Source organism: Notechis scutatus, chromosome 6 (genome assembly GCF_049901735.1).
Source record: "Notechis scutatus isolate UNSWTSFEM ecotype Mainland chromosome 6, rNotScu1.2, whole genome shotgun sequence".
Classification (NCBI taxonomy): Eukaryota; Metazoa; Chordata; class Lepidosauria; order Squamata; family Elapidae; genus Notechis; species Notechis scutatus.
Window position 1 is genome coordinate 42,354,324 of NC_142014.1, and position 72,089 is coordinate 42,426,412.

Sequence of the window (72,089 nt, forward strand, 5' to 3'; positions counted from 1 at the left end):
ATAAAGACTGAACTATGCACCCTGACTAAAGTACTGACAGCCAACGGCTTCCACAAAAGCAAAATCACAGGACTGATCCACAAAAACACACATAATGGAGACCTAGAAGATGAACAGACCTATGGAACAGCTGTCCTGCCCTACATAAGAGGTACAACAGACAAAATCAGTAAGATACTACACAGGCATCACATCAAGACTGCCTTCAAAACAGACAGAAATATAGCAGCCATCCTAAGAAACTCCAAAGATAAAATTGACCTGGAAAACCAAGGCATATATGAAGTCCCCTGTGCATCATGCCCTGCCACATACATCGGATAGACCAATAGAAGAATAAGTACCCACCTGGATGAACACAAAAATGCAGTAGAAAAGCTGGAACACACTTCCTCACTAGTCCAACACATGAAAGCAATAGGTCATAGCATCAACTTCAATGGCACCAAAACCCTAGCCACTATAGAAAACCCCAGCTACAGAATTATCAGAGAAGCCATAGAGATTGAAAAAAGACCTGAAAGCATGAATAGAAGAGATGACGCCACCAGACTGTCAATTATCTGGAAGCCTGCACTCACAAACAAAAAAATCTCCACACCACAAGCCAAGCAAACACCTGGGCACAAACAGACTCCCCCTGATACCTCCAGCTCAAACACATCCCAACCAGGCATCCAGATGAAACCTAGCTTCCTAATAAATGATAGCCGTCCGTTTACCCAAAGCCAAGCCACACTAAAAGCCTCCAATACAGGAAACACAATGTTGCCAGCCAATCAAGACAAAAAAAAAAAAAACCCGCTACAAAACAGACAGAAGATATTAGAAACACCAATCAAGCAAACTCCAAGACCAATAAACACAGACCAAGACTCCCAACCAATCAGGATGAAGAAAAAACCATTCTAACATAGCAGTAGACTAGCACCAAATTTAAAACAGAAATGGCTGTGAAAGCCTGACTCACAGACGAACACAATACACAAGCCTGATGATGGCAGATCAGATTCTGCTGAAACGTCGCTACAACTTTAAAAGCACAAGTATAATGATGTGGGAAAATACCCAAACAAAGCTGAATACCACACACACACACACACACACACACACACACACACACACTCATAGATTTTCATGGGTACAGGTATGAAGGTCTTGGTGTGTTCAGGTCTTTTCCCATGCAAGATTGAGAGTATCTTGGCGATGTTTTGATGAGGTCCCACTCGCCATCTTCAGGCTGGTGCTTTCGGTTTTGTGCTTGTGCGAGCAAAGCATGAACGCAGCTGCTGTCTCTCTATAAATACTGGTGGGGAGGTTGGCAAGTGGGATCTTGTCGAAACATCACCAAGATACTCTCAATCTTACATGGGAAAAAACCCGAACACGCCAAGACCTGCATATATATACTGTATATACTGTATATACAGTATATACGTATACATATATATTTTTCCTATTTTAAAAGATCAAATTGTGCTTATTTTTACTATATTATTGGCATTGTATTTAAAACAAAAGCATATTTTGAATAAATATATTATCTATGAATCAATAGAAAATTACTAAATTTATGCCAATGCAGCATACTCTCCAAGTTTGTTTCAAACAGATACTGTTGGCACAATTTCTTTTTTCCAGTGTTCGTAAGTTTGTCCTCACAGCCTACATTAAGCATTTATCTTAATAAATGATGGTATTTTAAATGAATGTATTTAATTATCCTTAATGAAAAAAAGGTTATTTTATTTTGAATTTGATTCTTAATATTTTTGGAATGGTGCTGAGCATAGTATTAACAGCATTTGAGAGAATTAAATAACATTTATAAACATATTGTTATATTGCTAAACTTTACCCTGATTCATGAAGAAGTTTTTCTGCTAAAATTTTATAGGTTTTATAAATTTACATTTTTACAACGGGCATTATGGAGATGCCATTTTACAGATTACAAGCCTACTTTACTGCAGTTAGGTAAAGCCAGGTAATTTAATTAAAGGATATTACAATGGAGAAATTTTGATGTAACTGCAATCACAGACAAATAAAGACAGAAAATACTACTATAAGCTTCCCCCCCTTTCATGGCTGAAGAGTTTAGATAGAAGGGAGAAAGACTATGTTTACCTCTAAATATTTGGATCCTTGTTTGGACCTGTCTTGTTATTTAACATTTAATTATTAATTTTACTGACATTGAGGCTTCACTGATTCATAAATCAATATTGCTTTGTGCAAGAATCATCCATAGACTCTGGTTTCAAAATTGGAGCCAGGTTCTGATCAATCCTAAGATTAATTGAAGAATGTGAGATAATAAGCACAATATGAATTTTTCCCTTTGTTTGCCTCCAGTTGTATGAATTATATTTTTCTTACAAAATAAACAAATTAGAACATTTCGGCTTGATTAGAAAAAACAATGTTACCCTTAGATTTCCACATGACTTCAGACAAGGTCCAAGAACTTAATTATATAGAGTCAAAACAATATTTAATGCATTGTGACACTCTGGAAGTCAGTTTTGGCATGTTTATATTTACAAAGAAAATGGGCAAAATTATATATTAAAGTGATGGCTGATAGCTCTGGGAAGTGTCTGCAAATGTTTGCTGTACAATCTGCACATCTTTTTGTTTGTCATCTCTGTCTTGTAATATGTTTAATGAATACACAGGCAAATAATCTAGCTGTAGGGTGCATAAGGTCAGGGAGGACTTGATAGTAAATGGTAATTTGCAAATTATGCTGAAGCAAAAAGAAGCTTTGTTCATGTTACTAATATAAATAAGTAAAAGCAGATCAATAACTCATCATAATATTAAATTAAACATAACATAAAATATTTTATGCAATATAGAACTTTTAAAATAAAGTTGGAGAATTAAACAAAATAAATTTCTAATACACACATATACACACAATCACACACAATCACACGCACACACTGTATATATCATTTCCCTGTTCATTTTTCAATTGATTTCAAAGGGTAAACAAATAGCTGTGCAGACATATTTTAAATTGAAGGTCATATAAAATAAATTTACTTATTTATTAAACACATTTCAAAATATATAATTTAGAAAAAATGTGGTCCATGACATTCAAGGTTACAATTTGATTGTTTTAAGAATAATTAATAATTTAATTTTAATACAGAATACTTTGGATTATTTGAAGGATATAGTGGAGGTTCACAGTATAAATCTAGACTTTTCACAAAATTTAATTTAATTTTGATGTTTCTCCCTGATGCATCCAGAAATTGAAAATGAAGTTGATATTTATCATTTCTATTCTATACCTGCCATATCTATATCCAGGGGTGGGATTCAGTTTTTTTAACAACCGGTTCTGTGGGCGTGGCTTAGTTGCTGGGTGTGGCTTGATGGTCATGTGACTGGGTGGGCGTGGCCAACTCGACATCACTCATGTAAAGGGGCGCTTCTCCTCCCCTGGCCTCTCATGACAGTGGGGATGCTGCAACAGTCATAGGTGTGAAAAATGGTCATAAGTCACTTTTTTCAGTGCCATTGTAACTTTGAATGGTCACTAAATGGACTGTTGTAAGTCAAGGATTACCTGTAGAAAAATACAAAAGGCTTCTTTGCTTGCAAAAAGCTGTCCTAAATACCAATCATTAGATTAAAAATACCTGCAAGCCAGAGTTACAAATCAGGCAGGGTGCCAGAGCACCTTGAGGAATGAAAATAGTTAAAATGCAGTGATAACTATCAAGTAGCCAACACTTGCTCATAAAGTGAAACCCTTTAGCAGATAGGTCACTTAATCTCTCCAGAAAAAGCACACCCAGGACAAGCAATCCTTAGATCCATTTGAACACTTAAAAATGAATAAATACTTCAGCTTCAATCATAACAATACAAGAGCACACAATAGATACAAACTCAAGGTTAATCTCACCAAACTTGACTGCAGAAAATACGACTTCAGCAACAGAGTGATCAATGTTTGGAATACTCTACCTGACTCTGTGGTTTCTTCCCCAAACCCCAAAAACTTTAACCTTAGACTGTCTACTATTGACCTCACCCCTTTCCTAAAAGGCCTGTAGGGGGCATGCATAAGCACACCAATGTGCCTACCATCCCTGTCCTATTGTTTTTATTTTTCTTATAAGTATCTATCTCATGTATTCAAAACTATATTTATTTTTATACCTGTATCTTGTAAGTGATTGACAAATCAAATAAATACTAAAATACCATCTGGTCTCACTCACCTCACAAGATATTTTAAGGAAAACACCCAGATTTAAGGAAAGGTCACATGCCCCCTAGAAAGGCAGTAAAAAAAATCAGTGCCAAGCTTGCATCCTGCCTCTTGGAAGTATACCCCAAAAGGACAGTGTCAGATAGTATTAAAGCAGTGAAGGAAGACCCCCTCTCCAAATAGAAAAAGAAACCATGAGGCAAGAAAAAATTCAAACACAATGCAAATCATTAAGTAGTAATTATTTGTAGCTGTTGCTTGTTGAAGCTGAATAGGGAAAATTATCCCATCAATAAACATAGGATTAAACATCACCAAGGAAAGAATTAACCTTCACCAAAAACCAGTTTTAGACAAAAACTTAGAAAGGGTATGTAAACTCATGTTTGAATGTCAATCCTTCTAGCTAGCCAAGAAGCCTTGCTGAATGTCACTCATCTTGGTTCCCTGTCACTAAAAGCTTTGCTTCATTATTCAATTATATTTCTTCAAAGTGCTGATTGTCCAGGGAAGTATTTCTTCCCAACAGCAGTGTAAAAATCTTAAAACAACCCTTCCCCTTTAAGAAAGCCAAGCTTCAGGCGGAAGAAGCCGGAGCCTCCTCGCTGACGGACCGTAGATCGTGTCTCTCTGCAGCTATGGTCCGTGCACTTTTGTTGGAGAGCCCCAATCATTACGATTAGGGACTGAAGCTGCCTTGGAGGGGCGGTGGAGTAAGGCGAAGCCGCAAGCCAGGTTGAGGGGAGCCACATCTCCCCCCCGGGCTTGGTCTTTTTCCCCCAAAGACAACTGCAGCGGTGGTTTAAAATGGCCACCCCGAAGAGGAGGACTCAGCTGGATTAAGATTTGTGCAGGAGGGAAGAAAGAGGTGGATAACATCTGAACCGGGGCAATACAACTAAACAAAAGTACCCTGGGATTAAGGTAACATGGAATTTTTAAGAAAAGAAAAGTGAGCGGCGAAATTACAAAGGGACAGGAAAAAAAATAAGAAAATATTTTTGACTGCTAAGCAGGGCTTCGAACCGGGAAAGGAAGAAGCCGGAACTAAAGATTTAACTAAATTGGACTAAAATATTTTGGCAATAAACAGGCATAAAATAAAGCTGGACTTAAGATTATCAAGAAATAATAATAATAAAGTTTACAAATTGGAGACTGGACTGTGCTGGAATATTGAGGTTCAAAAAACCCTAAATAAAAAAATAGGGGAAAAAGGTGAAGACTTTGTATAATGCAAGAGTGCCATCTTTTGACAAAAACTTGAGCTCAAACAAAAGGGAAAGCATCCTGTTTCTGAATGAACTTGTGTGGATATAACATTAAAGAAATATTGAAACAAAGTAAGAATCTTAGAAGGTGAAAGCAGATCCAGAATAAAGAAAAAAGCAAGGAAAGACTGACTGTGGGATTGATTGATGTTTTTGGGATAGACCCTGGGCTGGAATAATTGAGAACTTTAGAAAATTGAAAGAAGAAAGAAGGAAAGTAAAAGTGTTGTTTTTTTTGTGTGGACTTTAACGATCATAAAATATAAGAGTGTGTAATGATGATATCTCTTCGGGAATTAAAAATGGAACTTAAAAATATGAGAGAATTACTACAGGAAAGAGGCGAATCACTTTGTGTTAGAAAAAATGGAAATGGCAATTGAAGAACAAGAAGAAAGAGCTTCAGAGGAGGAGGAGTCAACTCAGGGAGAAGACATTTTAAATAGACAATTAACACAAAGAACATTACAAAGAAGTGGGGAAAGAAGGAAGGTTAAAAAGTTGAGATTTAAGAAGGCAATCAAAAGGGGAATATCTGTGAAGTCAGGAAAGGCAGAAAGACCCAGCAGAAAAGGGGAAAGGAAGATATTAAGAAAGAGAGGGATATAAACTGGAATGAGAAAAGATATGGGGAAAAGAGGGGGAGGAGAAGCAGTAAGAAACAGGTGCATGAAATAAAGAAATACGGAAATAGTAAAATGTTGAAAAGAAATTGGTTTTTCAGAGATAATGGTTGATGAATTAAAAAGGGGATTCTGCAGGGTGACATGGGGTAATAAGAATATTTCTGCAATTAAAAATATTTAGAAAATAGGGTAATATTGATACTGATAACTCTTATTAAAAATTAAGGGGGGAAATATGCTGCGGAATCCAAATGAAAAGATGTAATGATTATTATTGTAACTTCTTAAAAATAATGGTTTATTGGGCATCAAGATGAGGGAATAAAGGTATATTTTAATCATTGAGGTGCCACACTCAAAGCAGTAAAGGGGGGAAACCTATACTTGTTTTTTTTTTCTTTAGTGTTAAAATTTGTATTAATCTAGAATTTATAAAAAGAATGTGTAATGGAAAGGGAATATGACAGACTAAAGAACCAACTAAATTAATAAATTAATATAGACTATTAAAAGCAAGGATAGACATTGGTAACCATTATTATTATTATTATTATTATTATTATTATTATTATTATTATTATTATTATGCAAACACATATTGTTTATCTTTATTTTTAAAATAAATATTAAAGGATTATATTTGAAATAATTGAAATGAAACAAAAAGATGTTTCGATTGAGATTAATGAAAGAGGCTAGAATTAATGTGTTTTTTTCTCTCCTTACTGAAAATTTGGAATGGAAAAGGTAATAATAGAATTAAGTATGCATATATGAATGTACAATTGCTGTCATATTTGTATGTAAAGACGATGACCCAGAAATATGTTGTCCACTAAAAAGAGATTTTTGTTTCTAATGTGAAAAACTGAATAAAATTTGTTTTTAAAAAAAGAAAAGAAAGCCAAGCTTCACAAGCTCCGGAGATAGGAATAAAGGTGGAAAAAAACAAACGGAGATTTCTTCTAACTACCGGTTCTCCAAACTACTTAGAAAGTTAACAAGGGGTTCTATAGAACCAGGTAGAACCAGGAGAATCCCACCCCTGTCTACATCATATATTTTTATCTGTATGAAGTATATTTACAGTGAGAGAGAGAGAGAGAGAGAGAGAGAGAGAGAGAGAGAGAGAGAGAGATTCACATACATGCATACCTACAATCATAGATAAAACATAGAACATAGAATAACAAGTTTGGAAAGGGCTTTGGAGGTCTTCTATTTTTTTCTTCCCGAATTTGTTATTCTTCCTGTCTCTTTTTATCTAACAAGTGTCCATATGTATAAGGCTCCAAAGACTTTGTCCACTGAGATTATTTATTAATTATACATTTATTATAAAACAAGAAGTATATTATACAACCATCTAAAAGATCTGTGTGCATTTTTGGAATAAAATCTATTAGCATTTTAATAGCATCATGGTTTGATGTTTGGATGGATTACCAATTTAGCTTATTTGCTGTGCTAATGCCATACAATATTCCTATGTTATGAACAATAAGCCAAAGACATAGTACAGACTGTTTCAACCATTTTAGATGTCATTTTCTTCCTGTTCTATATACATTTATTGTTATGTATGATTGCAGAAAATTTCATTAAATAGTTATGCTTCCTTGTACAGTTTCAAGTCTTGGAAATGATTGTTGGAGTACCAATTGAAACATAACTCATCATTTGTTGATTGTCTGCATTTATCTGGCTTATTGATTTTGCTTTAAATACCTTGAGAGAAATTCAGTTCCAATTTTATTTCCATTTTTTTAAAAATAGCTAATGTGACCATATGATTTGAGAAGATTTATACTTGAAAATAAGGATTCCTCCTAGGCTTAGATTACACATAAAACATAACTCTTCACTCAGTATAATAAACATTAATGTAGGCTTTGTGTGCCAATTGTAGTCTAATTGCATGATACAAACCTAGAGCTTGAGGAAAGAAAGCCAAAAATAGACAGAAAATGAACAGCAGCTGTGTGCTTTCTCCTTCCTCTTCTCCCCACCTCAGTCATCCTTCTCAATTCAAATGACAGCTCCTTGCAGTGCTGTGTGGTTTCTCCTATCATCTTACACTCAATGTAATGGAAGTGGATTTGCTTCTGAAGATAATTTCAACATGATTATTTTTATGCAATTCTTTCCATTGATATGCAATTTAAAAGTGCAGTATTCAGATCCAAAGTGGGCAAGGGTGTTTCAGATCTGTGTGTGGCACCCCTACAGTGTCTGTCAGCAGTTCCTTAAGGGGGCAACTCTTTTTTCTGCCTTTCAGAAAAATATAGATTTGAATTTTGGGGGCATGAAGGATGCAGGACAGAAATCACATCAACTAAAAACATAACTTAGAATTTCAAAGAAACCTAATAAAAAGCAAGAAATGTCTACTTGCGATAAAATTCTTAAGAATTTTCCTGTCAAGATTTCAAAATTGCACTGATTACTTCGGAGATGTATCCTAAAACACTGATATTATTCAGCCACCCAGACATTATTTTCATTTTGTTTCTTGGCACTGTATGTGCACTTAGATTTTCAGTGGCTTACAACAACATACTAAAATACAGTAAAACTTCCACAAAAAGCTAAAAAGATGAAAAACAATACTCAGAAAAAAGAAAACTCCAAATAATTATAATGTCTCAAAATAATAGAAAAATATAATAGCAATAGAGGGTAAACATATGAAAAAGCTCTCTTTTAATCTTTAGAAGCTTCCATAAGGTCCAACCTCATTTCTAAAAGGAAATTGTTTCGTGGCAAAAGCGTTAGTGTGTTTCTCCCCTCAGGAAAGTGGGCTACAACAACAGGTTCTATTGTTCTATTTCCAAACAACTTTAGTTGTGATGAAATTTTAAAATGTGATTTGATGCTTATGATCATGTTCAGGGAACATGATGAGGAAATATAAATGAAAATATAACAAGATGATGAAGATGATGATGATGATGATTATTATTATTATTTACTGGAAATTCTATGAAATATATACCATAAATCAAAAATATTCTGGCCAGAATCTATATGAAGAACCATTTGTAAATTTGGACTGCATTTACCAGTTAATATTCTGTACTATTTATATTTATGGAAATACATTTATGTGACTTTTACATAATTATATTAAACTTTTAAGAACTTGATTTGGCTTACTTGTAGATGAAAATGTTTAAAGCTTTGGTACAATAATTAATTCTACTCATACATTTCAATTTTAAAAAGCTACCATAGATTTTACTGATTAAAAATGTCAAAAAGTGGTATAGATCGAGAAAAGTTATCATCTATTTTAACCATAATGACAATAATAACATGAAAATGACCTAACATACTTTCTAACATCACAAACTTCATCTTTTGATAGTTGAACTGTGAAATTACATGTCAGTTAATAAGAGACAGCGTTGCACTCACTTGTGTGAGATCAGGTAGCCCTTGCATAACCACTCTAATGGGGACTGGAATTTCAATAGTGAAGTGGTTGTTAGGCAAAATATCATGTGATCACACTGTTTAGTGATTTCTAAGTTCTGGTATTTTTGGCTACAGGCATTAGATGAGGACTGCCTGTTCATTAGACAAGAACCTTACACTTCACCTGTCCTGACACATTCACTGCTGCTTCAATTTCCCATGCCATTTATCTCCTCCATGCATTTCAACCCTTTTGGCCTCACTTCATTCTACCAGTGTTGATTATCATTGCCATCATCCAATGGCCCAGCTGACCTTCACCATCTTTTTCCTTTTGCTGCTGACAAGTCATGTTTGGCCCTACATTATAGTCATAAATGCAGACTATAAATGCAAATTCAAGTGCCTGAATTTTGGTCATATGACTTTTCTACTACACTGAAAAGAGTTGTAAGTTAATGTTTTTCTGTTCCCCTTCTTCCCTTTCCCCCTTTCCCCCTTTCCCACTATTTTCATTTTATTTATATTTTATATTCTAATAAATTTAATAAAATGATATTATAAAATAATTATTTACGTACTGACCAAGATACAATTAAATGTACAATTAAAGATAATCAGAATGACAAAGCAGTATTGTGACCCAAGCCCTGCCAATTTTAATGTGCAATATGATGTAACACATGCATAAAATTAACAATTAAATTTTCTCTTCTGCCATTTACAAAGAACAAAAAACCAAAACCTGTCTTGTTTTACTTAGAAAAAGTGCAAATTACTAGTCTCTTTGATATCAATTATCTATTATTCTGCACTTTTCTATGCAGTTCAGTTGTACTGTCATCAATTTAATAGAAGCCAAACATAAAGAAATTTATGCTTATAATAAATAAGTATCTAGTAACTATCACCCTTCAACACATAAACTAGAGTTTTATACACATTTAGGAATAGTTGCCAAGTAAAACAGCATTGCAGCTGTGAAACTAGTCCTGTGAATATTTATTCAGCGGCAAAACCTCTTGGGTGAGAACTTGAAATTAAATACAAATCTTGTCATGCCACAGAACTACTTGCTGTGGTAATCTTACAGCCAAATTGTTATAGTGCTATAGTAACATTTGACCTCCAATCTCCTCCACAGTTGACTTTCTCCTCAAATAAGGCTTATTATTTATTTTGATTGTATATTCACACCTGAACATCATAATACTTAGTTATGGGAATTATCTCTATTGGGGGTAACATAAACCACAATAATTTTTTGGCATTGTATAGTATGGCACTAGTGCAGTTGATAATAAGAATACAACAGTAAAAACAACAAGAACAACTCATTAAATATATACTTCACCCAACTCTCGTATTATTATTGGTGTTAGGTATAACATTGATACCAAATATGGTTTGGGTGAATAAATATATAAAACTTAGATATCATGGTTTAAGTGCTTATCGCTTTAAGCACAATGCAGCAGGCAATTAGCCGATTAAGGGTGCGGTTAGAAGTTACAATATAAGGAAGCATTAGAAGCTGGAAAGCTTACTGGCTGTAACTGTTTACTGTGCTACTGACTGTAACTGTTACTGTGTGTTGCTGCGACTAACTGTGATTACTGACTGTGAGTGCCTGTGACTGAACTGTTATTGTTTGCTACTGTTTGCTGAATATCCAGCGTTTGTTTCTCTGGAGAGTGAAACCGGAGGAGGAGAAGATATCTTTATCGGCTGATAAAGATATTGCAAGGACTCTTAACTTGAACTATACTAGTGAGTCTTAATGGATGGAAATACTGTGAATGACTTAATGGACTGAATGACAATGCTTAAACTCTAACTGGATTAAAAACTATTTAAACTACAAACAGTGTTTGTGTTCAGTGTGTGTATACTCTGGGGCCCTTCCACTCTCGTTTGGTTGCCTGGCTTGACTACTGCTGCAATACTCTTCTAGGGTTAATCCTCAAACCCTAACATTGGTTATGGGCCCAGCAGCATAGTCTAACTAACCAGGATATAGCAGAGAGAGTTGGTGTGAGTTGCACATTACTGTAAAAACAAACTGTTTTAATTAGTTTAAAATAGTCAAAATATCTGAAGAGTAATGGCACAAGTAAATTTGTCACAACTGTCCATGATATCCAGGCTGGATGGAACAAACTATGTTTCATGGTCAATGAAATGTAGTTTACTTCTACGTAAAGAAGGTTTGTGGGACATTATAGCAAACCCACCAGATGTGAGTAGCTGGGATCCTGCTAATGATGATGATAACGAAAAGTTACAAGACTTTAAACTGAAAAATGAGCAGGCTTTATGCATCATAGGACTGACTCTCTGTGATCAGCAGCTTGTCCATATTCGTGGAGAAGAAAATGCTGCAAACTGCTGGGAGAACCTCAGAAAGATTTATGTTCGGGACAGTGTAGGAGCACATATAAATCTTACACGGAAGCTTTTCGAACGCATCTTCAGAGGAATGGAGATATGTTAGTTCATTTAAACTGTATGAAGAGCATTTTTCAAGATTTGCAAGAAAAAGAGCTTATATTTAATGAACTGCAACAAGTCTACATAATATTATCTTCATTAGATCAAAGCTATGATGACTATGTGACTTCGTTGGAAGTATTGCCAAAAGAAAGCCTCTCATTAACCGAGATAACAGGCAGGCTACTAGAAGAAGCCAGAAGAAGGCGTGGCGTGACGAGCTGAGAGAAGATAAGAAAGAAGAGAAATTATCTTCAAAGCTTGAAAGAAACCAGCAAAGCAAAGTACAGCACCTGGAAGAAGAGAATTTATCTTCAACGGCATACACAATTAAAAGTGTTTTAATTGTGGAGGCAGAGGACATTTGGCAAGATTCTGCAAAAGAGAAAAAGCCAGAATGTAAAAAAGCCAAAGAAAGCATTTGAACTAGCCACGTTTAGCAACTCTGATGTGAAGAATAATTTATGGGTGGTTGACAGTGGCGCATCCCACTGCATCACAAGAGATAAGACAAAATTTATAAAAATGTCTAAAAGCTCTCAACATATATCTCTTGCAAATGGCTGGAACCTGAAAGCGAAAGGTCAAGGTTTTGCACGTTGTCCGTACATAAACCAGGATATAAAAATGTTGTATGTACCGCAACTAAAGTTTAATTTGCTTTCAGTAAGGGTATTAGATAAATTAGGTTATGTAATTACTTTTAAAGATAATAATTGCATAATTGAAAAAGATAACAAAAGGGTAACTGCAGCTTTAAATGGAACATTATATGTCTTAGATAATAGTAAGAAAGGGAGGCTCAAACTGTATTTAATAATATAAAGCCTCATGAAGAATGTATCCATTTATTGCATAGGCGTTTGGGGCATGTAAATTTTAAAATGCTAAAGCGTACAGTTGAGTTATCTGAAGGAATAAGGTTAAAACCTTGTGATAAATATTTGCGTTGTAATGTTTGCTGTGAAGATAAGAGCAAAGTATTGCCTGCAAATAGGCTAAATGGTTTCAAAACAAAAGAACCTTTAGAAGTAGTATTTGCAGACATCATAGGACCAAAGAAACCCAGTATGGGGGTGCTAGATATATACTGAGCATTATGGACAATTATTCTAGATATGGGTTTTGCTATTTAATGAAAAGCAAAACTGAAACATATCAACATTTTTACAATTGGCTTAGGTTTGCTGAAAGAAAGTCTAAGCGACAACTGATAACCCTGGTGACAGATAATGGTACGGAATTTATTAATAACAAATTCCAGAACAGACTTAAGGTAGCTGGAATAGAGCATAAGAAGTCTGCTCCATACAGGCCAGAACATAACGCTTTTATTGAAAGAAGAGGCCAAACACTACAGGCAATGGTTAGAACAATGTTAAATGATTCTGGGTTACCTGATTCTTTGTGGGGGAGGCTACAATGTGTGCTAATAACATATTGAACAACGTTGTTAATACAACAATAGGTGAAATTCCATTCACCAGATGGCATGGCAGGAAACCTGATCTAAGTTACCTGCACACATTTGGTGCACCAGCATGGGTGCATATTCCTGCACAACTCAGAAAAAAAGGGCAACATAGAGCTAAAAGATTTTCTTCGTTGGTTATCAGGCAAACCATAGGGCATATAGATTTTGGGAGAAAGGCACATCTAAAGTGTTATGTAGTGCTAGTGCCCAATTTCTAGAACATGAAGGATGGGAGAAATTAGAACAGGATGCCAATAAAGATGTAATTATTGAATCCTATAGAAATCCCATTAGTTATCCCTGTAACTTTAAAAATAAAGTAAAGAGACAAATACAGGATGAAATAGTGCCCATAAAGGAAGAAACAGATTCAATAGCTGAACAGGATGAGGAAGATGAACAGGTAGTAGTTCAACAAAGTCCTCCTGTAAGCCCTGTAATTCCCAGAAGAACTACACGTGTATCTAGACCGCCTGATAGGTACCAGGCTAACACAGTGTGCCAGATTAATCAAGTTCTAATTCTGTTGAAGAAATTAAAAAGTATCCTAATAAGGAAAAAGAAAGATGGTATGCAGCAATGAATAAGGAACTGAATTCATTAAGTGAGATGAAGGTGTATGAAAATGCCAAATTACCTGTAGGAAAGAAATCCATTGGCTGCAAATGGATATTTAAGGTAAAAACAGATAAGGATGGTAATTTAATCCATAAGGCAAGGTTAGTAGCCCAAGGTTTTAGGCAGAATGCTAATGACTATGATGAGGTGTTTGCACCTAGTCTTAAGGCAACAACCTTGAGAGCAGCTTTAGTGTGGGCAGCTAGTAAAAACTATATAGTTAACCATCTAGATGTGGAAACTGCTTACTTGCACGCCCCATTAAAACATATTATTTATATGAAAAAACCTGTTGGTATTAAAAGTGAAAATAAGGATAATAATGATTGTTGGTTGTTAAAGAAAAGCCTCTATGGTCTAAAACAATCAGGCTATGAATGGAACCAGTATATTGTAAAGGAACTAGACAATATAGGATTTAAAGCTGGTTTAGCGATCCATGTCTGTTTAAGAGGGAGACAAATGGGAAAGTATCATTATTATTACTATTCACAGATGACATTGCTTTGATAACTGAAACTAATGATGAAGCAAATAAAATAATAGCATCATTAGGAAAGAGAATAAAGATCAAGCAATTAGGGGAGATAAAGAAGTATCTCGGTTTGAATATAAAGAAAACACGGAAAGGTTTTAAGATATCTCAGGAAGATAAGATAAGCAAATTGCTAAAAGATTACAAGATGGAGCTTTGTAAGCCAGCTAAGACTCCAATGAGTCAGGAGTTTAGCAACACTGATGTACAAAGCCCTGAGTTTGATAAGGTGATTTATCAATCTTTAATTGGTAGTTTGAGTTATATTAGTAATTGGTCTAGACCAGATATATCGTACTGCGTGAATCAGTTGGCTAGATTCAATTCTGCACCATGTGAAAGACACTGGAATGCAGCTAAGAGGATATTAAGATATCTTAAAAAGACAATGAATTATTCATTGTATTTAGAACCAAAGGGTGATTTAATTTTGAGTGCTTATGCAGATGCTAGCTTTGCATCAGAAAGAGACACTAGAAAGTCGACTTCAGGAACAGTCATAATGCTGGGTAATACATTAATAGGCTGGAAGTCAATAAGACAACAACATATAAGTTTGTCTACTATGGAGTCAGAATTCTCCTGTTTATCATTGTTATGTACAGAATTAATAATGTATAAACAAATGTTAATTGATATAGGTATAACAGTAGATTATCCTATAATTATACATGAAGATAATCAGGCAGCAATTCAAATGGCCACAAATATTGGAGTAAAAACAAGGAGCAAGCATACAGATCTAAGATACCTAAACGTGAGACAATCTGTAAGAAGTAAGATGATTCAGCTAGAGTACTGTATGTCGGAGGACAATTTAGCTGATAATTTTACTAAAGCCCAAGGTGCCAGTAAGCACCAGGAGAGTTGTGAAAAATATGGGATAAGATTGTAAAGGTATTATATATTTATTTCACCCAAAAGGGAGTATGTTAGGTATAACATTGATACCAAATATGGTTTGGGTGAATAAATATATAAAACTTAGATATCATGGTTTAAGTGCTTATCGCTTTAAGCACAATGCAGCAGGCAATTAGCCGATTAAGGGTGCGGTTAGAAGTTACAATATAAGGAAGCATTAGAAGCTGGAAAGCTTACTGGCTGTAACTGTTTACTGTGCTACTGACTGTAACTGTTACTGTGTGTTGCTGCGACTAACTGTGATTACTGACTGTGAGTGCCTGTGACTGAACTGTTATTGTTTGCTACTGTTTGCTGAATATCCAGCGTTTGTTTCTCTGGAGAGTGAAACCGGAGGAGGAGAAGATATCTTTATCGGCTGATAAAGATATTGCAAGGACTCTTAACTTGAACTATACTAGTGAGTCTTAATGGATGGAAATACTGTGAATGACTTAATGGACTGAATGACAATGCTTAAACTCTAACTGGATTAAAAACTATTTAAACTACAAACAGTGTTTGTGTTCAGTGTGTGTATACTCTGGGGCCCTTCCACTCTCGTTTGGTTGCCTGGCTTGACTACTGCTGCAATACTCTTCTAGGGGTTAATCCCCAAAGCCTAACAATTGGTATATAAGGACTCTAGTAATAGGAGTTCCAGATCTTATTTGATTAATGTTTTTAATGTTTCCTTAACATCTCTCCTTGGGCAATTACATTTTGCTTGGTTTTCTCACTTTCTCAGCTATTTCCAAATCAAATTAGATCTCCAGGCTGATCAGTCATGGCTTTCGATAAAGATAGGCAGATAAGCTTGTTGGAAATTTAAGATTTATGTCTGGCTTATAAAAATTGTCTTTCTGGCTTACAAAAATTGTCTGGACATATAGAGTTGCTAAAGTGGAAAAGACAGCAGTGAATACATTTAACACAATAATGTATTTCCATCATCTCTTTTAAAAAGTTGCAGTTAAAAATTATTTAAACCACACTTTATGACAGTTACTGGCCATCTTCACCAGAATAAAGGTTGTTTTAAGATACAATCTACACAGAGAGCTGGACAAGAGAAGTATATCCTAGTTGGTTCAATGAGACCTCCCAAATTTGAACATCTGAGTTGTTCAGAAAAATATTCTGTGTGGTCCACAGAAATGAACTTCTCCTGTCTATCTCCTGATGGAGGCCACCAAAATCTGAAAGTCCAAACTAGCAAATAGATATGGGTAAAATTAATTGCAAAATGTTCAACCACTTGAATATCCTTTCTAAAAGGGTATATTAGCTTTCTCAGCATTCTGATCACAAATAGTGAAATCCTAGAAAAAAAATTGATCATGGTATCTATGTTAACATCTATGCTGTTGTAAATATCAAGAATAACTTAGATGACATGAGCAATATAGAAATTTAAAAAGGGAGGGAGGGAGGGAGGGCAGAAGGGAGGGACAGAGGGAGGGATGGAGGGAGAAACAAGGAAGGAAGGAAGAGAGAAAGAAAGAAAAAAGAAAGAAAGGAAGAAAGGAAGGAAGGAAGGAAGGAAGGAAGGAAGGAAAAGAAAGAAAGATAGAAAGGAAAAGGAAAAGGAAAAGAGAAAGAAAGAAAGAAAGAAAGAAAGAAAGAAAGAAAGAAAGAAAGAAAGAAAGAAAGAAAGAAAGAAAGAAAGAAAGAAAGAAAGAAAGAAAGAAAGAAAGAAAGAAAAAGAAAGAAAGAAAGAGGATAAGAATGAATCTGAATGCAAGACTGGGTCAAAGAGGGTCAAATGCAACAAATGCAATCCCTGCCACTTTTTAATATGTGATACTATATGATGTCATACATGCATAAAAAAGGAAAGTGTTCATGGCATGATACTACTTTCTTCATTTTGCCATTCAGTAAGATGCTACAAGCTCCAGAGGAATTTTCAGTAGGAGTAACACATTGATTTCCTTTAAGCTACAGGTAATCTTTGACTTACAAAAGTTCATTCAGTGACCATTTGAAGTTAAAATGGCACTGGAAGGACTGATTTATATAACACTTATATGTTGCAGCAGCCAAATGATCTTGTGATCAAAATTCAGACACTTGGCAATTAGTTCATATTTAAGTCAGTTGCAATGTCCCATGGTCATGTGATTACTTTTTGCAACCTTCTGACAAGCAAAGTCAATGGGGAAGCCAAGTAACAACCATATTACTAATTTAACAACTGCGGTGATTCACTTAATAACAATAGCAAGAAAGGTTGTAAAATGGGGAAAAACTCACTTAAAACTGTCTCATTGAACAACAAAAATTTTGGGCTCAATTGTGGTTGTAAATTGAAGACTATATGCAATCAGTTTTTATTTTATATTAGTTTCTTTTCTTTTAAGGGTCTTCCTTAAGACATATTTCCCTATGTTGAACTACCCTTTGCTGAAGGATATTTTCTTTTCCCAGAATTGTAGGAAATCATGTTAGAATTAGTGAATAATTTTTATCTGCTGTTTTAATTATATTGCTGCTGTTTTTAATCTGTATAATAAAAATAATGCTGTGTTTATAGTTTTATATAGACTTGTTTTATGTTATATATATTTATATACTCTTTCTCAAAAACTAAAGTTCTTAATAATATGGAAATGCAATAAAGGAACAAATATATGTGGTTCAGGATATTACTCTGGGTAAGATCAAATTTTCAGTTGCCTTTAGACAATAGACAAAATTATATGTGTGCATATACATCCATGTGCACAATAATTAGTGGGGACAAGTATTATATATATATATATATATATATATATATATATATATATATATATATATATATATATATATATATATATATATATATATATATATATATATCATATGATATAGTGGGGACAAGTATTATATATATATATATATATATATATATATATATATTTGTTATTTTATATAGAAATCTGATCTAAGCCACAAAAATCCAAGAATCAAGTATTTCCAAATCCATAAACAAGCAAAACAAGCTATAAAGTTATCTCTTTTCATCATTCCTGTAGCAACTGCATTTCTCAAAATCTCTGATGTATACCCACAGCTGGCTGATGTTTTCCCATCAGATTATCTAAACTCAGGAAGTGGTTTTGTATTTCATCTCTATTCAGCACATTTAAATTCTCATATAAAAAACTGCATCCCATTCTGCCCTGCTTATATATTTTAAGTTGTCTCTTGTAATGGAGTTGTTAGGGATGCAGTTTTTATGAACAGTGCTGCACTAAATAAACCTCTATCACATTGAGTTCACAGCTTTCACTTAGAAATGGTCTTTATATTTGTAAACATTCAGCATTAGAGTTGCATTAGCATATCCAAACTGTTAAAACAACTTTATTTAATCTGTGAAATCATTTTGCTTAATGTTCCTTGATTCTCTATACTGGGCACAATGTAACTAAAGTCAAGCACTTAAAACAAGCGTACATATTTTATTTTGCCACTCAAGTAAAAAAATAAAAATCAAGTGTTGCACTTTGGCAAGATTATACCTATTTAATGGACACAATTTAATTTCTGATGGTGTTTTGTGCCCCATGTAGATGAGGGAAGAAAATTTTAGCTTTTTATTTTTCCAAAATGAAAAGCAGCTGTCATACAACTCTAAGAAATATCTGCCCCTGTGGCATTTTATATAATATTATATAGTTTAGGCCTGCACAAATAATTTGTAGGGAAACTGAATGTTAAGCACTGGCATGAATAAAGACTCAAGGCAATTGACTCCCATAAGTTTGGCATAGTCACATAGAGGGCGCTATGAAATCTCCTATATGCCTAGAACAGGGGTGTCCAAACTTGACAACTTTATGACTTCTGGAAGTCCACAAGTCATAAAATTGCCAAGATTGGAGACTTGTGGCCTAGAAGATACCCTGACCAAGACTAGCAGCAAAGTAAATGTTGCTTCACTTAAACATCAGTCCCAATATTGCACATTTGAGAGAACTCCGATGCCCCAATGCTTTAAAATTCTGTGTTTCTGCTATTGATATTGCAAAGACCTAGCATTTTTACTCTGTCTATTGTTGTGATCTACCAAGAATAAAATACCACTGAGGAGATGAAATAGTACATATTTAGTTTAAGTAGTACTCTTCAGTTTTCAATGGGCTAAAGCTGCACGATTAGAAGATACATACTAATTTAATATCATAAACCAAGAGGAAACAGTAAAGTCAGATGGAACGCAAACAGATGTATAAAGTTTCAGAGGTAATAGTATCAAACCTCCTTTCAGAAATGTGCTTGGAACTCCATATATTTAAGGGACTAGTGTTCACACTTATCTTGCAAGTGCTGATCCATATTTACACACTGATGATTACTGTAGATCACTATCATCTGATAAAAGTTTATCAAGCAGTGAAACTCATTAAACTGAATGGGTCCTACTTTTCAATAGAAATCTTTAAAAATATTATGTCAATTTTGTTTAAACTGCAGATGATAGCATTGTATATTAGAACTGTGAAAAATGAAAACCTGGTTGAATTTTAAGATTTTTCTGATAATCTAAGTGATATGAAGTGCAGTCAATCTCATGTGATGTTTTCTTATTTTAGGCTGAAGGCTAAATATGCCCCTTCATAAGCACATTCTCCAAAAAACCAGACTTTGTCATGATATCTAGATCATCTTGATGTCCCAAGCTATTTTCTGTTAGGCATCTCTGCACATTTCTACACACTCTTCTTTAGATATGCCACAAGCAAGTCTTTTGAAATCATTGGATGCAATTTATTGCTTGGAACAGAATCTGAAGCAGGGCCAAAGAGGATCTGGGCAAGAAATATAAGTACTTTTTTATTTGTTATACATTTTAATGGGATAGTATACATAAGGGGTCAAGATCTGAATCAACAAACCTGAAGTTTGAAAGATTAAACCATAGACAAAATACTCTGTCTCTCCTCCCTTACTTCCCTCCACTTCTATTTTTACTTACTATTCTATCTAACTGATATGCACGGTTTTTTTTTAAATAAATTTATTATTTATTTATTTATGTCAATTGCTTACAAGATAATAGGTATAAGTAAAAACATAGTTATGAATACGTGGATACATATAAGAAAAATAAAAAATAAAAGAAACAATAGGACAGGGATGGTAGGCACATTGGTGCGCTTATGCATGCCCCCTACAGACCTCTTAGGAAAGGGGTGAGGTCAATAGTAGACAGTCTAAGGTTAAAGTTTTTGGCTTGGTCAACATAATACAAAAACAGATAGAAGATACAACAAACAATTCTGGCAGTTTTCTCTCTTTTTTTTTTACTTTGTACTTTGACTTCTGATTTAGACAATTGTCTAATGACTAAGTGCTTTGTTAACAGTGAACTGGAGGGGCTGATTACATCAGTTAGAACTAATTTGATAAATAAGGCATCTTGCATTAACTTATTGTAGCTCATCTCCAAATCTTTCTTTAAAAATATTTGAATTGATTGATATATTTTATATAAAGTTATGCAATGAAAACAACAAGTTACAATATTTACATATGTCTTCTTAGAATGGTAATGATATTTATCTCCAAATGTTCTACTCCAGCTATCATTCACCCTTACATCAATACCTGTCCCAAAATGATGTAAGACCAAATGCTATCAGCTGTTTTCAGTTTAAATGGTTTTCATTCCTTTAGGATCATATCAGCTATTAGCAAATCTCTGAGTTGTTTCAAGTTTCAAAATGCAATCATCCTACAGAATTGAAAATGTAATCATTTGTATGTGTCTCAGTGCTTTTCATTTGAGGATTGGCAATGAAGTAATGTAGCAATAAAAACTTGGGGGTTATTGCAAACATTTACTTTTCTTCCTCATAGCTGAAGTAGAAAATGCCAATCATTTTTATTTTATTTTATCAGACTTACGAATGCAAAATTATATTTTAATTGCCATTATTGGTATGTTACTTTTCTTTTCTACAACAGAAGCTATTCAAAGTTGCCAGCTAAATATGAAAATCATCATTCAGTTCAGATAACATTATTGCATTACTAAAACAAAATTACCAGATTTAAAATAGCATCACAAATGAGTGTGTGTGTATCTCTATATAAAGTCTAGTTTGGAAGGAAGATGACCTTGATGGAGATATGCAGGAGCTATTCCCTAGGCAAAACGGCTGAAACATGTTTAAAGTTCTATTTCTGGGTTACTTTATGAAAATTAAGAACTTTACTTTTAGGTAGTTGCTTTTAAGAGCTACAATAAGGGTTTGCAAATCCATAAGAATGTACTATTAATAATAAAGAGAACAACATGTATAATTTTATGACTGGCAAAGTTGCTGTACAAATTAGGGTTAATTTACACTTGAAGTATTTCTTTAAAGGCAGTGTTAAATGTTTATTGTTTGTAGCACATAGACATGTGTGTGGGCTTGTGAGTGTGTCTGAGGGGGCTCTATAATTTCAAAAATTTGAATCAAGTGACTCATTCTGCTGCCTGCTAATCAAAGATGATGTGCATCATCATAGCCACATGCCTTAAATGACGGCTCTGTGGGCTTTAAACATGGAGTTATCCAATTACTCCTGCCAACATTTTGTGCATTAAAAACTGCTAGAGGGAAAATTTAGAGGGTCCTTAACAAAATATGTGCTCAGGCAATGAGACAAATAGTAATAGTAAGTTGTTTGGACAATAAATGTTTTGAAGGGTTTTGCTTCTTTTTGGGGTGTATGATGGAAAAGTAAGCATAAGGAATCAGGGGAATGAACTGAACTGTCCAGCTGCTTAAAGTAAGCCCAAGGGAATGGGCTTAGTATAGCAATCACAGCAATATAGATAATCATAGAGCTGGCTCTACATTTTGCAGCCATATTGATATAGCTAATTCATTTTGAACAGGAAGTGAATTATTAATGATTAATTGTTCTTCAGTTTGGCAGCTGATTCATAAGCAACTTAGCATGCAAGAGATTGTATGATTAGCATTCCTTCCTTCCTTGTTTCTTTCCTTTCTTTTTATGTTGGTTTAGGGTTCTTTCCGGGGGTGGAATTCAATTTTTTTAACAACCGGTTCTGTGGGCGTGGCTTAGTTGGTGGTCTTGGCGTGATGGACTCACATCGAGGCACCATCTCCTCGCCTGGCCTCTCATGACTGTGGGAATGCTGCACAGTCGTAAGTGTGAAAAATGGTTATAAGTCACTTTTTTCAGTGCCATTGTAACTTTGAATAGTCACTCCACACAAGCAAAGTACCAGCAAAGTACGGGAAAAAAACCTCCATAGTTGTTCCTGAGAGAGGAAGTCTAGTCCTGCCAAGAATGTAATAAGGGTTAACGGAGAGGCAGTTTCTGTAAGCAACACCAGAATGTTTCCTTCCTGCCTTCCTTACAGGATTAGGCCAGTAATTTCTTCTAACAACGGGTTCTCTGAACTGCTTAGAATGTTAACAACTGGTTCTAGTGAATAGGTGCGAACTGGTAGAATCCCACGCCTGGTTCTTTCCCCTTTTCACTTACCAACATAAGATGCTAATATGACTTTCTCAAATATCTGTTCTTTTGTCAATCATTTTGAATGCAATTTCATCATTAAAGTTATAAAGTTCTCATACATATCTGAAACTGAGCAGGTAAGCATTTATAATTAAAGCATTTATTTATTTATTTAAATAAGCACACAGATATGTTTTCATATACCTAAATATTGCAAAGGTCCTAATTAACATGCCAGTTATTAGGAATGAGATAAAAATAGACACAGGGATGGAGAATTGGGATTGGAAAAAAATATTTTCTTGTTTGAGTAATTACTGAGAGAGAATGACTTGTAAATTCAAAGGAAAATTAAGAAGTAATTCTGGTTGACATATGACAGAGAGAACAAGAGCAAGAGATATTGATTTAGACAATGTTTAACTGAAGAAGGTATTATTTATGCTGGTTTTATTCAACAGTGTTAGGAATGTAAGTCACCTAACAGTTATCTGGGTTGGAAATATATAAACCAGGATAGACATTTTAATACTATGTCTTTAAGGTTCACTCTGGGTTCACTCTTTCTTCAGCACTTTCCACAAATCAAACACCTCCGCTCACACCACTTTTAACACACTGTTCTCTCTCTTCGCTTCCCTTTTCTATCTTGTGAGATGACGGGTCTCCATGTCAGCCATTGACAGCCGACACTTCAGCTCCGGCTTGAGGGCTCCTCCATTCGCTTTGCTAAGGATCGCACCTTCCCGCTGTAGCTCTGAAAGTTCCCCTCTTCCTCATCAATCCCCCCAGGACCGATTTTCACCTCGAACGGGCACCGGACTACTAAATTTCAGCAACGAGGGGCAGAGTGCTATCACCCTGTGCTGCTTCGAACCATGTCACACTGGAAGTCCCCAAGCTTTTTTTTAATGTAGGCAAGAATTTAGCACAGCTGTTCAATAATACCAATGATGTTGTAGGATTCTTATAGACTAATAGAACAGATTTTCCTATCCACAGAGATTTTTCCTTACATTTATTTGCAAATTACAAAAAACTAATAAATTTCTGTAGAAAAGGAGGTTTCCTCCAAAAACAGTTTGAGAAATACGGCCCGGCTGATCTAGACTCTGTCCCTATCCACTATTTTCCATCTCTCTCTTGCACCTTAATCACAATCAATTTAATTCATTTAAAATTATCCTCATTGACTCTTATGTGTCTGCAATATAGTTAGCTTTGCTCAAAGAGCAGCATTTGACCTTTAAGAAACCAGCTAGTGATGAAGATAATTACCCTATTTTGCCTGACTTATAAAGTAAACCATATAAAGCTAATTTTTCCTGTTGTTTGTAATTATGCACAGTAGGTTTTAAAAAAGAAGTAATAATAAATTACTACTAAATGCTCCCTAGGTCCAGAAAATATAACAATGGGAAGAAATTACAGCAACGTTAAATTACTGATCATAATGTTATGTCATTTCATTTTTCTTTGTTCTGTTACCTGAGACATTTGAATTTTGCCTCTAATAAGGAAGAAAGCAAGGAAGAAAGAAAGGCTGAATAAGGAAAACATCTTTCTTTTCTTCACAGATGCAGATGAGAACTGTTTACACACACACACACACACACACACACACACACACACACACACCTTTCATATGACATTGCAAACATTGGTGTTAAATAAAAATAACCTGCAGAAAATGATACTACTATTAATACTTATTATTATTACAGTAATTAGTTACACAGCTGCTATAGTGGATGGGATTCAAACAGAACTAAAAGTCTTGAATAGCAAAACCAGAAAAATAACTACAATGAATCATGCCTTCATCCACGCAGCAATGTTGACAGACTCCACTTATCAAAGAAAATAGGTGGGCATGGAATGCAGCAAGTACATTAGATGTTTAGAGAAGATAAAAGGGCATTGGAAGAATATCTGAAGGATAGTGGAGAAGATGCACTGAAGCTAGTATACCAGGAAGGCTTATCGTGTAATGGAGAAATCAAACTAGCTTACAAGAAAGACCAGATAAAGCATAGAAAAGAGATATGGCAAGGAAAAGCATTTAATGGTCAGTACATTAAAAAAAATACCACAGAAAGCAGACAATAACAAGACTTAGAAATGGCTAAGGACGGGAAAATTAAAGAAAGGAATAGAGGGGCTAATTCACAAGAAGAAGCTTTAAGAACAAAAACAGAATTGAGATGACAGCAACTGACAGTAAATGCTGTCTCTGCAAAGAAGCTGAAGAAACAATGGACCACCTAGTTAGCTGTTGCAAGAAAACCACACAGATTGACTACAAACAATGGCATGCCAAAGAAGCAACAATGGTGCATTGCAAGAACTGCAAGAAGTACCTTTTGCATGCAAGCAAGAACTGGTAGGAACATAAAGAAATAAAAAGTGATAGAAAATAAAGAAGCTAAAAAGTACTTAAGAATTCAATTTAAGGATTGTAGAATTCAAACAGTCATCTGACACATAATACCCTAAACTATTGATATGAAAGACAAAAGAGTCTGAATAGTTGATGTTGCCTATACCCATAGACCAGGGGTGTCAAACTTGTGTTGTCGTGTTGTCGTTAAGTGATGTATTGTGACTTCCCCTCCTTTGCTAAACTGGGGTGGGCGTGGCCAGTGTGTGACACATCCGGCCCATGGGCCACGAGTTTGACACCCCTTCTATAGACAACAGAATGGCCATATTCTATAATGATTGACAGAAGATCCTGCTGTTATTTTTTGTTTTTATTTTATTATAGCTCAGTTTACAGATTTTCTAAATGCTCAAGCTTTTTTTTTTTTTTTTAAGTTTTTCCTTTGATTTTTCTGTGACCTGTCTCTCTTCTAAAACATTTTTGTGGAATTTTTAAATTTTTCAAAATGTTTTTCAAGCATTTTATTCTCTTTGCTTTGACCTATAAAAATATTGTATGCTGTGTTCCTACCTATACTGTATAAAGAATTTAACTCCAATAAGAACTTTCTATTAGTGTTGTGGAACATAAAAGGCTTAGATATCCTTTCACAAGTGTATTCTTTAGTATATTATTAAAATTACAGTCATGATATTCTCACCCAAAAGTGGATTTTTCACATATATTAAGTAGATGTTGTAATAATCTTTTTACTTTGGTTGTGGAACATATAATTATGACTGGATAATTTAACCATATATTAAAATTAAGCATTAAAATAAATAATTAAAAGGCTGTGATTTTTAAATATTGTATAACAATTAGATTCAGAAGGGTAATTTTTTTGGCCTACTTTATTGGATAAACAGAAGATATTTTGAGTACAAGAGTGAGTGAACTTTAATAATTTGTGGAAATTTGTAAAATCTGAAATTCTATTTATTGCTTGAAATTTTTAGCATAATCAAAAACATTCTGTGCAATGAAAGTTTTAACATATTTATGACAAGAACTTTGTACTTTATATTTAAATTAATGTACTATTTATAAATTGTGACTAGCACGAGTGAATTTCATTTATTGTTTATAGGGTCCATTAGAATTCACTCAGACAAAACCTGTTAAGAAAACACTTTATCCATTTTTAATTTAATAAGCATGAAACTTTATTTTTTATTTATTTATCAGCATTAGTCATTTATTTCCTTTGAATGATTATTCCTTTCAAATCTGTGAAGCAGATCTAACAGCTGAATGAATATTTACTCTAATTATTATTCTTTAATTTTAATATTACTACAACAAATTAACCTAGTTGGTATATAAAGAAAATGTACATTCCCTAGAGTTTCAGGTTTATTTTGGGCACAGATACTTTGATTCTTTTCTTTTTGCTTTGAAGGATGTTATTGAATCAAAACAAATGCTTGCAATAAGATTCAGAGAGAAATAGAGTTAATGAACTACATCACCAAAAGAAAACAAATTACAAAAACAATCTGTAACTCTTATGCAGTTTAATCTCATTTTTTTCCCTTCAAAATAACTGTTTGATAACTTAATGGGATAGATCTGTAATTTTTGTCATACATCCTACTTTCATGCAGTTTACACCATTTTAATAATTTGTTTTGTTTTGATTATAGTTCAAATTCTGTGAAAAATTGGAATTCTTGTCTGCATCACTTGGGAATGTTCTTTAATTATAGTAGATCTCTCTCATCTTTCATATAAGCATGTTGTGAAACATCATAAATAGTATATAATGCTTTGAAGAAACACCAATTATGTGCAGTGTTGATTTCCTGTTATACAAGAGTATGCAGAAATGGTTTGAATTATTTATATTTCCTATAATATGTCCATTATGTTGGGCTTAGAATGTATTTTCAGAAGATCTCTCAGGAAAACAATATTTACAGGCCTAGCTTGCTTCCAGGATTCCACTGCAGGTGAAGCAAATTTTTTCCTTATGCCTACCCACCCATACATCACTTGCTTGAACTAAGCAAGGTAATTTCTATTGCCTTAATTATTCCATCACTTACTTTTTAAAACTAGTACATTATATTTTGCTTTACTACCATAGAAGTCCAGATAGTGGTTATGGGATTCCAGGCAGCCTCTTGACATAGAGCATAAGACGTGCTTGACTAAACAAAACTCAGAATTATCTCAAAAGATATGAATCTTTTGTTTCATATCTTTTTCCTCTAAAGTGAAGAAGGCAGCTTTCCCCAGTGGTGGGATTCAAAAATTTGAACTACCAGTTCTGTGGGCGTGGCTTGGTGGCATGGCAGAGAAAGGATATTGCAAAATCTCTGTTCTCCTGTGCAGAGCAACAAAAGAAGACCCAGCCGATCAGCCTGGGACTCGGGAGGCAGAGAATAGATGGGGACAGGGACAGTCAGAGGTGGTATTTGCCAGTTCTCTGAACTACTCAAAATTTCCACTACTGGTTCTCCAGAACTGGTCAGAACCTGCTGAATACCACCTCTGGCTTTTCCCCAGCCTTACTATATCAGGGTAGAAATACTTCAGTGCAGGGTTAATAGTTTAATAGTTTTGCAAATGTGGAACTATAAGAATAATATACAGTTAGATATGGTGAAATATTGAATGAAAAGGGTGAACTTAAATCTATACAAAAATTAGAGGAACAAGGTATAAAGATGAATTGCTTTTCATATGCGCAAATACATTCAAGGTATGATAAAGACTCTAAAACAGAAGGTTTCTATGATAAACTGACTGATTTAGATAAGATTTTGACAGGTACTGATGAAAAGTTGATTAAAAAATTGTATGGATATTTATTAGAAATTAAACTAGAAGAAGAACAAGTTAAAGAAACAATGATTGCTTGGGAGAAGAATTATGGATATGGGATTGATCTAGAGAAATGGCAAAAATTGTGGTCGCAAAATTATAAAATGACAATGTCAACAGCATATAAAGAAAATTTGTATAAGATGTTTTACAGGTGGCATTTTCCCCGACAAGAATAGCAAGAATGTTCAAGAACAAATCTGAAAAATGTTGGAAATGTCATCAGACACCTGGCTCATGTTACCATATGTGGTGGACTTGTGCGGATGCTAAAAAATATTGGACTAAAATCCACACGTGGTTGGAAAAAATGACAAAAAAGCATATAGATTTGAAACCAGAGATATTTTTATTGGGAATTTTACCTGAAATATATAGTACAGAATTGAAATACCTGATTGTAAATGTATTAACAGTGCCTAGGATTGTATTTGCTAAAAACTGGAAAAATGAGAAAATACCATCACAGGAGGAAATCATTAAGAAAATGTTGGAATGTGCTGAAATGAGTATATTGACATTTGAAATCAGAGAAGAAGATGATAAACAATTTTATAAAATTTGGGATCTATTCTATCAATGGTTAGACAATAAAACATGGTAATGAAATATGTAGATTCTTAGAAAATTATAAATATATAAAGATGTATTCTTTTCTTTTTATATCTACAAAATGATTGTAGGATAGATTTGAGATGATAATATGAACTGTCATAAAACAAACTAAGTAAAATATGATTATTTTGTAAAACATGAATGAATAAAAGTATAGTCAAATGATTGATTAACAATGATATTAATGTATTTAATACTTGATTGAAAATATGAGAATATATGCAATGTAATTGTAATTGAAGACTACAAAATGGAAACACAAAACAATTTGTAAACCAACCGGCACACTGTATGTATATATGTGTTTGTCTATGTTCGTCTTAAAAACCAATAATTTTTTTAAAAAAAGAATAATATACAGTGTTTTATTAAATAAATCAGTGTGATTTAGCTGAAGGAGGGATCCTTGCTTTTTATCCCCAGTTATAATTAAAAGTTTTTAACTCAGTGAGAAAGCTGTTTGGAAAACAAGAAGAAACTAAGAAGAATGATGCAGGCAAATATTCAACAGAACAGACACAATGGAAATCTATGCAGAGGCTTTTGTTTTTGAAGTTTAATCTGACTATCTCTATACATGAACAGACACATAGGATATTTGGTTTGGCCATGAGAGATGATTCTGAAACATGTAGAATGCAAATGCAACCTTTGTTTGGCACATCTTCTCTGTTTTTAAGAGAAGTGATCAACATTGAGAATTCTGCTTTTGTAGTTTCTTAAAATACCCTGATGGAAAATATATATATTTGTCACATGGCACATAGCCCACCCTCTGATGCTCATTTTCAAACTAAATTGTTTTGTTCTGCACAACCTATTGTTTCCTTCTTTTCATTTGTGTTCAAAACAAACAATACCGCATTTAGAGAAGTGGTATTTTTAACTGGAAAAAATCAACCTCAAATGTGCTTTAGGGCATTGTGCAATGTACATCTTGCTCTCCATCTACAGATGTTTCTTCTGAATTTGCATTAGCTTTCCTCACATCCTGCTTTTCAAGATACTGAGAATTAACAAGTTGCCTCTTCAAAGGTGTAGAATGGGAATGATATTGCACAACTGATCCTCAGGGCAGAAGGATACCTTCTATTGCTTTGGCAGTGCCTGACCAAAGTTATAATGAAATCATTGCTTTTTCACCCTACTGGCAAGGACATAGAACATTTCCAATTTACATGCTTTAGATTAAATCTGTGTAGACATTACTTCAGGCTTTCAGAAAAAAAGTTGTAGGGGAGGGCAAAAAAGGGAGGAAGACAAACTGCTCTTTGTTCCTGACAATTAACTTTCAGCATCAATAGTTGATGGGGTTTTGTTAGAAGACAAAAATGATGATGAATTCTCCTTACTTGATAATGAAAATCTTTTGTTCTACTCTGGTTTAAAATGATACTTTAAAACACAAGTGCATAGACCTTTTCAGTCCAAACCTGATCTTGGTCTTTGACCTTGGTCAGAATTCCAAAAACAAACACGAGAAGATGAAGATTTCAGGATAACCATTTTAAGTACAAACATGGATTCAAGTAATCTAAAGTTATATAAAATTAAAAATTGTAAAATAATACTGTACATGTATATGTCCGAAATACTAAAAAAATACAATTTGATACCAAGTAAGACTTTGTGGGGTATACACATAAAGATTTCTAAATGACTTAAACTTTTAAGTACAAACATGGATTCAAGTAATCTAAAGTTATATAAATTTAAAAATGGTAAAATAATACTGTACATGTATATGTCTGAAATATTAAAAAATACAATTTGATACCAAGTAAAACTTTTTGGGGTATACACATAAAGATTTCTAAATGAAACAATGCAGTGGAGGCCTACTGGCAAATTCTTGTTGCATTTTTAGAACAACCTCCAAAACATCTAACTGATTCCAGTAATTCAGAGGTGTCAAATTCAAGGTCCATGGGGTGTTTAGATCTGGCCCATGAGGCCTCCCTGGAAACAGCGAAGAACTGCCCCTCAGTGCCTCCACTAGCAAAAATAGAGCAAGGGAGAGTCCCACAGAGCTCCGTTTTCACTGGCAGAGGGATGATGGAAGCTATTGTGGCCAAAAGCAGGCTTGTAGCGACATGTATGGCCCACCAAACTCTGTTTTTGTGGGCAGAGGGCTGCAGGAGGCTGTTGTGGCCAAAAACAGAGAGCCCGTTTTCGCTGACAGAACACTCAGGCCTCCACTGGAAGCCCCAATATGAGTGACATCAAGCTGGTCATGTCCACCATGGCCACGCCCACCTCAGCCCCCGAGGTCAAATACAACCATGATGCAGCCTTCAATGAAATTGAGTTTGAAACCCCTGCAGTAATTCATTACACAGTTATATTCTAGGTCACATTTTCTTTTGCTACCTTTAAGTGATCCTCCAGTGTAACAGTGCTACTGTTGGGCTCCAACCATGATGATATTAACCTTGGAGCCCACCAACATTGAGGGTAATGACAGGATCTGATCCTCCCTGCTGCCCTGCACTACACCATCAGCTGAGAGGCAGCGAACACATGGGGAATCCCCAGAAGGAGATGACATTGTTGTAACAATGGGGATCCCTTGTTCAGCAATCGGCAGCACCAGGCACAATTCAGATCGTGATGGAAGCTTTCCCCTCTTGCAAACACGGGGTGGAGACATGGAGATTAGAGAGGGGTCGGGGCTAGATAAGGTAGAGTGGAGAGAGTGGATGAGAGCGAGTAGGAAGGATAGGGCTATGATAAACTGGGAAAGATAAACAAAGGTGATAATTAGAACATGGTGGAATGCAGGAGTTAGCCACGATTAGGTAGGCATGGTTGCACTATAAACAGTACTGGAAAGCAGACCTAGATAGGATATTGGCCATTCTTGCCGGATGGGATGTTTGTTGCTTGTAAATTAAACTACTTCAAACCTTGCTGTTTGTTGGCTTGTATCTACAAATCTGAGCGTGTCTAGAAAACTGGCTGAGAGTTACCATATTAGAACAATTCATGAATGCCCAATTTTTTATTGATGACAACTGTGACAAAAAGCTGCCACATCTATTTCATTAAGCCCATGTCGTCATTGTCTTCTTTAATTCAGGTGAAATCAACCAGCCAAAAAAATGCTATATAATAGCAGTACATGTCCAGCCAACTAGTGCAGGATGAGCAACTGAGCCAGATGTCATTTTAACAATTTCCCAAAATTGATTGATTAATTGATTGATAAAATTGATTGGTTGCCCATCTTACCTCAGGCAACTCTGGGTGGCTTACAATCATAAAAGATAAAAGCAGTATAAATTAAAACATAAATAAATTAATACACAAACACACATTGTGGTCCAATTAAAGATGGGAAGGGTGGATGGAGTGGGGGGTGGATCTGATGTTAATCTAACACTGCGATGCTCCCCAATTGGAGAAGTATGGAGCTACTTGATCAGAGATCACCTTTCGTGGCACATGGCCAATGAGGTCCTTCAAGGCAATGGAGTAAACTTATTTATGTTCCACTACCCTTATAGACCCAAAAGTGTGTGTGTGTGTGTGTGTGTGTGTGTGTGTGTGTGTGTGTCTGTCCATCTTTCACCCCATTCATTTAGGTTAAAATCTCTGAGGATTTAGTTCTATGAATTTAGATTTGGATTTGCATTCATGTATATTCAACCTCATTGGTGGTAATGAAAGAATATGATCATATATATTCTTTCAGCAGATCTTTCTTAAAAATATGTAGAAGTAGAACAGGTATGTATAGCAAAGTTGTTCCAGTTAGGGCAGGAAAAGATAACTGCACTTAGCAAATTGGGTCTGTGCCAGGGTTAATGAATTTTTTGGATTATTTTTTATATGAAAATGTGTAATTTTCTCATAAACACAATGAAAAAAACTTGGGAGACAATACTTGAGAATGCAAAATGATCAGTTTCATTAATCTATAGCTGTTTCTAATGAATACTTCCATTCCCTTATCTCTATTCTAACTTTTCCTTTGGTAAGAGCCTCAATGGATCCGTATTCTAACTTTATAAAATCCTATGCTATACAGAATGTAATGAATCTTGGACTCTTTGAATCTGATCCAACTGTTCCAAGAAGATTCAGCAATAGAGATTGTAGCCATTCATCTTTAAAATTAACTGGAAGTCATACAATATTATTATGGCAAAGTTCATCTGTAAATTGGGAAATTTCAGTAAAACATTTTGTAAGATTATTTCAGTTGACAGTTGCCACATGGGGGCAAACCTATTGCCAGATTCCTGCCATTTCTTACATGAGGACCCTAAATCCTATAGTTCTTTTTCTTCATTGGTAATACATTTAGTGTACTAAATTGAGGGGGATGTTTGTTTATTCTGTCTTTATGTGAGTGATTTATTAAAAATTCATACTATATCTTCTGGGTGAAAGAAATGCTATAAAATATATATTTTTTCTGAACACTATGAAATTAATCCAACTTTTAGGGTCCTGGACAAGATCTATAAAAGCTAACTAAATAAGATGTGGATGGAGAAAAAAAGTTGCCCATATTTATAAGCATGCAGAGATGTAATGAGACAGATTTGATTGTCAGACTAAATAGTTCTGATGCATTTCTTTTGATCAAGGCAGATCATTACAATTTACTTTAGCAAAAAGAATTATATATATAAACAATATCTTTGACAAAGTAAATTGAGATTTGTGATACTCTCTCTTTGTGAAATCTTCAAATTTAGATGTAATTGTTTTGAGTCTGAAGACAAATAGTTTTATAGTTTTAAATCTGTATATTTAAGCCAACAGACCAAAAACTTACATGCAAAAAGGTCCATATTGTCATCACAATTCATGAAAACATAGAGAAATCATAACATTCTGTCAAGGCTTACTCTTGTAATACGGATTTTAATATCTTAAAATAAATAGCACATTGGAAATATGCAGTCATTTTTTCCCTCACTCTTTTACATCATATAATTTTCCTCTTGCTGGGTTGCTTTTAGAGTATCAAGTTAAGTCAATCTTTAAAAAGGAATGTTTCAGGTTTTGTTTTTGATATCATCTAGGATATGTGTACTAGCATTATCTCTAAATGAAAGAAGCTGAGAAGGATAGTTAGGAGAAGGAGAATGAAGAGGAGCCGAAGAAAAGAAGTCCTGAAAGGCCAAGTTTGTTATGGATCATCATGTGTGATGCTAAGAGTCAATTGACTTGATTGCACCTAATCATTCAAATGTCTATGTACTCCAGTCTTGCAAATACTGTAGCTATATTGCATGAAAACCTATAAGAATGCAAAGAATAAACAAGGAATGGCTGGGTTTGCTCTCATGATCGAGTCAACTCGTTTCTGAAAAAGAAGGAAATTGGCTAGCTTCACAGGTATGAGATGACATATAAACTCCCCCAGCCATGCTGTTTCAATGAATAATGATATCAGTCTTTATATTTTTAAAATAAGACACTGAAGGACTGTCAAGAAACTCATTTTAGTTATTCTATGGGATAAAAAAATTATAACATTATTGTGAACCATATAAAAAGACATAATTTTAGAAAATCAAAAGTATTTTTATGTTTTCATTGTTGATTAATTATGCTACATCAATTTTTCCTCAATCTCAAAGTGTATCTTTAAAAATAATGAATCATTTTAATTTATGACCAATAAAATATAGGTTCAAAACTTCACTTTCCTGTTTAATGCATTAGTGTGTTTCTGTGAGTTATAACACTTGAATCTAAAATATTTTTGTTGAAATCCCAGTGTATTCCTAAACTTCTTGGGTGGTATGAGAAAATATTCAATGTTAGTTCCAGTTTTATAAAATGAAAATGAACATTCATATTTCCATGATTAACAAGTTTTTTTTTTTGAAAAAAAAAGCAATTCAAAATTGTCCATTATTAATGATAATAGCAATACATTTTCAAACTGAAGCAAAATCTAAGTAACAGGGCAATTATTCTAGGTGGTATAAACATTAAGAAGGTTAAACTATAATACTATAGCTTACTGATTTAAACTGAAACATTTGACTAGTTGAACATTTTGAGATTTTTGCATAACGTATGTATCTTTCAGTTATCAATGCTTACATGTCCAGAAATATTAAATATTAGCTGTCTAATACAGTTTTAAAATTGCAATTATTCATTTAGCAATAATTTAGAATCTGTATCTTTTGTCTCCATGTTGATATTCTTATAGTCATTAAAATATTAATTCAGACCGTTTTAAAGAAAATAATGCTGTGGATTAAAATATGTTCTACTTACAACTTGGACAGATTTTCTCCAAGAACATTTTTGGAAAATACTATAAATTTTTATACCATGTGAATGAATAAAATGAAGATGAGATTAAAGTTCTTCAGCCTATTATTATAATACCACAACAACTTATTTCTGTTGAGTATTTTGCTTGCTGAATTGCCAAGTTTGTCCCAGATCAAATTCTGTGGTTAGAGACCTCACTTCCCCCCACAGCACCACACACATACACACACATACACACACACACACGCGCGCGCACACATACAAAACATTGCTATAGGGAAATGATTAAGATAATGTATATAGTTTCTTGTATATGTTTTAGTACAATGCATTCTAATACATTCTAATCTGTGGGATGTAGGCAATACTATATTGGTTTTTGAGGAAGCACATAGATTACAGTTGTTAGCTTGCATAGATTGGGAGAAGTAAATCTTTATATCTGTAACATGATTCAGATGTTAGAATCTTGTTTCAATTCATAATGGAAAACTAGCGCGCTGTGTGTAAACATTCAATTGATATTTCAGTTGATTTTTTTTTGTGGGAGGAACTCATGGTCAACATAGACCCTATACAGTTTTTATTTTTTGTTTGTCCTCATAATGAATGGTATCTTTTAGTGTTTTGCTTGAGAAAATCGATTCTCATACCTCACAAACATTTTGCATAATGTCAAGGAGTATTTAGTCATATGGAAATATATCTAAGCTTGATTATAAAAAGGAATGCCCTCATGCATTGTTTCTCACTTACATAGTCACTTGCACATATTATCATCCAGTCACTAACATTTCTCATTGCTTAGACTTTTCCTCTTTGAATGAGCCAAATTATTTGCTTTCACCTTCTTTTATATTGTGCCATGCTTGTCTATTCTACACGTGCTTCTGATTTTCAGCCAGATTGGAACTGAAATAAGATTTCCTGCCAAAGTTTTGCTGACTCAAGAGTTTTCAGTAAACTCTAAATAAACAGCTAAATTTGATGGGTGTCTCTTGCATCAATGTTACTCATTTATGCATCACCCCTTTCTGCCTGTTCCAGAAATGGAGTTCAAGATACTTTGCTGCTGTTTTGTTTTGTAAAACACTTTCATGTCACAAATGGTTACTCTTCAGTTTTGATGTGGGTTTTGCTATAATGTTACTGTCAGTGTTCCAAGTAACAACCTCCAGAGAAAGAGACTCTGAGAATATCATCTTCCTAAAGATCCACTTTATTAGAGATGTCATATTGGCACACCTGGGAAAAACCCAAATCTGGGAGTTCCGGGTTTTCCCTAACCCAAAGAAAACCCCAAATCCAACCCCTGCACCCAAATGTTCACCACATTGTCCAATCCTCACTTCGTTCCAACTGGAGACTACCCCAGTCCCACTCCAGGTGCAGGGTAACATGTGCTTGACTTTCTGAGAAAGGAATGTTGTTGAGGCTAATCTTTCACCACTCCTTGAAATCCCCCCTCCCAAATTCCCAGACACTGAATGTGGCAGCCCAGAAGCCTCAAAGAAAAAATGGCTTCCAAGCTGACATTTACTTGAAATTAAGGCCATAGTATCACTCTTATAGAGGTGGGACAATAATTGATGCAATGTAGACTGAGATAAATGACAGGCAGATGGTCATATGGACAGATTGGTAGCTAGATAAATAGAGTCTTATGTACTTTACCTCTACTATGATCCTGATTCTTGTGTTTGTGTATTAGATTATTGCATTCTCTTTACTATTCAGGAATGTTATATTCTTCCATACTTAGGCCATACACAAATCCTTCCAAGAAATCATCTACCAACTTCAAAAAATAAAACTGCATTAGAATTTTGTTCAGTATGATGAGTATGGCCAGAAAAGATATGAAGTTAAGAGTTTTATTTAGGACTCGGAAGACCCAGGTTCAAATCTTATTCAACCATAAACCTGATTTGGGGTCATCTTCACCAAGATCTGGTGTGCTGAAGGTAAAATTGGAGGGATAGTTTCAACGTGGTTTCAGCTCTTGAGAGAAATCTAGGACAGAAATGCAATAATAATTAAATGAAATATAGTTTAGTATTTTAGTATAAGAGGGATGATTAGTGTTCAGGGTTTTTAATCTGAATAGTATTGTGAGTATAAAAGCCAGATATTTAACTAAATATTAAAATAATGGGGTAGCTCTAAACATATGAATAATTTCCTTGAAGAACTAAAATGAAACAGTTTGATTAATATAGTTTGCTTACTTAATGATTTCAAATATCTGGTTCATGACAGAAAATGAGAGTGGATGTGCATCTGGCAAGAGAGATTAAGCAGTTTTAGTTTAATATTTTGTCCTTGAAAAATCAATGACAGAACTAGAAGCCCGTTGATAAATTCATTAGTACTGTATTCAATTATACTGAATGTGTTTTCAAGGAGGTGCTGTCAGTCAAAAGTGTAAATCAAAAATAATCCATACTATTTATAATAATTGGAATAGCAGATGACATTACATCTCTTTAGTGCCAAATTTTACTTCCATTAGAGAACTAAAATCTGCAGTCCAGAATTTCATTTGTATTGATATAACACCAATAAATGTCTAGTAACTATAACAGTATCTGGAAGGCAATGATTAAATAAAATTTGAGCACAAAGTATTAGAGAACATTTATTTAAAATTATTTGGAACATCTGAATGTTTCTAATCTTATTTGATGCTTAGTTTGAATTATTTGTATGGCCATATAGATTTAGATGCATATACATCTCAGAAAATGTCCCCAACAGCTTTCTTCTAGATGGTGTATGTTGTGATCTAAAGAGGGTTGGGAGGCGGGGATAAACTGATCTACTGTGTGATCAGCACTCATGCATATCACACAACTACCTTGCTATGTTGTTGTTTCAAATCTAGTTTATCAATCAAGGCATTTAAATTATGGAAAAGGAATACATTTTTTTCATGTTCTTCTTCTTAGTACTTGCATTCTTCAGCATTAGAATATGTGATTACACAAGTCTCAAGAGCATATATGTGAAACCAAATGTCCATATGATTTAGCAACATGTAGCAAATTGTGGAAAAACAGTAAAACGCATTGACCATGTCTTATTTAGTTAATGCAACAGAGATCTAATGTTCCTGTTTTTGGAATATGATCACAGTGAAAAGCTTCAAAGCATCTAGTGAGGACTTGTGGTATTGCATGTATAATTTTATGGTTGTTTGCTATGATAACTAACAAATTGGAGGTTACCCCAATTTTTATATTAGGGGAGCAAATTGCTCATTCTGCCCTTCTCCAACTCAATAATAGGAAAAGAAAGGTAACGACTGCTCCAACACTAGAAGTTTTTAAGACGAGATTGAACAACCATTTGTCTGAAATAGGACCTCCTGCCTGAGCAGGGGCTCAGAATAGAGGACTCCCAACCCTTTCATCTCTGTAATTCTGTTAATGAACTTCATTCAAGTTTCATTGTAATATAAGTTTGCTCATTTTCCTCCTTTTTCATCATGGAATGAAGCAGTTATCTTTGGAAATTTATAAATTCTTAAATGAAACAGGCATTCAAAGATATGTGGAATAGTACACAGTGGCAACAATATAAAAATGCATTAGGACAACATTAGCATGGGCTGGGTAGACACAAGTTCAAATTCATTGAGCGATGTTATGACAGGCATTCATGCTTTGCCCGGTTGATTGCTAGAACATTTTCATCAGGCTCTCGGAGAAAAGAAAACATAGAAATAAAATAAATAACCAAAATTTGGTGGAAAATGTTTGTAAAATCTATGAAGCAAAATGCAAATAAATGTACACAAAGAAGTATTTTCACAAACTTTTGTTCAAAAAGAGTTTTAGATGGTTTCAGAAATGGGATAAAGGAATGTAAATTTTTAAAAAATGAGATAGAACAAAATAGAAAGTTTAATCCTTTTCTAAGGTCTGGGGTTATGAGCATATATATGGGACTAAAACTAATTAAATATGAACATTTAGATTAAATCTGAGGAAGAGATGCCAATTCCTAGCCTTCCAATCTGCTTTCCATGTCAGGACTACATATGGACAAGTGAATAGATAAAATTTGCCTAAGGTGAAATTAAAAAAGGAAAAACCCAGACAGAATTATCCTTGCAGCATATTAAGAACACATGGAAAAGTTCAACAGAAACACACAAGAAGGAAAGAGAGTATACCTATAATGAGGAGGTGGAACGGTATATTGCTTAACTTTTCAGACCATATGACTAAATTATAGCCCTTAGGACTAAAAGCTTTCATAGTAAACACATTATAGTCAGTTACTGGTTAGAACTTTGGGGGGGGGGGAATCTGTCTTGCTGTTTCCTATCAATCTGGCACGAAACTACTTTGATGAATATAGAAGGAAAAACCATACTGTAATCATGAATGACTGTATGTGTAATGAGTAATTCTGTGCTTGGATATGTACAATTTTCAATCTTTGATTTGCTAGAAGAAAAGGGCTGTGTGCCCTACTCTAGCCAGGATCACTGGCATTGCTGGCAGCAGGACAAGATTTGGGAAGTTCCCAAAGATTGGCATACTGATAAAATGCAATATCCTCTCCTTTTTTTATAATGTTTCTCTAAAACTTCTGGACTGACATGTGTATTTTCCTTCTGGCCAACTGGTACCGGTAGCTGAAGTAAAGGATTCCTGATTCATGAATGGCATTATCTGTTTTAGATGGACTAGAGTGACTGTCATTGTGCTACTGGCAGCAATTACTAACTTTTTTTTTCAAAAATAATTTTCATTGACATAAGATTTTATCTAGAAAACTTTAGTTTGGTTGACATCTTACAGGGGTGTGGTATAAATAGTTAGGGATGATTTATACAAATTGGCATTTTTGACTGCCAAGAGTTGTTATGATAGGAACAAGTGATGAGTTCTAACTGAGCAAGTAAGCATGCATGCATTACATTTCAGATAAAACATTTATTTCTATGAGTAAAGATTAGAATAACAACAAAACAACAACAACAAATAAAATATGTCACAATTCATTTAGGAAAGGGCATAAGGCTGCTAGGTAAAATAAAACCAAGGATAATATTCATCTGTTGATGTCAAATCTCACCGTTTTCACTGCAAGCAGACATTTTCACTCCATACTCATTCAGTATCCATTCATTCCCAACTTTAGCTCTTCTTGATTTAATATATACAATCTTATAGCACAGTTTTACTGCTTTCAGTTTACTATACTTTATAATTCAGTTTGAATTATTTTCTATGTGAATTATTCTTTAATCATGCTTTTAGCACAAAAAAATTTCCCCTTGTGAGATTCGTCAACTTTCTCATCCTCCTTCAAACTGTAACTTGCTGTCTGCATCAAATACTGCTTATAGAAGTTGAAGAAAAAAAAGATGAGTTTTCAAAATTGATATCAGACTTGTTTCTGAAACGAAACAAATAATAGATTTGTGCACATTTAAAAACTGACACAGAAGGAATACTTTAAACTTCAAGCTTGTGAGCACGAGAACAGGATCTTTCTGGTATTCATTAAAGCAGCCCACTCCGCTTCAAGAGCCAACTTAACTTTAAAGAATGGGGTTTTTGGGAGTCCTTAAAGAAAGAGTGAAAGACACGCCCACACAAAAGATGGTTGTTTTAATGATTAGTAGAGAGATAATGCATCTGCATGAAACCTAAGTTAGTTCTTTTCAAGCATGCACAACCCTAGAAAATATTAGTCACAATTTTAGGAGCAGGCTCCTGGAGGATGACTAGTTGGCCCCTCGGCAATCAGCTTTTAAGGTGGCCCATTAGAAGACTCATATGAGGTCCTTAAGGTCCTTACTATCAGAGGATTCACATGAAATCAACACTAGCTTCCCTGAGGGCACTTGCTTTAGGTTCTCCCATTCCACATGGGAGAAGCTCCAGTTTTTATCCCAGTTATCTCAATTTTGCTTTATCGTGCAAAAATATTTTCTCATCCCAGCACATTAAGCAAAAATTTAATAACAGCTTGTCCAAAAGGTCAGCCTTGTTGAAAAATAGATGCAGATTTATGGTTAAATTTTGAATATAGAATGAATGTTATAAACTTGCAAAACTAATAGTAATGTTACTCATGAAAAAATGTGTTGTAGATGCACATCTAACAAAAAAAAATGTTTATTTTGCTTTATGGCTAAATTGTATATACGTAGAATTTTATTACATATCTGTTTAGAGTTGGTGGCACAGTGTTAGAATGCAGTATTGCAGGCTAACTTTGCCCACAGTCAGCCTTGAGCCCCATCAGGATTGAACTCAAGGCTGACTCAGCCTTCCATCCTTCTGAGGTTGGTAAAATGAGGACCCAGATTGTTGGTGTCAATACACTGACGTTGTAAACCACTCAGAGAGTGCTATAAAGCAGGGATCTCCAACCTTTGCAACTTTAAGCCTGTTGGACTTCAACTCCCAGAATTTCCCAACCAGCTTTGTTGACTGAAGTCTGCCAGGCTTAAAGTTGTCAAGGCTGGAGACCCCTGCTATAAAGCACTATGGAGCAGTATAGAAAGAAGTCTAAGTGCTATTGCTATAGAGGTTCTCCTTTCTTTATGGATATGGACTTTGTGCTTTTAAAAGATGCATAGCCAAGAGAAATCCAAAGGTCAGTTTTTTCTCAACATGTAGTAATAAGAGCTATGTGCTCATTTCTGCCGCTGTTAAAGATCTGGCATCTTTGTCCATAAAAAAGATATCAAATCTATCCACATTGTTAACATTTGTTTTCCAGAGGATCTAATAAGCCTTTAATAGTGTTAATCTTTTCCTGAAACTGAAAAACTGTAAAAAAAATTTCCATACATTGCTCCCAAACAATTGAGGTGCAATTTCATTGAGATTATAATATGAATAAACTGGTGATATATTAGGGGTATGTATTTCTTATCTGACATGCATTTAATTATGGTAGTGTCTTTTATATGAGTAATAACTTTCAAATGCTAATTGATCAAGACCTGACTTTTCAAGGAAATTCCCTTTATTGCTAAGACAAGCAATGTGAATGCCATCCGGGCAGCAGCATATATTTGAAAAAGTAAAAATGCTCTTCACCTACAAGACAGAAACCAGATGGCTATGTTTGTACTGTGTAATGCCAAGACTGAGTTTAGAAAGGTGAGGAATCTTTGCTTAGGAATATGTGCACATGAAAATGTTAAGTTCCACAAAGTTGTTTATATTTTATCTCATGCTGACTTTGTAAGAATCTTTTCCTACCTATATACAAATGTCAGCATTCATTCTCTGCTCTTGTCTCCTGAATTGGTGTTGTATTACTTTTTATGGGAATGCATATATCTATTTTAAAGAATTAATTTGATTTTTCACCCAAAGAAGAGAGGGAGGGAGGGAGGGAGGGAGAGAGGGAGGGAGGGAGGGAGGAAGGAAGGAAGGAAGGAAGGAAGGAAGGAAGGAAGGAAGGAAGGAAGGAAGGAAGGAAAGAAGATAACAGGAGGAATTTGTGTTAAAGCAGTTGGAGTTAATCATGGCCTACTCTAGTGATAAAGAAATATCATGATAATTAGATCACCAATGATATGCAATATCATACTCGACCTTTTATTTTCCTCATGAAATCAGATGAATCTAGGCATTAGGCACTACTCCATACTGTTTTCACCCATTACCTGTAGCCGTCTTTGTCTTGGTATTACATTCTTATTACAGATATATAATAAGAGAATTCAGAACTATTTTATATATGCCAAAAGCAGGCACTGTGGACTGTCAGAGGCAGTCATAATTGGCTTTAGATGAAGGGTACATGTGTGTTATTTTGTCAGTACTAATAAAAATAAGCTGTGCTACAATTCAGTCTATATATTTGGAGTTCAAAAAAACTTATTATTTTTCTTTTATTTTATCTAAGAAGGGTTAGTGCTGTGTTTCTATATAATGTTTCCTATCTAATAGAAAGAGATCTAATCACTATGCTAGTCTTCCTCTTCATTATTCTTTTATTCTATCTCTAATTCCATGTCCTTTTGAGTTTCCCCCCTGAATCTCAGAATGAGTATGTATTATTATTTCTTGACAAATCTTGAATTTTACTCTTCATTTCACTCCAACTTATCTGTGCAAAAATGGTGAAGCCATCTCAATTTGAAGTTGTCCAAACTCCACTCACCAAAACCTGCTATCATTTTTAACCCTCTCATGGAACATTTGCAAAATGAGTTTTTGTCATTTGTGAGGGAAAGCCAAATTTTAAATAAATGTTCCAATACTCTGGGTTGTTCAATAAGGGAATGGAATTTTATATAATCAATTTATTAAAACAAGTTTTTTGTTAATTGTATGCTGCACAGAGTTCCTTTTATGTGACATGGGTGGCTGTCTAAATGTGATAAATCAATAAAATTCTCAGAGTGTAAATGAAAACAATATAATAGGATCAGTTAACCAGTTCACCAAATGTTCCACTTCTAATTGCCTGTCATCAATTATTTTAATGACTTTGGATAGGGATCTGTATGAAGAGATTTATGTAGTCTGCTGGGAAGGATAAGAAATCAAGACAAAGATCCAGTCATGCATCCAACTCCAGTGAAAATGAATGGAAGTAAAAAGTAGACTCTCTTTTGATTATATTTTCTATTTAATCTTGTTGAAGAGAATGTTTGCTAGAGAAATAATTATATTGTGTAAAACTCTATGTTCTTAGACACACAACTAAACTAAGTAAAGTAAACCTGGACTTCATCTTTTGTCTTCCTTTTTCCAAGACTTTAAATTGAAGGAGTACTAGCAAAATTAAGACAAAAGTTAATACAACACTAGGATTAATTTTAGAAAATTGAAAATGATTTTTGAGAGCTCTCAGATATGGATATCACACCTGCTGTATAATCAGACAGCATATAGAGGCTCTGGAGCAAGGCAGTATGTGTGTGTGTGTGCTTGTGGGTGGGTGGGTGTGGGTGTGTATGTGTATAGATGTTTATTTATTTATTTATTTAATGTTCTATATTAGAATTTTATTGTGGTTCTATATGGTACAGTCTACAAAAATAAACTTGCTATTTCTATGATTGGAAAAGATTATTTAAAAATATCTGGTCTAAGAATGGGCCAAAGTATCAACTTTATTTTTATTTTTATTTGCATTGACTCATTGGGGGAAAAATCTTACATGATGTTTTCTAATCAGCCTTCAATGATTAAGGACAGCTTAGGTGTTTGACTATAAAAATACATGTGGACATACTTCTTAATCAGTGCAGTGCTGAGTATCCATATTAATGTCCCTAGTCTGGATGAGTTTTTGTCATGCAATCCTGTTTGTCCACAAATTTCCTTTTCCAATGAACAGCCAATACCATTTTTAACAATCATAGTTCCAGGAAAACCAATGATGCCTCTGTTTTAACAGAATATTAGAAGGGGAAATGTCAATACACACATGCAATAATCAACGAGGAGTAGTAAGGCATTTATCTAGAAATTGTTGTTTGATTTTCATTACCTTTCATGAAATGCTTATTTATCATTGATTGGCTTTGAGAAACCAACCTCTCTGATTCAGTATCTCATACAATAATTTGATTTCACTGGCCTGTGTTTTCATTGGAATAAAAATATTCCATGAAGGACTTTCTGTTTAAGAATCTGAAGTTAAACAAAATAGTAATTACTATATATACATTTATAATTTGTTCTACAGGTTGTATTCAAGAGTTTGATACATACTTTCAAAAGTTCAAAAAGCCCTGAATAGTTTTATAGTTTTAACAGTCACAAAGGGCATGTAAATCACAAAAAGACATACATTCTCATTGTGTGATGATGTCCATTCATGTGATATGAGAGAGAGAGAGAGAGAGAGAGAGAGAGAGAGAGAGAGAGAGAGAGAGAGAGAGAGAGAGATGCCTCTGTACTAATGAGTGGTGATAATTTTGTTACATGAATACCATAGGCTGTTTTTATGAATAATTTCACTGTATGTCTAGATTGTTTGCTTATTCTGGAAGCCAATGTGCTAATTGGTTTATAGGTTATAGGGTGATTCAGCATTGTCTTTTGAAACACTTAGTTTTGTTTGAGTAATAATGCTGAGTAGTTTAATCTAGTCCTTTCATCATCAAATGTATGATGATGTATCATCAAGTTCAAGCAGAAAGCAAAGCTGGAGAAATGGTTTATTTATTTTAATCTGAGTAGAGTAAACCCAAATTATTCTTTTTAGCTGTAAAATAGATTATAAGATAAATAAATTTGATTGAATAAGATTCTATAATAAATCTATAATAATATGTTCTTAACAAGCATTGCAACAGGATAGATTATATATATATTTATTTTTTGTCTCCTGCTTTGTACTCATGGCTATTTTCAAAATGACCCAACAGTCTTTATTATATGAAAAAGCAAGAACATGTGTGAAGCTTCTAGGAAATCTGTATCATAGGCCAGGTGGGTGGATGAATGAGTCCCTATGGAAGGAATAGTCCACATGGAATTTACATTCTGGAAGCCTCCAATCAGTGGAAACCTTGACACAGACCAAAAAATCTAGGAAGATGCCATATAAAGTTTTGATTTATATGTTCATTTTCCCATTAACCAATTAGGCCATAATTTATCATAACATTTTCCCATTGCATTTGAAGACAGATCCTTATGTACATGTCTATAATTAGTTATATAAATGCCACACTACTTAAAGAACTCAAATAGATATCTCTAATTTATAAATAAGTGTGATTTTTGCATAAATGAAGGGTTTTCACCACAGCTTGCATTGCAAGTTGTACTTTGTGATATTTTACCATCCACCCACCCAAAGAAGCTCTTTTTGCAATTTAACAAGGATGGATAAATAATCTGCAATTGGGTGATGAATGAAAACATTAAATATGTTGATAATAAAATCATTTGGAGTAGGCAATAGAGAGGGATCTCTGAAAACTGGAAATGGCCTTAAAATAGTTGACGTTTGAATTGTGGCAACTGATCAGGAAAAGGATTGTAGAAATGCCTAATGAAGAATTATGAAGAAATTAAAATTCCGTATGTGTACACTGAACCCTGATATTACTTACACATATGATACACAAACAATTGAATATTGGTAGCTCAATAGATTTTAAAATATGTAAAATAAAGAATATTGAGAAAGAGAGGATGATTGGGGAAATGTTAAGTGCTATGCTTAATAGCTAGCCTTTTCAACTTCACACACAAGTAACAATAAAACTATTCATAAGCTGTTATTAAATGCATGCAATATACAGGTTGTATCTTATTTTTTTGTCACAAAGAGAGAAAAAATGATTACAGAAGCTGACAGTGATTTCAACCCTCATTTCAACCCTTAGCTACAAATATTCTTCTTTATTGGCAGACAGTGATGTTAGGCAAATTTATATTACCAAGCCAATATACTTTTTCTTTGGTTGTTTAATAACTCCTCTAAGATGAGATTACAGTTATAATGTTCTTGTGAAGACTAAATATATTAGAAGTCTTAAAATTTAATAAAGTGTTATCTCAAGTTTCATACTGAAGAGGAAAAATAAATTTTAAAAAAGTCATTTTGGGGCAAGATAGAATTCCCAAGAGATGGTTGCAGTGCTTGTTACACAATATTTTTTTGTTCCTTTGAAATTGAAAATTATTTTAAACCTTTTGACCTTAATGTCATTCATATTAAATAATTTCAGTCATAATGATTTTCTGCTTTGTTGAATCATGCTATGTTAATATGACAAGTTCTCATTTTGGGGAGTGGGTAGGATGGTTGTGGCATATAAATGCATCTCTATAAAATGTGTCCAAGGATATTTGACAGTCTTGAAGTTTTTAATACTTTTGAATGTATTTTTTTAACTAAAGACCCATTGCTTTCTCCTATTTTTTAATTCTTCTATGAAGGGGCATTTATTGTAATGACTATATTTATTTGTCTGTCTATCTGTTTGTCTGTCTGTCTATCTCTCTATATCTATCTATCAAATTTATTTGCTGTTCATCTCATTGTTCAGGCAACTGTTTATATTTGCTTTGCTGCTTTATTGTTTTTGTAAATCACCTCAGGTGTTTTGATGAAGCAAATAATAAGGAATAAAGAAACCATTAGAGAGCATTTCACCGAGGCAGCCATCATTGGCACCATCTTGGCAATAAGGAACACTGCAAAAATAAATTAAGAAATAAAACTATTTTCAAAAAATGATTAAGCTTAATAGTTGATATTCAGTCTATACACTGATGCATTGTGATGACCCGTAGTCTCTCAAAATAACCCAAAACATATATTAAAGTCCGGTAAGGCCTTCAACTTAACTTCACTGTTTTATTAGGCACAGTTTAAAGTCACAAAAGTAAATAATGAGGCAAACAGAAAACCAAAACAAACCGCATTGATGAGAGTTCCGAAGCAAGCCAAGATAACTAATCATAAACTCCAGGAAAATAACCAAGAAAAGTCCATGGGAAGAACGCCAGCAAAGATAAACCTCTTTCAAGGTGAACACTAAATTGACTCCTGCAAATTCTAACTGCACAGTTGCAAACTTATATACATAGCTCTCACCTGCAAGCCACAAGGAGGATCATGGTAATCTCCTCTTGAGTAGACCTCGCTTTTCCCTGATCCTTTCCTCCCTGCATGACCTAGGATCGATCCTCCTAGACTGGATCCTCCTCTGGATCCTCCTCTGACTACTCAGCCAGCCTCTGCCCTTCCCCAGCCTCCTCCACTACCTCTGGAGCCACACTCCCACTCCCTGTTGGCTGTTCCTCGTCTTCCTCAGGTCAGTCTCCACCAGGGGCATGACATGCATGTATTTCAGAGCAATCTGTGACAAGCATTAAAATAATTGTAGTTTATATACATAATACCTAGTTTTATAGTTCATATAGCTTATAATTAATTCAATATCAAGAATACAGAAAAGATTATTAGAGAAAAATATGCATATGCTTACAGAAGTACTTGTTTTGCATATTTAATCTGTAAACGTAACACTCAGAAAAAAATCGTTAACAGTTCATTTTTACATTTTGTTTGCATCTTCTTATTCAGTTTGAGAGCATTTCATTAAAAAAAATACTATAGAACAAGACATTTTGGAGAAAATGTCATGGGCAGGTGGGCAACTTATTTTAGTTATAAAATGTTCAAAACTGGGCAAGGATATAGAAATATCTCTACAATACATCTCTACCATAGACTGCACTTTCCTTTGTTTGCATTTTCTGCTTTAGGAAATATCAGGGGCTGTAAACTTATATATACAGAAAATAGATTTAACTACATACCCCACTCCAGAATAATTTAAAATAAACTATGAGGATGAAACAGAAAAACAGAAATCTTCCCCCCCAAAAAATGAATATTAGAAGACAGGTTCTAGTAGAGCATCAAAAACTATGAATTTTATGAGAAGTGACTGCTGTGTATAAATCTAAATATATATTCCACAGTAATTAGTTTCAACCTCCATTAATAAATTGATCTTTTAGCATGCCAGATGATTCTGTGCATCTGGAATGAGGATATCTGTGAAAAGTGATTGGATATTTCTCATGTCACTAATATGTCAGGCATGAGTTCTGTTATTAACTTAACAACCACAACATCTTCTGGGCCTGATGGAGCGGCTATGATGGAAATGCTATAGCATCCTGTATCAATATATCTGATTATAACTTAGTAAGCATTGCAGCTGACAAGAAACTTTGATCATAATCATTTTTCAATTCAATATCAAAACAACTGGCTTTCTTCAGAGTTGATGGGTAAATAAGCCAAACTATGAATACAATTTCTTTCTGATGGTGCAAATTTTCTATTAACGTATGCATTGCATATGCAGATATATGAATATCAGGAGCTTACCAAGGACAGCAGTGGTAATGAGAGATCGTTGAAGAATTTTTGGTTGTAAATCTTTGAAAATCTTCATTGTTCAAAATATGGCTACGTTTTTTCTAACAAAGTTTTTTCTAACAAAGTCTAACAAAGTAAATAATAAACAGATGTATTGTTTTGAAAGAAAACATCTTTCACTATAAATAAGTTTGTCTTTGCTCAACTTTATACCAGTTAAACTTATGGCTTTTTTGGAAATAATAATTCATGATATACATTATGTTCTGCTGCATATGTCTTTTTTCCTGCATATAATATAAAATTCCCATTAATAAATGTTAAAGGACAAATTATTATTGTCTACAATACTTTTTTATTCTTAAAATACCACATCCTGACAGTTTTAACCAGAATGAATAATATTAAATCAAGTTTTTTTGATCTCTAAGTTGTGTAGCACTGTTACCAACTATAAATTCATTCTAGATTAAAAAAAAAAAAAAAAGTTCAGCAACAGGTGAATTTTCAGTTTGTTTGTTAAATGATAGTGGACCCATATGTACCTTATAGTGATGTGTGGTCTAGTCTTTAAGGCATCAGGTTAGAAATTAGGAGTCCATGAGCATTAATTTTATTTTAGGCATGAACGCTGGCTAAGTGATTTTAGCCCAGTCACTTTCTCAGCCCAACCCACCATAAAGAATTGTTGTGGGGTAAATAAAAGAAGGAGGGAGTATTAGATATGTTTGCCACCTTTAATTATTTATAAAAACAATAATAGTGTGAAAATCAATAAATTAAGTAATTGTTGATAACAGCCCAATCTTTAGAAACTAATGTTTCCTTTAAACAAACACATTGTATAGGTATGTTATGTAACATTCCTATGACTATCACATCCTATCAAAAAATACCAGAATGGTGAATTAATTCATTACAAACAAATATGCAAACAGGAATTCCTAGTTCATTGTATGTTGTAAGATTTGTTATATCTATGCATACTGTATTCTGAAATTATTCTAACTTTGACAATTCATAGGTCAAATATCTTAAATACTCGATATTTACCAATGACGCGACCATCGAAAAAGCTCAATCACCGTTACTTGTAGCAAACTTTTCTTTCTTATTGTGTTATTAAAATATCATTGAGTTTATTTAGATCCATATTTATGAAATTGCCTGTGAAGGTAAGGGCAAAAAACTTTACTGTTTTCTGCATGCCATCTCCTGGTTCATAAATCTCGGTAAATAAGGTGTTACAATGCATTGTGTTTTGTGTTTTTTTCTTTAAGTATTGGGAAGTCACCAGTGGTGGTATGCTACCGGTTCGGCCCGGTTCACCTGACCCGGTAGCAAAAAAAGCCTTCGAGGATCAGCTGGGAGGAGGGAAAAAAGCCTCTGATCAGCAGAGGAAAAAGAAAAGAAAAGCGCAGGATCAGCCCTCCCACCTGCCCCTGCGCTTTTCTCTTCTTTATCCTCTCAGCTGATTGGTGCTGCAGGCCTCAGCTGGTGTGTGGAAAGCTGCACGTGCACAATCACCAAACTGGTTGTGGAACAGGTAGGATTCCACTGCTGGAAGTCACAGCACTTAGCTTACCTTGATTGGCCTTATATACCAAATGGTTATGTTTTAGTGATGGACATCTTGTGAAATGCAAGGCCCAGAGTTAAACAGGAAGTTGAAAAACATCCTAGAAGGAAATGGGAAATTACATATGCCAAGAAAGTCACATTGTAGTAGTTACCAAGACTTAAGTTTAATCTTAAGGTATCTTTGCTGTTATTTATTTGCTCAGGCCTTTCTAATTTTTCATGGCTTGATGGAAATATTTTATTCCTGTGTAAGGTCATTCTTGTTTCATGTTTGTTGCCACCTTGTCTTCAATCATTTTTTCCCCTGTTGACAAAATCAGGTTTTGTAATGTTATCCACCTTCAACGAGATTCACTTGCAGGCATTAGTGTGGTATTATTATCATATCTGAGGCAGTTGATATTTGTCCCTGTAATTTTAATTCCAGTGACTATTTATCATACTCCATTTATACTTTACATAAAAGTTAAAAAACCAGACACAACCATGACAGAATCCATTCCCAATTTTGTAGCTTTTAGTTCTTTGACACTCCTTTCTAATCATTGCAGCCTGACTATCATACAATTTGTCAATAGGCAAATGAAATAGGCTACTTCGTTATGTTAAGAACTCTTCACAGTCTGTGATCTACACATTCAAAATCCTTTATGTAAAGCAAGGGTAGTCTTCCATTATTTGACTGGGTTTTTAAAATAACCACATTTTCTCAAGCTACCAGAAATCTAGCCATGAGCAATTAGTGACCTTTTGCCTCTACATTAACATTTCTAATAGTGATTGGCAGAGTAATTAGACTGAAAATCACCCTAGCAATATAGGTTGAGTGATTATGGCCATCCATTAATGTGACCCTGAATGCTTTTAAATTAATTGGAAAGAAATGGCTCTGTGACCACATCATGGAATAACTACATAAAGTAAGGTGTGTCACTAATTGCAGGGAGAGTTTCATTCTCATAAGGTGATTCCATCTGAAGTCTACAATTCTTCAAATATTTGTATGTTGTTCATTACTCTTTCTGAATGGCCCTTTATAGTCTTTGAAGGACGCAGATGGCAACCAATTCATTATGAGATGACATGGCATACAAAAAGTCTCAAGATGTAATTTAATATCACATTTATCAACATTCCTGCTTTATATGGCATGTGCATGATTTTGCATATATTCACTCACTCATACCAAAATCATACCAAAATCAGAACTGAAAAATATAGTAACTGTAATTCATTAACTATATTTAGAACAGCAATATGAGAAATCAAACTGAGCTCAATGAGGTAGCATCAGTTCTTCTATTAGGTTAGTTGATCAGTTTGTTTAAATGTATATAGCTTTTAGTAATAGATCAATAGTTAAAATATTAAATGCCAGATTTTCTTTATGATATGAATGCAAATACAAGTCCAACAAATGATGACAAAAATGCATGTAACAATCTATGACTTTTATTTTTGTGATGTCAACCAGTAAGGTTCAAAACTAAGTTATTAATGGTACTTATGAGAAACAATATTTATTTGCTTGTTTGTGCTTGTGTTTGAATTTATATGTGCTGTGTGTCAATTTATATGGCCACCCATCTGAAATTCATGATTCTGGGTGACTAAGAATATTACAAGAAATCAGAAAAAATAAAAACTGATAATGAATAGAAAATCAATTTTCACAGAAACAGCAGCTGAGGTAAAAAATAAAATTATCAATCACATATTAGCATAACCCATATATGGGCTCAGCCATACCTCCTAACTGCCAGAGTTGGTAATAATATCATGACTTGAAGGTCTTAAAAAAATCCAACAGGTTTGTGGTCAATGCAATTTCTGAGGAAATTATAATCTAAGGATTGTCTTCCTGGGATGCTCCAGATGGCACACTTTAGCAGATGTAACTCAGAACATGCCTTTTTTATTGGACCTAATTGGGTGGGTAGACATAATTGGGGAGAAGCAGGCCCTCAGATAACCCAATCCCATGCCATGAGGGATTTACTGATTACAGAACAAGCAATCTGAATTGAATGTGGAAGCAAACTGGGAATTATGCAGCTTGAAGAGTTGAGTATAACATATACTGATCAAAGATGCATATAACTGCCCACAATGCTGTATTCTGTACCAGTTACTGCTTCTGGATGTTCTCCAAAGGCAGCCCTATATAAAGCAAATTGCCAAAGTCTATTAGGGATGAGTGATGGTGAGCTACAGAAAGGGTACAACAGGAGCATAATTCAAACTTGTGCAAAGGCCCCTTTGGCTATGACTGTCACCTGTTCCTTGAACAGGAGTCATGGGTCCAGGAAGATCTCCAGATTGAACACTGATTCTATTAGGAGCAATGCATCTAAAACTAAAGATGGAACTAGAACTAGACAACCCTAACATATAAATACTATTGACCTGAAGTCTATTGACCTGAATTCCAACATCCTCTAGAGTCTACACAATAAGACACAATCTCCATAGCATCTCTTGGGCAGGGAAGGTAGAGAAGTAAAGCTGGATACATGTGTGCACTGACCAAATCTCATCCCCACTTTCAAAGATGACCTTATATAATAACTTCATATAGATGTTAATAGTAGAGGAAAGAGAACCCAGCCTTGTAGAACTCTCCAAAGCAGGAGTAGGGATTAGGATCTTTTCTTCCCTATGAACACTGATTGAATTGGTCCTGGAGAGAGGAAAAAAGTCAGCACAAAATAATGTCACCCACTCCCATTCCAGACAATAAATCCAGAAGTATACAACAATGAATAGTATCAAAATGGTCAAGAACAGCAAAGATGGATGAACCACCTCATCTCACTCCTGCTAGAGATCATCTATGAGTGTAATCAGGTCAGAATCTTGTCTGGAAAGAGTATCTACTTCCTCCAGGGTTGTCTGAAACTGTTTCATGACCCAGAAAGGGAAGGTTAAATTCTGGATGAGGATGATCTAGTACACTGCTGGCTTCTTGAGAAGGGGCCAACTACCGATCATGGGGAAAACCACTCTCTCAAGGAGAAATTAACTATTGTTAGAACCAAACTATGGTACATGTTATCTCCTGGGAGGCCTTAGCCCATCCCAAAAGCATGAGTCTAATATACAGGTGCTGACCTAACAGGACAATTTCGTCAGGTCCAAAAGGATCAACTTCCTTCCATGTGATTTTTAATTACCCTGATTTTTAAAAATGGACCTCACTACCTATATTAAAAAGAATCATAGGCTTGTTGGAAATGATGTCATACATTTCCAATAGCATTCATCATTGATTCCCAAACATTATGCTAAGAATGCTTATTTCAACATTTCTCAATGTAATGCTTCCTTGGGTTGTTGGATTAGACTATTTTACCAAACTACAGAAGAAGGAAGCAAAAAGGAAATCAAAAGCTTCCTGAGGTTATGATTTTAAAAAAAAAGTACAATCAAAACTCCATTCTTTTTTACATCTCACACATGACACATAAACAGAGTTTGGGTTGCATCTTTGTGGCTGCCATCTTGACTTCTTTGGCCATATTCCACAGATAGATTTATTAATAAAAATCTATTTAAATAGATTTATTCCATGTTTGCCCCTCAGTTCTTATCAGGAATACCATTTCTCCAAGCATCTGTAGTGGGAAATAAGATGGGAAAGATTCCTTTGGTTTCTGGTGTTTTGATTAACATAAAAATTTAGTGTCAAACTTCCACCCCTCTATTTTTTTCCTTTATCACCTTTTCCCCATACTGTGCTATGATATTTAAATTGTAGTTTTCTGGGATGAAAATGCCCTTTGAAAATAAATTATATATAATCTGATCTAGACTAAACAGCAAGCTAAGAGGCAGGACTAGTGGCAGAAGGGAAGTCCAATAATCTGAAAGCACACAATTAGAAAAAACTGACTTATTTATCTATGCAATTATATTTTTTGTCATCATCCTGTGAGGCAGTTGAAGATTATAGATAATGGCTTGCCATTGCATAGCAAGGATAAGAGCTGATGCTTTTACTGCCAAAGGGCTTTCAGCTTTGATTTTATTATTCTGTGTAACAATCTTGTTTACTTTAATAGTCAGATTTCAATACTAATGATATTTGGCGATTTTTCACAAGGATAGAAAGCCCTGAAACATCAATTAAATATTCATGGGACAATAAAAAGTATCTTCAACTATAAAAATGAGCAGATGCAATTTTCATTCAAATGTTATGACTATTCGGTTGTTTTAAAGTCAATATATGTATTCTGAGAATTGTAATGTGAGCATCCAATATATATGTTTGGTCTCATAGCAAACTACAAATGCTTATTTGTACTTAGAATTGTCCTTTTCCTTAACTGGATGTTTTCAATGTTCTCTGGCTCATTGCTTTTGAAGTTATTGTTCCACTGTTCATTATCATTTCTTTTCTCTCATTCACTTTATGTCTGTCACACCAATATTACCTTGAAATACCTGGGAGATTATTTTTGATGAATGCTCAGCTGTTTTCCTGGGCTGGTATTTAATAAAGTAATTTGCTGGTTAATGGGGATAATTTGGAATTAGTCACTCTTCTATTAAAATCAAGATTTGAGAATGTTTAAAGTTTTGCTTGTAAGATGAGCGATATGTTTCAAGCACAGAAAATACTGAGCGAAAACTGAAAAAAGGCTGGGTATGGTGCCTACTTATTTTGTGTTATAGATTGGATTGTACTAGTATATGGATATTATATGCACCTACATATAAGCATACAGAAATAAAAAAGCTACAGTTAATTGTTGTACATAAAGGATAATAACTTTGTTTCTTTGCAAAGTAAAATTGCATGTTCATGCTGTATTATTCCTCCTCCACCAGGTATTAATTAGGCTCCTCGGATTAGACAAGATTCTCTGAAATTCTCACTTTTAAACATCTTGGCCCAAGATAGGGTCAATTTCTTTTATGTTTTACTTCACTCAGCCAGGTACAGCCAACATACTTACTACAAAGTAGTACTGGGGATCTAGGTATTTAACTCCCCCCTCTTTACAGCATTTCAACACAAATGGAAATTATATACTATTCTCCCAATTTGGTAATTTGCACATGTACAAATACCATATTTCTTGATCATATGGAACCCCCAAGTTAATGTACACAGAACCAAACTTCGTTGATTCATATAGTTAATGCTGTTACAATAAAGAATGTAGGAATAATTGTTTTTTAAAAAATCTATAGCACATCAAGATGGTGCATAAGTTATACTGAAACACAGAGAACACCAGTCTTAATGTACCAAAGTACTTTACAATGCCCCTGTTCAAACGAGACAGAAGTAATAAAAAGTAAAACATTATATGAAAAATGAAGTATTATATAAAGCTCAACAGCCTTTTCCAAATCACTGGAATTGGACAATTGGGGGGGGGGAGTCCATATTAGTAGCTTGGTTTATGCATATTTCACTAAATCTATACAGGATGCAACTTACCTATGTATGCAGAAGACTATTATAAAATGTTATTAACAAAAGTAGCTTGCTCTCTTTTGGTGGATATTAATGTACAGGACCTAAAACACATTGGTAATGCAAATTTTTTATCGCATTGGTAATGCAAGTTTTTATTTCCTTGTTTTATTTCTGACATCTGTCCACACTACAGGAGACTCTTTCCTTCACATTCCAGAGTGCAACTCATTTGCAATGTGATCATCAATGCTAACCCTTTGAGCAATACTTGCTGCCTACCAATATTTTATTTTGCTGGCACAAGGGGCTAATAAAATATTGTTTTGTTTCCTGGTAACTAAGAAACACTGTTCTTTTGAATCCAGAATAATTTTTAAACTTTCATTCTTATTTACCTATGTGAATCACAATACAGTTGAACAAGACTTAAAAGTCAGAGAAGGAAACAGAGAGAATTTCATATCCAATGTTTTTTTTAAAAAAACATATCCATTTTTGATTGAATCACCTTTGCTTTTACTTGTCATAAAAATGTTATGGCAGCACTCTGCAGCTAAATTAAAGAGAAGGGTAGTAGTAGTACTAAAAAGTGCAATTATTTGAACTGGGGCTTCATCTGAGAGGATTTCCTACATATGAGCTTTAAAAGATCAATTGTCCTGGACTCTCATATAAAATACATATAGTTCACTTTTAAAATTATCAGATATAGCAATATTTTTTACTCAATGAAAACTAAATATAATCCACCCTCCCAAAATTACAAAATTTTACATATTTCTATTCATTTGGCCAATCAATGCAATAGAAAAAACAATGGGAAAAATATTACATGGACACAGAATACAATAAGAAGAGGGAAGAGGTTTCAAATGTTGATTGTGCCCTGTTCTCTCAGAGTCTTGCTGAATATGGACAGGATTCTGCTGTATAATTCTTGCCACCAACCCATCCCTGACCATGAGTTTGTCTGAATTCTGATCCCTATGGAAATCCAGATCATAGTTGTCTCAAAGGTGCTTTCCCCACCTTTCAAACAGTAACTGGGTTTTTTTTATTTGAGGAAGAAGAAAACATTTATCTTCTTATCCAAGAAGCTTGAATTAGAAGCAAAACATTTTCTTCCTCTTCCTCAAAAAACAAAACAAACAAACAAAAGAAAAAACCAACACCAAAAATCAGTCCTGTTACCTTTTGAAAGAAAAAAAAAGCATCTTTGAGACAGAATTCTAATGAAACTCTAAGTGCTTTTAGACAAACTCACATTCCTGGGCTTTTATTTAAACTACATAATTTCTCAATTAAACCATAATTAAGATGCAATATTGAGTAAGGGTTATATTTATTAATCAAGTGACATATAATATCCTAATTACTAATACAAAATTAGAGTTCAGCTACTTTGTTGTTTTTTAACTTGGTCCAAAGTGATTTTGATAGCATTATAGGAAGTGCATATAAAACACATTTTGCCATAAAGTAAGAATTTAATTTAATTAATGAAAAAAGCAAATCACTTTTATATGAATGATCAGACAGCATAATTTGTCACTAATGTCAGTTAAATTAACAACTTGTAATTCTGTGGACAAATTATATTACTAGTTCTACATAAATTATGGCTTCTTGCTACTTAATAATTCCACATCACTGGTGTGTCCAAAGAAAGAATTATATTATCTGAACTTTATTAGTAGTAATGGTTTTGAAAATACTAAACACTCTAGAATGTTCTGAAAGTTTGCAATGTCTTTCTGATAAATCTGAATTTTGGCATGTATTAAAATTGTAGTGCTATATTATAGTTTGTTTATAAGGAGCTTGGTTTGTATTTCATTCTTAGACTCATTTAGGATGGAAATTGTCTGAAGTAAGATATAGAAAAGCAGCTTGGGATTTATTTGTATCAGAAACTAAAACATGAACGGTAAGTGGCAGGATTTAACTGCATTTTTACTCATTGATAAATCATTCTTTCAATGTGTCTTCTCTCCACTATGTTTACATAGCAATGTCCCTTAAGTAGGGATTAATTTCTAGTAAGTTATTCAGTACGGAGAATGGAATATTTTTCTTTAAAAATAATATATTGTCTATACAAGTATGTGTTGACATGAATATATTTTAAATATTCACATATTCTCCCTTCTTCCAATCTATATAAAGGTAATGTTCATGTTCAACTCTATGGCATGGTACTCATCTCCATTTCGTGGTTGAGGGAGGCAGCATTGTCTGAAGATATTTTCCCTCATCATGTGGCGAGCATGGCTATACACCAGAGTTGCACAGAATGTTGCTACCTTCCTAATGAAATGGCACCGATTAATTTACTGGCATTTGCATGCTTTTGAACAGCTAGGTGGGTAGGAGTTGGGGTAAGAAACAATAGCTCTTCCTGTTGCATGGAGCTGGGGTCTTGGGTTGTCAGCTCTCCCGCTGACAAGCTCAGCATCTTTAATCATTGAACCATCACACCCCCTCCAATTTATATATATCCATCATATTTTACTTAAAAAATGCAATCAAGAAAAAAACACACCTTAACATTGGTTTATTATTCTGTGCTATTACTATGTTGCCTGTCTTAGCATAGTCATTGTAGCGTCTCTCTCTATCACATGTTTAGAACAATAAGCAATATCATGCTACTTAAATGTGAATGGCAAATTAATTGTAATCATCAATTTGAATCCGAGGGCTTTTAAATTATGGTTTCAAATATTCAATTGCCAAATATGGATCTACAATGCAATTACAAAATCTTAGTTTTAATCAAGCTTTCAGGTGATATATGATGTAGCCAATTGATTGTATTGTGTTTTGTAAGAGAATATTTAGGTTCCTTTTCTGTTAGAATGCAGCTGGCCTGCAATGGAGAAGGCTGCTTTGCTTATAAAGACACGGCAGGCTCTTCATATTCAATGGTGTATGACTAAACAAGCCACATTCATTTGACTTCCAAGACAGCTGGAGTTGAATTCAGAGGCAGCTAATTGCCTTGGGGACCTTTTTTTGGCATGTGGCCCACTGGTACTCTTCAGGGGTGGAACAGCATCATACAGAAAGCTTAAAAGCATCTGGACTGCTGTTGCTGCTGAATGCCACTACTGACAGATTTCCCATCTGCCTTTTAGAAAGCCAGTGATCTGGAAAGTAGAAAATCTAGTTCCAAAATTATACAGTTTCTCTCATGCAAATCCTTCTAATTGGACCAAATTTCTACATTTAAATTAAGGCAAAAAATAAAAATGAATCCCTGGATAAACTAAACAGTGTTTCAGACTAATTTCCCTATAGAACTAAAGATCGAAGGCAAAGCAGGGCAATGTTGAAATATGATTAATTAATTTACATATTGCATAAAAACAATGGTTTCTCATTAAGTATGTTGTCTAGTTCTCTAGCTATTAATTAATTGTCATTTATTTATTATTTACATTTATCAATTGTAATATTATACCAAACCATAGGTAAGCTTAAGTTAGGTTAGTACTCTTCAATATCTTCATTAACGACTTAGATGAGAGAATAGAAGGGGAACTTACCAAATTTGCAGATGATACTAAGCTGGGAGTAAGGCTTGGTGGTGATTGCTCCTCCCAAAAGATATAAAGGAGGAGCAAAGGGACAGGAACCTTTGCAGGAAGCAACATGGTTTGCTCTGTTCGGATTAAACCTTGAAGCTCTGTGTGGACTTTGTACTCCATTTGGCTTTTTACAGTTAATTTGGCACTTTATTTGTTGGCAGCAATTCAAAGGAGATAAAGGTGGGTACTTATCTCGAGAGACTTTTTGGGACTCATTATGGGCTCGGAATGAACACAATTCCCAGCATTGAAATAAAAAGAGAGTTGTTTGGACTAAGCGTGTGCTTAATTATGGTCTCAGGAAGCCTTGGTCAGAACACAACTACTGGGACTGCTCTTGAAGAACATTCAGAAACTTTAGCTGACTGTGCTGGTGTAGAGCATGTACCTTGCCCCTTGTGACATCACTCTTCATGAGTTGCATTAGTTATCAGTGTGCATCTGGGTGCAAATTCAAGGTGTTGATTGCCATCTTTAAAACCCTTCATGACTTGGGGCTTGGTTACATATGGGACTATGTCTTTCCAGTTATTTCTCCCTGGCCTGGCTACCTGTCCTTTTTTCTGGCAGAAGGGACATGCTTTGAGTCCCATTGGCTAAGGTGTGATGGCTGGGGGGGGACAAGAAAACCCACTTTTCTGTCATGGCATCAATACTCTGCATGGCATTAATCCAGAGATCAGATTGGTCCCATCCTGTTGATATTCCATAAAGCCCTGAAGATATGGCCCCATGGTACAAGTCCATTGTCTAATTGTGTAAAATATTGGATTGATCTGATTCTTTTCTGGATGCTATGAATTTTAAGTTGGTATTATTTTTAACATTGCAATATACCCAGACATAAGAGTGTGAGATGAACAGCTATATAAATTCACCAAATTAATAAACCATTATGATGGATTGTCTGAGCCTGAAGGGGGTCTGAAATGTTCTCTTCCAGAAGGCCTCTGGGTCTTTACACCTTGGCTGCAGTTTTGTGGCTTGATAATTTCTATTTATTAATTTTTTTTGTATAGCTACACATATTATGAAAATGGGCAGCTCACAAACAACAATAAAACAATAAAAAGCAAACAACAACAGCAACAAAATATCTTCCTGGTGCCCTGGTGCAACATACCACTAGTTGTCCAAACAAATTGTCACATTTCATGGGCTCCAGCCTCTAACCCAATGTGTGAAGGAAATCCAGGTCTTTCAAAGAAGATTCAATATATTATAGAGACTGGGATGCCTGGTATGAGTGGTTTAGAAATAAAAAGAATGAAAGAAATAAAATGGCAATTAGGAAAAGAATGAGGAAGTATGTAAATATGTCTATATGTTATAGAAAAGATTGAAATGTAAGATGAAATGTATTGATTTGTAACGAAAGTAAGATGTAATGGCAATGGAATAAGTAACCATATATTGAAAAATGTAAGGAAATGTAAACGATGTCTTGATGTTGATAACAATGCATATAGTTTTATTTTATGTTTTTAAACTTTGGAAAATTAATAAAAAAAATTAAAAAAAGAAAGGAAATCCAGGTCTTTACAGTTTTTTGGCAGGCCAGAAGAGCAATCTGATCTATCAGATCTTAAGTGAGTTATTACTTCTCAAAACAGATATTTATTATATCTTATTTTTTCCTGGATTTCCTGGTTCCTGGAGATTTTAGTAAATTCATTCTGAGGCTGTTAGAGAGACTGGTAGAATCTGAGTCATTTCCTCTTCTTTCCTTGATCTATTAATAGAAGATAAAAGATGAATATCCTGATAAATAGGAACAAGCAGACTGTTTCAGAGTAATGAACTCAAATTATTTTAAGCTATATAGCAGTCTATTGCACTTGATAAAATATAGGTTGTGTTTTTGTTTTGTTTTTTTTCAATAAAATGTCCAGTAATGAATAGTTAAAAAGCAAGAGATTAATCTTGTAGTCTTAGACTTCACACATGAGCTACTTATCCTTATCCTGGGGTGGGGGTTATTGGAAGGTTCACCAAGAGTATTTCATTTATACCCTGTAAAGATTACTTATACAACAAATCTGTCATATGCAACAATGTATGAGAAACAGTTCAATTGTTAAAAACCTTTTTACAATATATGGAAAGTATCAGTTAAATTTACAAACACACTTGGTGTATACCTATATGTTTGTATTGTTACTGCATTTTTAAAAATTCTGCTGTATATGTAATTAACAACTGTTGTAGTATTTCCTTTTGTGTTTTTTCTTTTGTTTCACAATAGATTTCAAATGCACTGTCTCTTTTTGTTGATATATTCCTAACTGATAAAGATGGGGCTATTAAGAAAGGGATAGCTATGTGAAAAAAAGCTCTTTGATGTTAATTTTAAACGTCTACCACAAGGAATAACTAAACAAAAAATGCTCTTTAATCTTTGTTTGTTTATTTATTTAATAAAATGTCACCATGCTTCTAAGATTAGTAGTCAGCAACATGAAAAGTTAAATTTATATTTGTGATATCTAACAGCAGTTATCTGTAGTTTGGAGGAGTAAATGAAAGTAAGGATAATTTCAGCTATAATTTTACATTGAATGGAGTTATGAATATTGGATAATATTAAATATAGTTTTAAGTTAGTCCCACACAATGTCCCTTTTAAAAATATATATATTTATGCAGATATCTTTTTCCTTCCTTCCTTCCTTCCTTCCTTCCTTCCTTCCTTCCTTCCTTCCTTCCTTTCTTTCTTTCTTTCTTTCTTTCTTTCTTTCTTTCTTTCTTTCTTTCTTTCTTTCTTTCTTTCTTTCTTCGTTCTTTCTTTCTTATTTTTCTTTTCTTTTCTTTCTTTTCTTTCCTGTTTATCCTATTCCTCTTCAGTAGTAATTGTATTTTTAGTACCCTTGAGATCTAAGGAAGGAGAAATTTAGCTGCTGGAAAAAGAAAGGAAAAGGAACTATGTATGCATGAAAATACTGAATGGCTTGTGAATAAACTTTTCAATTAGCTCCGCTGACAGCTCATTGATTCCAGACTTGCAAATTGGACTAAACAAAGAGCCTGTTCCCATGGTAATTTGGGGCCATTCTACCACCAACAGCTTTCATACATATTATCCTCCTGTAAGGATAATGTAAACTTGTAGTAAATGGACATAGTTTGCAGCAATTTGTTTAATTGCAGTACTTCAAACCCTGAAATTTAGAGAGTGTTGTAAAAGAAATTACTGGCGTACCTTATATTTAGCAAACCTTCACAACATTTTTGTTCATTTAGAGTCAACTGGCTTCAGTTTGGCGTGAGCTGTCCCAAAGATATGGGATTATTAGACGAGTTGGGAAGTAATCGGCTCACATAATGCAGCTCTTCTATTCTTTCTGCTAGGATGCTTAGTTTTAAAAACAAACAAACAAGCAAACAAAAAGCTTATTAAGTTTATTGTGCCATTTGAGTCTTTGCCCTTACTGAAACTAAGCCTAAATCAATCTAACTGAATTTTACTTATTTATTTATGTATTGATTGGATTTATGCCCACTTCAAATAAAAAAGCCTCTTGGCACTTTCTAGTACATTATAAACACTATGACAAATGTCTACAATGCAATAAATAAAAATCATAATTATTATACAAATTAATATGATAAAATATCTATAATGCAAATATAAAGCAAAAATAAGGTAAACAGACCACAATCATTATTTGTAAAATCAGTAAAAATTAATGGTGATACTTTATGCTCCAGATACTCTCCAGAATAATTCTATGAAAAGCAACAAGGTGAAGCAAATGAAATTTCCATAGAAAGTAGTTTCAGAAAAGAGACACAGAAAATGAGGCACTAACTGTGTTTCTCTGCTCCTTTCATTGTGCTGTGTTAGACATTGCTTTTTAAGCCCTGAAAAAGGATTCTACTGCAACAGGAATTCTATCCAAGCTGCTCAAAATCTCACAGATGAAAGTGAATATACGTGTCCCAGGATAAAGTTGCAGGATCCAATCTGGGTTGGTCACCGGGACCAGAAGTTTTGCTGGAGCCCATCCTCAGGAATTTCTTTATGCAAAGTCTTTTTAAGAATCTCTCACTTGCAAAATTAAATACCTCTACCCAGCCCCTATTCAAAAATTTCAGTCTTAATTTAGCCTTCAGTTTTAATCTAGCCTTTCTTGACACAATTAGCATATGCTATATAGCAGTTCTTACAGCTTTTAAAAATAAGAGGAAGGATAATGTTCTTTCTTTTATGTTGTGTATGTGTGTGCGTGCATGTGCGCACTTCAAATCAGTTTTTGATTTCTGGAGATTGCTGGTTAAGTCCCTGCAGTATTTTTGGCAAAATGCTTATTTTGGTTTGGCCATTTGGTTTGCCATTGCCTTAGTCCTAGAGCAGAGAGAAACTGATTGGTTCAAGGTCACCCAGCTGGCTTTGTGCCTAAGGTGGGACTAGAGCTCATGATCTCCCATTTTCCATCCCAGTGCCCTAACCACCAGAACAAAAAGGCTTGCTTCAGTTATGTTTTTAGCATCCCTAAAATATATTATTAACAATTTAGTCTGTAGTAAAAAATAATTTAAAAGAATATGCAACGCGTCCAATAAACTGAAGAAATTTATCACAGGTGTCACTGAAAATTTTTTGTGTGTCAGAGTGACTTGTTTCAGTGTAGAAAATCAAATTAGTTGGATGAAAACTGTTTCACAGATGTAGCTGCAGCTTTTGGGATTGTTACAACCTGTGTCCAATGTACAAGACTGCAATTTCATTTCCATATATAGAGAGATCAATGTGTATGTGGTAGACCTCTTAAAAACCAGCCAATGAGTTTCTAAGATTGCTTCTGGCTTCATTTACTTTCTCTATTTTCCCATTTAAAATTGCTGGTCATTGGTCTTAATTTTGCTTTCACTTGTGCTAATGGAATATTATGTTTTTATGATGGTTCTACTGATACACTGGAATGCAACTTGCCAGTTAACACAGAGACTGAAATTGACCAGTCCAGTCCTTGAACCTGGGTTCTTCAATGAGTTTATACAAGATTTGGAAGAGAAAGATAGGAAATAAAAAGTATCAGTTTTCAGGTGAGACAAATATAATAGAGAGCTGTAAAATCCATAAAGACAGTATCCAAATTTAGAGGGTTGTCTTTTGTCTTTTTGAGAAGCAGAATGGATAGAAATTTCAAAGATTGATTTCAACAGGGGCAAATACACTGCCTTACATTTTGAATTTAAAAAAAAAAAATCAAAGGCATGATTATAAAGTGGAAATGACCATATTGAGCATAAGTATATATAAAAAGAATCTGAGTGTCTTAATAGAACACAAGCTAAACATAAATTAACAAAGTGATGTATCAGCAACTTCCTCTCAGCCTCCCCCACCCACCAACCACAACAAAAACAAAAATTGCAAATTGGACTTAATAAATGGGGTAATATCAAGATCAAGGAAAACTGTAGGGACATCTGATAGCTATTCTGATGTATATGAATGACTGTCATATAGAAATCAGGGCAGCATTGTTGGTTGTTCCAAAAGTCAGAACAAGAAACAATGGATTAGGGAACAGATTTTAACTGGGCATCAACTTTTCTATCATGAAGAGCTTCCTAGTACAGAAACAGACTGCTTTTGGAGATGGTGGGCTCTCCTCTCCATTAGAGGAAGCATTTAAACAGAAGCTGGAAGGCCATGTGTTAAGAATGTTATAGCAGTAGGTTCTTGCATTAGGAAGAGTTGATGACAATAATCTGAAAGATCTCTTCCAACTTTCTATATTTTTGCCCCCCCCCCCAACCAAATCAAGGCAAGTTGAATTACAATTTACTCTCCATTACTTTGCTGTAATGAAAACATTCCCATTCATTTGTTACCAACATTTGAAAGTTGTGCACAATAATATTTATTGGGGAAACTAAAAACATATGATTTGGCCCTATTCTCCATTCTTCTGATTTACCTATATTGATGAGTAAAATCTACTAAAAGAAAATAGTTGTGTTAATCAGACTATGGTTAGTTTCTACCAGAAACTTGTAATTACATTCAGCTGATTAGAGTTATATTCTTATTTGTAGACTTTTTCCATATGTGGCTTTTATTTTTTAAAAGTAAGTGGTTGGTTAATTGTCTTTTTTTTGTCTTCCATGTATTTCAGGGGTATATCTGCTGGCTACAAACACTGCAGTAGATGTACCTTTTTATTTAACAAAGTAGTCAGAATCAAAATACATGATCTAGATCAGTGGTCACCAACTGGTGGGCCGCTGTGTGGGCTGTGAGAAAATTTTGATGGTTCACAGAGAAATGTCACCCCCAGCAATTAATTCAGGCTGTGCAGGAACACAAGGCTGTGCCGCTCACATGGCCCATGGGAACCCTCCCGCCCACTCGATCCTTACCTGGTAATCTTGCCTGCTAAATGGCTATTTTTCCTTTTTCCAACTATCAGCTCTTCTGCTGTGCCAGGAGATTTCGATTAGCTAGAAAGCAGGAAATCGTTGGATTTTTTGCTTTCTAGCTAATCTTTAGAACTTTGCTCTTTAGAACTTTAGCAGAGCTGAACCTTCCTTAGGACTGAAGCAGTGCAGACTCAGCTAGCCAATGGCAGAAACACAGATCTCTAAGTAAATTTGTAATTCTGAGAGCAACTCAATCTGCCTGCCTGCTTTGCCTGCTTTTGGTTAAAAGTTACTCTTTTTTAAATAAAAAATTCAATATTTATATAAATATAATATTTACATACAAGCAATGCCCAGCCAGTCACATGACCACCAAGACACCCACAAATTAGGCCACGGCCACAGAACCAGTTGTTAAGAAATTTGAATCTCACCCCTGCCTCTATGTGTGTGCGTGTGTGTGTGAGAGAGAGAGAAAGAGAGAGGGGGAGAGAGGGAGGGAGGGAGAGAGAGAGGTTAGATCAGATCTTTCTCTCTCTCCCTCTCCCACCAACGTCAGCAAACCAACGTCAGTCAAAATTCATATTAGTGGTCCCCGGGATTTAAAATTATGAGTTTGGTGGTCCCTCAGGTCCAAAAGGTTGGCGACCCCTGATCTAGATCATCACAGAGCATAATGTTTGTCAATATGAGTTAATTCAAATCCATATTGATTCTAACATCTGCCATGATAGAAACAAAATTGCAAGGTGACCTTTCCGCTCAAAGTGTTTCTGTGAACCTTATGCAAACAAGTCCCAAAAGCTTCTTTGCTCCTGGAAAATCTATAATACCAAACTTCTAAGAAGAGTTATGCAAGGTTTCCCCCCCCAAAAAAGTTGTAGCTGGTGAGACCTTAGATTACTGGTCTTGCACCTCAATAATCCTTTGGGCTATGTCCAAGTCTGATGCCCAAATTAAGCAACATGTTTTATGCAAAACAGATTCTTCATCTAATATGCACGATCAGGTAATTTTTTAATGTGACAGTGTTAACATTCTCCCTGAGTTAATAATGAACCAATGATAAATGGGTTTATTTTCCTTCTTTTTTTCTGTGCTGCTAATTGGTGCAAAGACAGATAGCCCAGTAATCTTTCAGTTTAATCCCCCAGTGGTTTTCATGTTCTGAATTCAGAGAAAGTGTATTCAAAATTGTAAGTGAATTTGTATTGACATGACATGCATCACCTCACTTGCTGTGAAAAAGACAATTTGCTCATCATTAGCAAAACCATTTATGGCCAAGTTATTACCACCAAAGTTTCCCTTTCTGCTACTCTAGAATATTAAATTACAGGATTTGCCTTGTTGATATTTGTCCAGGATTTGTTTGTAAGACAAAGTTCAGATGTGCTTGCATAGCACCACTCCAGTGCAGAATTATAAGTTGCTTTTAAAAGGGATCATTAACAGAGATGGGGATTAAAAGCCTTTTGGTGAGGAGGAGAGCATTTAAAAATGTGTGTGGCAATGATTATAATTAAAAAGGTTTAGCTGGTGTATGTTCATTTGAATAAGTTTGCGTGGGAAAATAATGGTAGAAAATGGCATATGTTAGCACTTAGATACATCATTATTTATTATTTAAAAAGTATATGAAAATACAGAAACACCATTAATGGTTTGAGGCATTGTAGAAACATACAATAAAATCTCTCATAAAACAAGATTTAGAACACAAAGCACATTATTGGAAACTCTGGGTAATCTGTTCTGAGATCCCTTCTAAAATGTATTAAGGAATTGTTTCAATATCAGTGGCAATTTGTTCAATAATATGAACTGTATCACAAATAAGGAATGATTAAAATCTATGATTGAGTCCTGAAAAAAAAAATACATTGTATGTTGGTCACATTGTAGAAGAATATGCAATCCTCTAAATAAAATGAACTTAAACTTCATGAAGATTTCTACATCACTGCAAGCAGTATGAAGACTAGCTTGTGCAAAAGGTAGCTGCTCATGGCTGGGGGATTCATGGTCATACTAATAATTTAGGGCTTCCATTCAGTTGTGTCCAGTTCTCAGAGACTCAACATATGCCTGCAGTTTTCTTGGTTTTTTTCAGAAGTGGTTTGCTATTGTCTCCTTCCTGTGCCTGAAAATGAATTTGGATTGCAGAAAAGTTGGAGAAAAATGTGAGAAATGTCCTATTTTTACCCTTCTCTTGACGGAAATGCTATTTCAGAGTAGAAATCCAATCTCACTGTATAGGTTGATACCTATACGGGAGAATGTGATCCCAAAGAAAACGGTATCCTTTATCACATATTACTTTACAAGCAATAACAAGCATTAGAATATATTTATTTAGCAAATTTATGATAATCCATATTCCAGAAGGGACTATGGGGAGCAAACAAAAATAAAAACACATTGTTGGTTGCACAGTCAGCCAGATGTTTAGACTGGATTTTACAATTTTGTGCACCTATTGAGCCTTCCCAAGCACCTGGGATAGGCAGATATTCATGTTTAATAATATTAAAGGTATCATCACAGGATATAAGCTGTTCCAAGTAAAACTGCCTTTTTCAGTTGACTGGTGGTGACGCCAATGGTGCTCAAGTGATGCTCCAGATGTTTTGAGATTGAACCTAGGTCACATATTACTATTGGTACTATCTTAAGCTGTATTTTGCTACAGTTATTCTACTACTTTTTGTAGTTCTTTATGTTTAATTTCCCCCCCCCTCTTCTATTCTATTGTCTCCAACTTTAAAAACAATGGAGGAGAAATCTGTACAATTATAGTGCTACAACATTGATGCCAACATTGGAAGGTGGTCCAGACAGAAATTAAGATGAACTGATTCTATTTTATTATGAGGTTACAATTAAGAGAATTTTGCAAGTTTGGAAGTATATTTCTTCCCCATCGTATTTACAGTCCCAGAAACTAGGTAGGGTCCCGTCTGAGACATTTACCATGCAACACTCCTTTTGCGGACCAAGCTGCCTCTTATCTGACTATTCCCTTTTGGTTCTTGCCCTGTCCCATAAGTTCATTCCCACATAACATTATATCATATTTCCAATTTCCTCCATTGCCTTCATATAAATTATGGGTGTCAAACTTGATCATGTTATGTGACATAATCTGATGTATTGAGATATTTTTTGCTGTTTCGGAGCTGGGGTGGGCATGGCCTGACCATGGGCCACCAGTTTTACAGGCCTGATATAGATGTTAAATAGAAAAGTCAAGAAAATTTAAAATTGGGCGCTCCATAATGCAAGACTTTAGGTCTCAGCCTTTTCCATGATTAAAAGAAGAATCACCGAGGAAAAGTTTTCTCTACCTCATTCATTCAGGCCCCACCATGACCATTTATTGCTAATCTACATGTCAATTATTTTTCCAGCATTAATTTTGCTATCTGATGAATAAGTTTTTCCTTTTTAGAAATATGCTTAAGTTGTTGTTTGGATTCACATAAAATCACTGCGAGATAACAAAATCTGGCTGACTTCATCCCCTAGCTCCAACCCCTCAGAATTCCACTTCAATCTTCACTTTAGATATTTTATACAGATTTTTATTTGACAAGATTGATGCGGACTTAGCCAAAATACATGCTTTTATATTCTTAAATCCTTCTTTTACCTGGAGAATACAAAGGGAAGTTATATATAGCTTGTAAGATGAAAAATCTTCATTTTACATTAATTAAGTCATGTTAATTATACTCAGACCCTGATCTTATATATGGCTACTTGAAAATATGCTAATGAGATAATAAGATATCCCCTCAGTGAACCATTGGAGAAGGCTCTGTGATTAACATTTGCAAACATGAAAGAACAGGTGTGCTAGTAAATTTGACTTATAAATACTTCAGTTTACATGGGGATCAGTCTGGGAAATATGAAATAGGTCAAGCTTAATGTACTGCTTCAATTTTATTCCCTTTTTGTTAAATAATGGAAATACCTCTTATTAACTCCATTTCAGGCTCATAGATATAGATCCCAATGTGAGGAGATGTAACAAAAAAAGTCTTGATTATCTTGAACTAAGAGGGAATAGTCATTTTTCTCTAGAGTATTTTCTTTAAATCATGGAGAGTACAGATGTATAACATCTACTACATACTTTGAATACAAAATGTATTTTGTCTTTTATGTCTTTTATATCTTTTAAGACATAAAATCATACAGCGATAGGGAAACTTAACAGCGTACACACTTAGTCACCTAGGCCCTAGGGAAGTAATATATATCAAATGTACTTCTTCCAAAAATTCATATGACTTCCACAAAACAGTCCTCAAGCATTTACTTGTATGTTTTTATAAGTTATGTTAATAATAATCATTTGAAACTTGCCCTACAAAGAAACACAGAAAATAGAAGAATCCATATCATTTTAAATCTAAAGCATCTTCTTTCACATCTTCCCCTCTCTAAAACCAATAAATTCTTCCAAAAGAGAACAAACTCTTTCTTTAAAAAAAAACAACTTTGTTTTTATAGCAGGGTATATTTTGATTTTTTTAAAAAAAGGACATAACTAACAGCTAGAACAAATGGAGCATGTTACTACAGATATTCTTAATTACTTACAAATGACAAACAGGTATGGCTCCATAGACTGTAAACTGATTACTGCAAGATAAACTGTAAACTCTATAAAAAATATTCAAAAAAGTGATGGCTACCTTTCTTATTGTACTGCCTTCCCCCAGAATTGTGCCATAATCTACTATTTTACTCTTGAGTGGAAAAAGTCAAATAAAACCACACATCCTAATATTGCAATAAAAAGAAAGGCAAAGATCAGTGTTTTTTTCATAACAGAAGAAAGCTCATATACAGTTTTGAGCATACATGTATGCATGACAGTGCAAACACATGCCAGGTCTCTATTGAAACATGTGTGTCTTTATTACTTTTTGATGTGTGTGCACGTATGTTAGACATTGATAGGCAGTGGTTCAATTGTGCACATTTGCATGCAACAATTTACATACAGATGTATCTCTTCAAGCACAATTCCTTTGCCTTCACCTGGACATAGAGAACAAAGTTTATCCCTTGTTCAATCAGAAGATTAAAAGGAATTATATTGCTTGCTTTCCAGCATTAACAAGGCTCAAAGGATCAAGCAATACAAAAATAACTTACATGTGTGATATAGGAAAATTAGGAAATTAGTCTGAGAAGAAAAGAAGTGTAGAGATGTCAGACATGTATTATGTGTATTCAGAATCACACAAGTAAGTTTTTGCATTACAAAAAGAGAATGAGCAGAGAAAGAGGCATTAAGAAGGCAGAAGAGAAAAACACTTATTACCTACACCTACAATTGAGATTTGGAAGTAGCAATCCCAAACAGATTCCCCATGGGTAACTAATGCATCCATTAGTAAACCATTTCATAACCTAGGTTACCATATTTCTTCTGCAATACTCAGGATGACCCTAAGAATATAACAGTCAAATGTTTCTGTATATTGTATTTTTGCAACCCAGATATAGTAGATGTACATTATTTGACTTAGTGTGATCATTTTTAGGATGTGGATTTAATTTCAAGTATTTTCTTCATATTTCTTAACAATTCCAATAATGTGCTAAAAAGAAAATGTAATATTCCATATGGATCAATATAGCCAGAGAGTTCTGTAGAATTCTTCTGTTATCTTTCTCCCCAGTAAGACAAAAAAAATATGCAAGCCACAGAATGCAGAACTACTAGCAAAGCATAATGTGAAGAACATAAGCATTTCAGTGCTTCAGAGTACATCTTATTTGGTCTAGTCCCATTTTTAGTCAAAATTTTGGAGATATCCCATGGAAATAAATACCAAATATAAACCAGGAAAGCAATTAGAAAATATTTTATCTACCATCACATCACGCACACAATGGTTTTTAATCTATAGCAGAGATATATCACCACCTCGGTTCTCATGAAAACTTCTGAGAACTGGTATTATACCTGAGGCAATTAAAAAAAAAGGAAAACAAATAAAATAATGGAATCTGTTCCTATTGATTCAGAAGATATTGAAAGATTTCTGCAAACTACAACCTCAATGCTGTATCTCAAACTCTCAT